The sequence below is a fragment of the Rousettus aegyptiacus genome, unplaced genomic scaffold (genome assembly GCF_014176215.1).
Source record: "Rousettus aegyptiacus isolate mRouAeg1 unplaced genomic scaffold, mRouAeg1.p scaffold_m13_p_7, whole genome shotgun sequence".
Lineage (NCBI taxonomy): Eukaryota > Metazoa > Chordata > Mammalia > Chiroptera > Pteropodidae > Rousettus > Rousettus aegyptiacus.
The window spans coordinates 111838975-111899922 of record NW_023416310.1 but is presented as its reverse complement, the minus strand read 5'-3'; the positions used below and the strand labels follow the sequence as shown (position 1 = coordinate 111899922).

The window sequence follows — 60948 nt, the reverse complement described above, 5'->3', positions numbered from 1 at the left end:
GGAGGCGATAAATGTGTTTGTGGCTTTGATGGTGATAGTTGCATGGCATGGGTGTATAATTACCTCAATAAAACTACTAAACAACTAACAGGCAATAGAGAGACTTTGCCTGCCAGCCTTTCCCTATAATGTCTTGAGAGAGCATGCTATATGTGGGTCACGCTCTTTATCCTCTGCCTACCAGCTCTGGGGGGATCCCCAACCCATGTCTCTTCTGTTGTCTTGACACTCATGGAGAGTCAGAGGGCACTTGAGTGAACATCAGTGGGTCCCCCCTCCTCACCATAGAGAGACCACACTTCTCTAGCTGCATCCAGGCTCAGCTTTGAGAATACTATTTGTTTGGTTTGGAAAATCCAGAGATGTAACTGTCAGTCTCTGCCTTTGCCTGTGATGCAATCCTGTTCACCCCACACTGCGACCACATCCTTCCTGTCCTGCTGGGCTGCGACAGCTATAAACTCATCAAGTTTCTTCTCGGGCTATTCCTGAGACTGGTGTCTGGGTGAGTCCAGCTCCGTGAGCGTGGTGGCAAGATGGGTCTGGGGAGGCATAGGGACAGTGTTTCCAGAGCCAGAACTTGCCAGCCTCTAACTTTGTCCTTCAACAATGGTTCTGGAAAGTTCTTTTATACTTATCGTTATTCGGGCTCTATGTGTGCAAGCACATGTGTGCGGGAGAGAGTAGGGTGGGGTTTATAGGTTTACAGAGGCAGCAACCTCAGCCCACCCCCAATACTCCAGCAGATTTGCCAAGCATTCCCCAGGGAGCAGTGAGTGGGTGCATAGGAGGAAATGAGCAGCCTTAGAAACCGAGAGACAGAGGAGGCAGAGGTCAGAGTGGAGTGTGCCAGAGTTAGGAATGGAAGGCACGAAGGAGGACTGGCACCCGGATTTGGATGGGGGGACTCGTAAGGTGGGAACAGGTGGATATGCAAAGCTGGTAGATCTGTCTGGAGATGATCCCCCTGTTGCCAAATGCATGAAGAGTTGGACTTGGGCAGCACTGAGGCCAGATATGGAGGCAAGAATTGAAACAGAAGGCTTACGAGCATATTTGGTGTCATGAACATCAAACCCTGGTTGTTATAAGTCGTGGCTTGGAGACTTGTGCTGCTTCTCAGGGTCTCTCCCTCCCGTTAGCCTCAGTTATGGCTCCAGGCAGATGCAGTGCTCTTCCCAGTTCAGTAATATGAAAGGACCAAGCCTCAGACAAAGCCCAAGCCTGGGAGGTATGGCAGAGCCAAAGATGTAGCAGTTGGTTTCTAGTCTTGTGGGCTTGGAGTCTAACCAGGAAAACTGAGTGGGTGAGCGTGGCAGTGAAAGGCTGTGCACACTAAGTGCTGGGAACTCACCTTTGTTATTAACCATGGGGTTCACTGTACCTGATCACATTCGTTTACATCTGGCTGAGATAACAAGCTAAGTGGGGGAGCCCATGGCCTCACACCTTGTTAGGCTGAGAAGAGTGCAGTGTAAAGGGCACCAGCTCAGGAATCCATGAGCCTGGTACAAATCCTGGACTGTCCCTTCCTGGCTCCGAAACTATGGGCCGGCCACTGAGCCTTGCTCAGCCTTATCCTCGGCATCTGCCCTTCATGCCGGTGCACACTCACCCCATGTGGCCTGGTGCAGAGGGGAGCACCGTGAAATGCTGTTGGCCAATGTGACATGCTCATAGTGTCATCGTGAATTTTATGGAGGATGGTGTTCCCCAGGCCCAATACCCTGTCACTGTGGTTTCCAAGGGCTGTTGTGGACCAGTCCCCATGCTCACCCAGGTCCCCTCAAGCCGTAGCCACGGTTGTTCATTTCCTGGCTTTCTTTTGTCCCTCATCCATGTCTCCTTGGGTCAAAAAAGAGCAAAGAACCGGAGTCTTTCAGCAAGAAGGAACTTAGGGACTATTTTCCACACTCTGCCATTTTACAGAGTAGGAAACAGAAGTTGAAGGGTGCTGACACGCTTGCCCAAGGTTGCACAGTGCAGTGGTCAAACAGGCTGAGACCTCAGGCAGCAATGGTTGGTGCAACAGATGTCCATGTGGGCATCTGTGACCCTGCTGGGTGTTTCTCTCCTCAGGGCACCTTTTTTTTCAGGCTCCAACGCTCTCTGGACAGAGCCATGAGGGAACCCTGAGAGTGAAGAGTGCAGTGGCTCGTTTCGCAGGACAGGGTGGAGCTCATCACCACCTGATGATGCTTTCCCTTTTAGTTCCCGAGTTCAAGGTCGGTTAGTTCTCCCCAAGGGCAGACTTTGAAAGAGACTCCAGTCACCCTGGCCACTTCGCCACCCACCTCCTGGCGTGGCCCTATGTCCCCTTCCCAGCCAGGACTAGTGAGCATGGCCAGTGTCCGCTGCAAGCTGGCTCGCTACCTGGAGGACCTGGAGGAAGTGGACCTGAAGAAATTCAAGATGCACTTGGAGGACTACCCACCTCAGAAGGGCTGCACTGCACTTCCGCGGGGCCAGACGGAGAAGGCGGACCCAGTGGATCTGGCCACCCTGATGATTGACTTCAATGGGGAGGAGAAGGCCTGGGCCATGGCTGTGTGGGCGTTTGCTGCCATCAACCGTAGAGACCTGTATGAGAGGGCCAAGAGGGAAGAGCCAGAGTGGGGTGAGTGCAAGGGGGAGAGCTAGAGTGGGATGAGGGATGAGCCAGAGAGTGGTGAGTTTGTGGTGGAGGGGTGTAGGAAGGGAAAGGGGGGCAGCAGGCTTTAAGCTGTGATGAGACACACACGACATGAAGTTGGCCTTCCTAGCTGTTTCTAAGCATGTGGTGCAGCTGTGTGAAGTGTGGTCACATTGTCCAGCCATCTCCAGCAGTCTTGCAGAACTCCACCCCATTAAGCAGCACCCCTGCTCCTCAGCCCCCGTTGACCACCACTTTCTCTCTCCATGTGTTTGACCACTCTTAGGACCTCTCATAAGTGGAATCTTACAGGATTTGTCTTTTAGTGGTGACCGACTTATTTCACTCAGTATCATGTTCTTGAGCTTCATCCATGCTGTTGCATATGACAGCACTTTATTACCTTTTAGGCATGATGGTACGTATATACTGCATTTTGTTTAGCTATCTTACACCACTGGACTTTCAGATTGTTTCTAGCTTTACATTTTTGTGAATGATGTGACTGCAACATGGGTGCAAGAATCTCTTTCAAGCCCCTGCTTTCAATTCTTTTGGGAATGTGTCTGAAAGTGAAATTGCAGGGTTATATAGTAATTCTATGTTTAATTTTTTAAGGAACTGTCACACTGTTCTCTGTAGAGCCGGCACCATTTACCACCACAGTGCACAAAGTTTCCAGTTTCTCCACATCCTTGCCAACACTTATTTTCTGTGTTTTTTTTTTTTTTTTTTTTTGGTAGCCATTCTAAGGGATATGAAATGATGTCTCACTGTGGATTTGATTTGCATTCTCTACTGACTAGTGGCATTGAGTGTCTTTTTATGTCCTTTCTGGCCATTTTTCTTAGAAGCAATGCCATTCAAGCCCTTTTCCCATGTTTTAACTGAGTTTCTTGTTTTTTGTTGTTGACTTCTATAAGCTCTGTGTATATCCTATACATTAACCCCTTATAAGATGTATGGTTTACAAATCTTTTCTCTCATGCCATGGGCTGCCTTTTTCCTCTGTTAATGGTATCCTTTGATGCATCAAACTTTGTATGCTTGTTTTTAGTCATTTTTAAAATTGTTTTGGCTTCTTCCTCTGTCTTCCCCTCACGATAGTGCTATGAGAAGGTGGAAGAAAGCAGTTTGCCATTTTCTAACTCCTTTAGAAACCAAGGTCAGGGCTCGTGTACCCGTGGGGCTCTTCCCTGGTTAGTCCCAATTGATTCAAATCTCTCCTGTGTCTAAAACTTCCTCTAGGTCTCCATCCAGCCACTCATGTGTCTGCCTGCATGGTCAATAAGCTCTAGTCTCAGCCCTCGAGGCCCTGGGGCAAGCGCTCTTCTTATAGAACAATGTGATGTGTGGGGGAAGCCTCTGCCATGGCCATCACTTTGGATGTGGGGGTGGGGGAGGAGGACTTTCTCTTCATTCCTGTGGTGGGGTAAGGTCCTTATTCCTGGCTGGTGTTCTGAGCAAGGGAGGGGCACAGGAGGGCTCCGAGAAATGCACAAGTTCACAGGTGATGAGCTGGTAGAAAGGAACCAGCAGTCAGGAGCAGCGTGGTGAGGCAGGACAGCAGTGTGGGTGTGACAAGGAAAGGGAAATGCTTTGAGGGCATGGGAGGGTGCACGGCAGTGGGAGTTCTAAACATATTGTGTATAATAATGTAATAATAACTGTGGTGGTACTTACATGCTCAGTAACCAACTTAAGGTATAACGATCATAGTTGAAGAAGTAGTTAGCTAAGCACTTTTTATGGATTTTGTTCATTCTTCACAAGAAGCCCACTGATGTCAGCACTTTCAAATGAATTTTCAATTTCATATATTAACTGCAATAAGCCAGTCACAAAAAGACAAATACTGTGTGAACCCATTTTTAAGAGGTCCCTGAAGTCATCAAATTTGCAGAGACAGAAAGTGGTGGTTAAAATGGAAAGTTGTTATTTAATGGATATGGATTTTCAGTTTTACAAGATGAAAGAATTCTGGAGATTGGCTGCCCAGCAATGCGAAGTGGGCTGGAGGTCATGACTGCCTGGGGCTGCTTGCTCGGTGCCAAGGCCAGGACTCAGTGCCAGGCATGTCTTTGGCTGGAGCCTAGCTCCTGGCCACTAGGACATCTTGGCTTCCACATCTGGGTTTTGGGATCCTATTACAATAGCATTTGCACTCAGAATAAGTAGACGCCTAGTTGGAGCCCTTCATCTCTCTCTCAGGTTCCTGACCACTTGAGTTATCTGTACTACATACTTCTGGTGCTTCACTCTTGTTCTACTGTGTGCAGATTTCTCCAAGAAAATGCCTCTATGGGATGTGTGTCATTCAGTGACCGCTTAGATCTGTCGTTCTTAGCTGTGAGCTTGGGTTGGAGCTTTTAAAATGCAGTAGTGCCCGGGACCCATCTCAAATAGGTTAAAAAGGAATCACAGGGTTGGAGTCCTGGGATCAGGTTACTGCGCCACTAGTCAGACATGAACCAGATTGGTTATTCTCACTCTTGAGGACATAGAAGGTGAGTAAGATGGATTCCAGGTGTTTGTGGCCAGGGAGGGATGATTCTGCTGGCCCATGGCCATCGTGGGGAAACTGGGGAGCCTGGGGATGGCCTCAGCACCAGAGGACCAAAGGGACAGTGACTAAGACATACAAAGAGAAGAGAAACCTACCTGCTGCACATGTTTGCTGGTTGATTTCTGGGCCTGGGAGAGAGATGTTGAGACTGCATTCAGTGAGGACGCAATGCTCAGAGGTTAGATGGACGCCATTCCTTTAAAATTAGGGCTGCAAGACACTCCCACTGGACCTCTGGCTACAGAGTTGTCATCCACATCTGAGCCCTATTTTGATTTGAGAGATATCCAGGTAGGTTCGTTTGACCTTTGCCAGGTGTTGGGTCTCAATTACATCCCCTTAGTCAGGAGTCCTGGTTTTTAACATTTTTTTTTCTTTTATTTTCAGATAACTCATATGTTTCTGTGGTATGCCGGGCAGAAAGCCTTGAAGAGGAGTGGATGGGCTTGTTGGGGTACCTTTCCAGAATCTCTATTTGTCAAAAAAAGAAAGGTGAGCATGGGGGTGGTGCTCACAATTGGGTTTGGGAGGCACTGTGAGTCTGGGAAGCTGGCCGCCCTACATGCTCCCGCTCCTTTGGGTGTGAAGGCCTGCCTTGGGAAATCAGCTATAGCCAAACACATGAGGACATGTGTCCCTGGCTCCTGGCAGCTCCTTGGAAAACATGGAGTGTTTTGGATTTTAAAAGTCATGGGCTGCAGACTACCTAAAGAAGTATGACTGAATAAGAGGGATTTCTGGCCATGGGCAGTGCACAAAGAATTTGCAGTTCTTCCACTCACTGTGCGTGGGAAGATTCTGCCGCCCCAGATTCTCTGGGTCCCTCCATACCCTGGTGGTGGGAAGGAACCGCACCTCCCACTGCTTAGTTCCAGTCGCTACTCCCCATGGAGCGCAGGCCAGGTGGCCAGGTGGATGTGCTTGGGCTTCCCCCAACATCTAACTTTCTGTCTCCACCATAGATTACTGTAAGAAATACAGGAAACACGTGAGAAGCAGGTTCCAGTGTATCGAAGACAGGAATGCCCGTCTGGGTGAAAGCGTGAACCTTAATAAGCGCTATACCAGGCTGCGTCTCATCAAGGAGCACCAGAGCCAGCAAGAGCGAGAGCACGAGCTTCTGGCCATTGGTGAGTCCTTGGCCGTGACGCGAGACAGTCCTGTGAGCTCCATGAGCTTGGAGCTGCTGTTCGAGCCTGAGGACCAACATGCTGAGCCCGTGCACACGGTGGTGCTCCAGGGCTCGGCGGGCATTGGGAAGACAATCCTGGCCAGAAAGATCATGCTGGACTGGGCGTCAGAAAAGCTCTACCAGGACAGGTTCGACTATTTGTTTTACATCCACTGCCGGGAGGTGAGCCTCGGGATGCGGAGGAGCCTGGGGGACCTGATTGTCAGCTGCTGCCCTGACCCCAATCCGCCCATCAGCAAGATTGTGAGAAAGTCAGGCAGGATCCTGTTCCTCATGGATGGCTTCGACGAGCTGCAAGGTGCCTTCGATGAGCACACAGAGGCACTCTGCACCGACTGGAGGAAGGTGGAGAGGGGAGATGTCCTGCTGAGCAGCCTCATCAGGAAGAAATTGCTCCCTGAGGCCTCTCTCCTCATCACCACGAGGCCTGTGGCACTAGAGAAGCTGCAGCACCTGCTGGACCATCCGCGGCACGTGGAGGTCCTGGGTTTCTCAGAAGCCAAGAAGAAAGAGTACTTCTTTAAGTATTTCTCAGATGAGCAGCAAGCCAGGGAGGCCTTCAGGTTGACGCAGGAGAATGAGGTCCTGTTCACCATGTGCTTCATCCCCCTAGTCTGCTGGATTGTGTGTACTGGGCTGAAGCAGCAGATGGACAGTGGCAAGGGCCTTCCACAGACGTCCAAGACCACCACTGCTGTGTACACTTTCTTCCTCTCCACTTTGCTGCAGTCGCGGGGAGGCCGCCAAAAGCGCCCCATCTCTGCCAACCTGCGGGGCCTCTGCTCGCTGGCCGCAGATGGGATCTGGAACCAGAAGATCCTGTTTGAGGAGGGGGACCTCAGGAGCCACGGCCTGCAGAAGGCAGATGCATCCGCATTCCTGAGGGTGAACCTGTTCCAGAAGGAAGTGGACTGCGAGAAGTTCTACAGCTTCATCCACATGACCTTCCAGGAATTCTTCGCTGCCATGTACTACCTGCTGGAGGAGGAGCAGCACGGGGTGGGGGATGAGTCAAAGGGGCCTTTGGAGCCTCCCAACCGGGACGTGACAGTCCTTCTTGAAAACTACGGCAAATTTGAAAAAGGCTACTTGATTTTTGTCGTCCGCTTCCTCTTTGGCCTTATAAACCAGGAGAGGACATCCTACTTGGAGAAAAAGCTGAGTTGTAAGATCTCCCAGCAAATCCGACTGGAGCTGCTGAAGTGGATTGAGGCCAAAGCCAAGGCGAGGACCCCACAGATCCAGCCCACACAGCTGGAGCTGTTCTACTGCCTGTATGAGATGCAGGAGGAGGGCTTTGTGCGCAGGGCCATGGGCCACTTCCCCAGGGTCGAGGTCAGCCTCTCTACCAGGATGGACCACGTGGTTTCTTCCTTCTGCATAGGGAACTGTCACAACATGGAGTCGCTGTCCCTGAGGCTGCTCCATGACTCACCCAAAGAGGAGGAGGAGGAGGAGGGGGACGGGGGCTGCCCTAGTGTTGGCCAGTGCGTCCTCCCAGACCCTCACTCAGCCTCTTCTTGTAGGTAAGGAGATGACCCAGGCAGGGGGCCCAATTCTCTGCCTCCTGGCCCCCTTCTCTCAACTCCCCGCCCTCTCCCCCCTGCTCAGCCATCTTTCAGTGCAGCTGCCACAGCTACACAGTAATGCCACCCCCACTGCTAGAGGAGCCTTCATTGTCAGAATGACTAGCAGAAGAAGGGCAGGTGGAGCAGTGGCAGGAGAGAAAAGCCAATGAAACAACAAGCTAATGTGTAGTGGATGCCAACTCAGCACAAGGGGCCAAGTGGGGTAGAAAGCTGAGTGAAACATCTGTGAAGCCAAGTTGCTGTAACTCTCTTGGGGTTTCTATGTGTCAACACCTGAGGAGTGGGCCCCCGGAGGCTGTCCCAGGAACAGAGGACAGAGACCCTTAGTGCTGAGTCTGTGGGGTTGCCATGGGAGTGGGTCTGAGCCTGCAGTGAGGGGCTGGCGGGATGAAGCTGAGTGCAGGTGAAGGCAGGACAGCGGGGTCTGTGAGAATAGGTTACCAGCATAGTCTGAGGAAGATTGTGTGTAGGAGCCCATGGGAGGGACACACAGCTTCATTGGCACAAACAAAACCAGGGACATCGAAGGCAGTTGGGCAAGAAAGGAGAACACTCCTGTTTTTGCAGCCAGTCAGTCACCCGTTAGGCTCTGTTCCCTTACTCGCTGGGGCTGGAAGCCAGCTGCTCTGGGGATAGTGAAGCAAGAAGTGGCTACAGGGAGCTGCCCCAGCTGCAGTGGTTGAGGGAAGATGGAGCTCTGTGGGTGCATGGGTTGACCTCTGTGAGAGACAGCAGACATGGGACAGAAGAAAGGAGAGCAGGGGCCAGGTCTCCTGTGAGGCAGTCTTCAGTTCTCCTCTCTGCCTCCCTCTGCAGGGGCGGGAGAGCCATCAAGGACACCTCTGGCTTCAGTGGTGGCTAGGAGACCAGTTCAATTGTAGGGAGGGCTGGGAACACAGGCAGAGTGCCTTGACTCATGAGGGAGCTGGTCTTGGGAATGGAGTGTGGGGTGAGGAGTGAGGGCACATGGACCAGGAGCTATAGGTTCAGGATGGGATGGGCTAGCGGGGTGGATCTCTGAGAGGAATAACCCAGAATAGCTAGAAAGCAGATGGAAGAGGCAGACAGAGAGAGTGAGTGAGAGGAGGGGGCAGACCCACTCACTGGAGCTCAAAAAGCAAGGCGACAAAAGAGGGGCTGCCCAACACCCAGGCTGTGAGAGGCTCACAGAGACTCTGAGTGACTCTTGATGGCAGCTGTTTCCCTGAGGGCAGCGCTAGTGTTCTGTGTTCTAGAGCCTTCCCAGGGCCAGTGGCATGAGCGTCCACCCTATGTCTGATAGAAGAGCAGAATCAGCCCTAGTCCTGTGGTGTCAGAAACTGCATTTTAACAAGCGCTGAACATGGGACTCATAGGAGCTGCTAGAGACATAGACATTCCTGGCCCACTGTGGCCTGGCCTTGGGGTTCTGGGAGTGCCTCTGCTGCCCATGAGTAGCCAAGGTGAAAATCAGTCTCTGGACCCCTTAGCAGAGTGTCCAGAGTCACGGAGGACAGAGGAGGACACCTGCGGGAGTGGCCGGAGGGTGTTCGTGGCCAGCCAAGGTTACAGGCTTACACCCCCTACCCTGGTGTGCAGGACACCTTTTCCATTTCTCAGTGGTCAGTATGCACTACTGTGACTCATTTCTTCATCCCTGGGGGGGGCCTTTGTCTCAACTGGTATCAGCCACCGCTGGCCTTTGGCCCCTCGTTGTTCTAACAGACTGATGCTTCTCTCCTTCTTTCTCCCTTCCTGTTTCCAGATTGATGAACTGCTGCTATGCTCCTTCCAGCTTTTGTCAGGGCCTCCTGTCTGTCCTGAGCACCAATCAGAGCCTCACTGAGCTAAACCTCAGTGACAACACTCTGGGGGATGCAGGGATGAAGGTGTTATGTGAGATGCTCCAGAATCCTGGCTGTAGGATTCAGAGACTGCGGTAAGACCCTCAGTGTGTATGCACATGTGCACATGTGTACATGTGTGTGTGTGCATATGTACACACATGTGAGTGTGTGTCTGTGTGAGAGAGAGTGAGAGTGCTGGAGGAAGACCTTGTGGGTCACATCAGTGGCCTCTGTATCCCAGGGCAGCCACAACAACGTATCATACCCTCGGGGCTCAAACAACAGAAATTTGTCTCACATCCAGGAGGCTGGAAGTCCAAGGTAGAGGTGTCTGCAGGGCTGGCTTCTTCTGTGGCCTCGCTTCTTAGGTGTGGATGACCGTGTTCTCTGTACCCTCATGTGATCGTTCTGTGTGTGTTGGATGTCTTCCCCTTATGAGGACATAAGTCACATTGGACCAGACCACCCTCATGGCCTCATTTTACCCTTAACAGCCTTGGTCCTGGCTGTTAAGCCTTCAACACGTGAATATTTATGTGGGAGACACAGTTCTGCATCGAAGGAGTGAAAGGCAGAATGCATCATAGGCCGGCTGTTTGGGAAGCATTAGATGGAGAAGAATGAAGGAGAACTGAAATTAAGTCATTTTTCAGTGGTGTGACAAAAAAAGTGTGGCCTTCAAGGCCATGCTCGCAGATAAGCCTCTGAGAGTGTTGCCATACCTGACGAGGGCCACCTGGGCTGGGATCCATCAGAAACCTTGGTACAGATTGAATTGTCACAGGGTAGCTTTATTACAGAAATGCTTGTTTTGAGCCACACGATGGCTGGCTGCCATCTATGGAGGGTACTCAGTGACAGGCTCAGCAATGGTGGCCTCACTGTGAGCTGGCAAGCCTGACAGCCACCTGCCCTGCTTGTCCTTGGCTGTGTTTGGGAGTCCTGATAAGACAATGCTCTCACGGAACCTTCGCTGTGGCTTTCCCTCTGTAACATGTATGCACAGTGGCCTGGCCCATGCTGAAAGCAAGCACAGGGCGGAGGGCAGTGCCGCACCTACATGTTCTGACGCTTCCTGCCTCTGTGCTTGGCACACAGGTTGAGGCGCTGTTGTCTTTCCCATCGGTGCTGCTTCTACATTTCCTCCACCCTCAGCAGCAACCAGACACTGGTGGAACTGGACCTGAGCCACAACAGCCTGGCTGACTGCGGGGTCAGACTTCTGTGTGTGGGGCTGAGGCACGTCTTTTGCAACCTGAGGAAGCTCTGGTGAGTCTGACCTGACGCCCCTCATGAGCACGAGCTGTGGCTCCAGTGAGTCCCATAGACTGGCTGCTCCACATCCCACTGTCACCTCTAGGTTTTTGGTAGTAACTCTTGCAATCAGTGTTTGCTGTGGGGAAAGCCACATCCCAAGCCCTGGAGGGGACTCAGAGAAAGAAATCAGATTGCTTTAAGGTGGTCGCAGCCTACCTGAAAATAAAACTAGTGTGACAAACTCTAGAAGGGCCTGAGGTCTTTGTGACAAACCTTTGGTCTCCACGCAAATGGGAAAAGTGGTGCTAACTTCACGCAGACACGAAGGTCTACACAGCCCTTCACTGAATGCTTCTGGGGGACTTAAATTTTGAAAAAGAGAAGAAAACACTTGAAAACATAAGGCCAATTTACACCCATTAGGATGGTTATTATAAAACAAAACAGAAAACAACAAGTGTTAGTTAGAATGTGGAGCAAGTGGAACCATCGTGCACCGTTGGTGGAAGTGTAAAATGGTGCAGCTGCTGTGGAAAACAGTTTGTCAGTTTCTCAAAAAATTAGACATAGAGTTACTATATGACCCAGCAATTCTACTGCTGGGTATGTATCCGAGGAGTTGAAATCAGGCACTCTAGCACTTAACCGTGTCCACAACTGTGTTATTCACAGAAGCCAAAATTTAGAAATAACCCAAAGGTCCATCTGTGGAAGGATGGGCTAACATATGTGGTGTCTACACACATATGGCCCTACAAGGCAATCCTGAAATGCATGGCAGCCTGGGAAGACCATGAAGACATTTTGCTGAGAGAAATAAACCAGATACAACAGGACACATCATGCGTGACCTGTTTACATAGATGAGGGCACTAGAGGGGTCAGTTTCACAGAGACAGGGAGTGGTGGGTGGTGCAGGGGCTGGAGCGGGGTGGGGACAGGGTGGGAATAACTGTTTAACCAGGACAGAGTTTCAATTCCTGATGATGAGAAAGTTCTGGGGATGACTAGTGATGATGGATGCACAGCAGTGTGAATGCACTGAATGGGCTGAACCGTTCCCTTAAAATTGGCTACAATGTAAATTTTAGATCTGTCCTGTACATTCACCACAGTACAAATCAATGTAGGGAGCCAGAAGATGCATTGCCATGGACTTAGAAGGTTTTTACTTGCTATTACACAAGCAGAAAAGGAAGTACAGTTAATGCAGAGCTTGTATGCACTCTTCCTGTGTGGGGACTGGACTAGAGGGGTGACAGGACAAATGCTTTCTCGACCCATAGCAGAGAGGGTGAGAGAGGTGTGGTGACACTCTGCCATCTCTGTGGAAGGTTGGTCAACTGCTGCCTCACATCGGCGTGCTGTGTGCACCTTGCATCGGTCCTGAGCACTAGCCAGTCCCTGACCAGGCTCTACTTGGGGGAAAATGCCCTGGGAGACTTGGGAGTGGGAATCCTGTGTGAATCAGCAAAGCGTCCACAATGCAGCCTGCAGAAACTGGGGTAAGTCTCTTCACATCTCAGCGGAAAGACAAACAATGCCATCATTGTTCTTGGGGATGCATTGTTTGGCATGCCTGGGCGGGTGCTGCTCTGGGAAAGGTTACTCGGGTTGAGAACAAAGGGGACCGTATCCCAGGGGGGTCATGAGCTACTGCCTCCTGCTAGAAGCTGCTTATGGCCACTGGTTTGGGGTTTCTGCGCAGACAGAAACTGCAGACACTTGCATCCCATAAATCTTTTTGAATTAGTTTTCCCAGAAGTGGAATTCCTGGGTCCTACTTTGTCTCTTGTTATAGCCTTTTTTTAAAAGTCTATTTTGTCTGGTAAAAGTATTGCTACCCTATCTCCCCCCATCCCCATTTTCATGAAATATTTTTTTCTATCCTTTTACTTTCAGTCTGTGTGTATCTTTCCATCTGAAGTGAGTCTCTTATAGGCAGCATTTGTAAGAGTCTTGTTTTCTTCTTCATTTAGCCACCCTATATTGTTTGATTGGAGAATCGAATCATTTACATTTAAAGTAATTGCTGACAGATATGTGCTTATTGTAACTTTACTGTTTATATTCTTCTTTTTTTTTCTTTTTCTTCTCAAAGAAGTCCCTCTAACATTTTTTTAAAATAGTGGTTTGGTGATTCAGCTTTTTCGTGTCTGGGAAGTTCTTTATCTGTCCTTCAAGTCTAAATGATAGCTTTGCTGGATAGAGTAATCTTGGTTGTAGGTCCTTATTTTTCATCCCTTTGAATATTTCCTGCCAATCCCTTCTGGCTGCAAAGTTTCTGTTGAGAAATCGGCTGAAAGTCTTATGGAAACACTCTTGTAGGTAATTAACTGCTTTTCTCTTGCTGCTTTTAAGATGCTCCGTTTGTCTTTAAACTTTGGCATTTTAATGATGATGTGTCTTGGTGTAGGGCTCTTCGGATTCATCTTGTTTGGGACTCTCTGCTCTTCCTGGGCATGTATGTCTATTTCTTTCACCATGTTAGGGAACTTTTCAGTCATTATTTCTTGAAATAGGTTTTCGATTCCTTGCTCTCACTCTTCTCCTTCTGGTACCCCTATGATACAAATGTTGGTACACTTGATGCTGCCCCAGAGGCCCCTTAGACTATCTTCATATTTTTTGGATTCCTTTTTCTTGTTGCTGTTCTGATTGGGTGTTTTCTGCTGCATTATCTACTAAATCGCTGATTAAATCCTCTGCTTCATATTGTATTCATTTCTGACTGGATCTTTTTATGTTTTCTATCTCCATTTTTATGTTTCCTATCTCTTTGTTGATGTTCTCACTAAGATAGTTCAACGTTTTTATAACTAGTGTTTTGAACTCTGCATCTAGTAGATTTCTTGTCTCCACTTTGTTTAGTTCTTTTTCTGGAGCTTTGTTATGTTCTTTCATATGAGATATGTTTCTTTGTCTTCCCATTACGGCTGCCTCCTTGTGTTTGTTTTTATGTATTAGGTAGGTCTGCTATATCTCTCGGGCTTATGCAGTAGGTGTCCTGTGGGGCCCAGTGGCACAGTGTGTCTTTTGTGTAGGTTGTGTGTGTCCTCTTGTAGTTGAGACTAGGTTGCTGTTTGCACATCAGTGGGAAGGACTGACCCTTGGGCTGATTAGTTGTGATGACTAGCCAGGACCAGTGGAGAAGCTGTTTTACAGGAGCTGGCCTTGTGGAGCAGGATTTGTTTCTGCAGGTCTCTGGTGCCTAGTGAGTCTGTCCTTTGGGTGTGTCATTTGTGGTGGTGATTGGGTGGTACTCTGGTTTGATCTGAAGCTAGCCACCAGGTGTGTTGGTTTTGGAGCCTCTTGGGAGGAATTCTGGTGCAGACCAAGGTCAGCTGCTGCCTGCACCCTGCCTGGGGCCATTTGGTATGAGTTACGAAGGGATCTTCAAATAGTTACCACTTGTGCTAGGCTTGGAGGTGACTGAAAGAGGCTAAGCTGTGAACCAAGGCTGGCTGCAACTAGTGCAGAGCTTGCGGCTGGCTGCTCAGCAAGAGGTACAGGGCACACTGAAGTCAGATGCTGCTTGTTTGGTTTTTGTGAACTTTTGAGAGATTTTAAGAAAGTCAGCAGCATAAGTCAAGACAGGCCATTTGTATGAAAAATCCACTGGAAGTGGCTTGGGTGGCCCACACTTTGGGAGGGGCAGGGTCTCACGGAATCAACAGGGAGGGGCTAACGGTGTTAACCAGGTTGATGGAGACCCAGATGTGGTGCTCACCAGTGTGCGCAGGCTGGATAGGGGGAGGGCTCAACAAAAGAGCAATTGCCTCTACTAGCTCTCGTGCCTGGGAAAAAGCTACCCTTTCAGCCTTCACCCAGAACCCAGGCAATACAGTTCCTCCCTGTATATTCCTGGCACCTTCTTAGCTGCTGCTCCAGAGCTGGAGCTCAGAGCAAGTGAGTCCTTCAGTGAGTAAGTCTGCATACTAGCTCTTTAAGAGGAATACCTGGGACTTTAGCTGTTTTTCCTCTCACTTAGCTAAGATTCCCACTGGTTTTCATAGCCAGAAGTTCTGGGGACTCTTCTTTTTGGCACTGAAGTCCTGAGATGGGGAGCCTGGTGTGGGGCTGGGACCCCTCACTCCTCAGGGGGGACCTCAGCAGCTGAGAGACCCCTCCTGATTCTCAAGCACCACACATAGGTGTGGGACCAGATCATTTTGAGCCTCTGCCCCTCCTACCAATCTAGACATGGCTTCTGTGTATCCTTAGTTGTAGGACTTCTGGTCAGCTAGACTTCAGGTGGTACTCAATGATGTTTGTTCTGTAGTTTATTTGTAATTCTGATGTGGTCATGGAAGGGTAGTGGTGAGCACAGCATTTACCTGCTTTACCATCTCAATTGGAACTTGTGTATAATCTTTTAAATGTATTGCTGAATTTGATTTGCTAATGGTTGAAGATTTTTGAATATATGTTCATTAGGGATATTGGCCTATAATTTTGTTTTTCTAATGTCTTAGTCTGGTTTTGGAAGCAGGGCAATGATGGCCTTGTAAAAAGAGCTTGGGAGCTTTCTTTCCTCTTGAGTTTTTTGTAACAGTTTGAGAAGGATAGCATTTAAGTCTGTTTTGAGTTATTTTTTTTCCAAGTTATTTTTCTGTGAACAGTATAAGATCAGTGTCCAGATTCTTCTTCTACTTTTTTTTTTTTATTTATTTGTTTGTTTGCAGGTGGATATTGTTACATCACCATTTGTTGAAAAGACTGTCATTTTTCCATTGTATTGCCCTTGCTCCTTTGTTAAAGATCAGTTGACTATATGTGTATCTATTGCTAGGCTCCCTGTTCTGTTCCATTAATCACTTTATCTATTCTTTTACCCATCCCACAGTGTCATCATTGCTGTTGCTTTATAGCAAGTATTAGATTTGGATAGTGTCAGTCCTCCAAATTCATTCTCCTTCAATAATGTGTTGGCAATTCTGTTTCTTTTGTCCTTCATTCTTTTGAATGAATTTGTCAAAACACACGCACATACACAAACTTTCTGGGATTTTGATTGTGACTGTATTAAATTACAGATCAAGTTCAGCAGTACTGACATCTTGACAATATGGTCTTCCTATTCATGAACATGGAATATCTATCCATTTATTTACCTCTTTTTTGAAATCTTTGATCAGTTTTGTATTTTCCTCATGTAGATCTTGTACATATTTTGTTAGATTTATACTTAAGTATTTTATGTTTTGGGGGTACTGATAAAAATGGCATTGTGTTTTATTTCAGATTCTACTTGCTTATTGCTCGTATATAAAAAGTGATTGATTTTTGCATATAAACCTTGTATCCTACAGCCTCACTATAATAGTTTTTTAATTCTATGAACTTTTTTTGTCATTTTCTCAGATTTTCTACATAAAAGTTCATGCCATCTTCAAAAAAAATAGACAATTTTATTTCTTCCTTACCAATCTTTATACCTTGTATTATTGTTCCTGTTTTCATTGTATTGTATTAGTTAAGACTTCCAGTCTGATAAAGAAAAGAAGTGGTGAGGGCAGACTTCCTTGGCTTGTTCCTGATCTGAGTGGGAAGCTTTGGGTTTCTTACCACTAAGTATTCTCTTAGCAGTAGGTTTTTTGTTGATAAACAGTATTAACTTGAAGAAGTTCCCCTCTGTTCCTAGTTTGCTGAGTGCTTCCATCATAAATGAGTATTGGTTTGTCAAAGCTTTTTCTACTTTTAGTGATATGATCATGTGATTTTTTTCTATAGTCCGTTGATATGATAGATTCTATTTATTTGTTTATTTTTAAATTAAACTTATTGGGGGTAGTATTGGTTAATAAAATCATACAAGTTTCAAGTGCATGATTTAATAATATATCATTTGTATATTATCACCCAAAGTCAAATCTTCTTCTGTCACCATATATTTGACCCCCTTTACCCCTTATCTAACTCCTCTCACCCGCAGTTCCCTCTGGTATCCTCTAAACTGTTGTCTGTATCCATGAGTCTCTGTTAGTTTGTCTTGTTTGTTGCCTTCAGTTTTATATCCAACATGAGTGAAATCATATGGTTCTCAACTTGTTCTGACTTATTTCACTTAACATGGTAATCTCGAGATCCATCCATATTGTCACTAATGGCAGTATTTTGTTTTTTCTAATGCCCAGCAACATTTATTGATGGAAGAGGCTTTCCTTTCTCCATTGCAGGTTTTTGGCTCTTTTGTCAAAAATTATTTAGCCATGTATATGGAGGTTTTGTTTCATTGGACTGTATGTCTGTTGTTCAGTCACTACAATGATGTTTTGATTATTGTCACTTTGTAGTATAACTTGAAGTCAGGGAGAGTGTTACTTCTGGCCTTGTTCTTTTTTCTCAGGATAGCTTTGGCTATTCAGGGTCTTTTGTGATTCCATACAAATCTGATGACTTTTTGTTTTCTTTAAAAAAATGCCATTGGGATTTTGATGGAGATTGTGTTAAATCTGTATATTGCTTTGTGTAATATGACTATGTTAAATATGTTGATTCTTACAATTTATAAATGTGAAATATCTTTCCATTTCTTTGTGTCTTCTTCAATTTCTTTTAATAGTATTTTATAGTTTCCAGTGTCTAGGTCCTTCACATGCTTTGTTAGGTTTATTCTTAGGTATTTCATTCTTTTTGTTGCAATTGCAAAATAAAATTTTAAATTTCTTTTTCTGAGATTTTATTCGTTAATGTGGTATATCATATTAATTGATTCGTAGATAGTCAGCCAAACTTGCACTCTAGGAATAAATTCCACTTGATCATGGTGTATGATCTTTTGAATATATTGCTGAATTCAGTTTGTTAATATTTCATTGAGGATTTTTGCATCTATGTTTGGTGGGGATATTGGCCTATAATTTTTAGTTTTTGTAATATCTTTGTCAGGTTTGGAATCAGGGTAATCATGGCCTCATAAAATGAGTTTGGGAGTCTTCCCTCTTGAATTTTTTGGAATAGTTGGAGAAAAAAGAGGTGTTAATTCTTCTTTGAATGTTTGCTAAAATTCACCTGTAAAGTCATCTTGTTAGGACTTTTTTGGGAGTTTTTTGATATTTGATTCGATTTTGTTAGTAGTAATAGGTCACTTCATATTTTCTGTTCCTTCTTGACTCAGGGTCGGAAGATTGTGTGTTACTAGTAATGTATCCATTTTTTTTTTCATATTGTCCAATTTGTTAGAAGGGAATTTGCTTATGGTATTTTTTTTTTTTTTTTATAATCCTTTGTATTTCTGTGAAGTCAGTTGTCACATCTCTTTCATTCCTGATTTTATTTATGTGGATCCTCTCTTTTTTTTTTCTTGGAGAGTCTGGTTAAAGGTTTATCAATTTTATCTTTTCAAAGAACAAGCTCTTTGTTTTATTGATATTTTATATTGTTTTTGAGACCCTATTTTATTTATTTCCATTCTGATTTTATTATTTCCTTCCTTCAAATCACTTTAGGCTTTGTTTGCTGTTCTTTTCTAGTTTCTTTAGGTGTAAGGTTATATTGTTTATTTGAGATTTTTCTTGTTTCTTAATGTAGACCTGTATTGCTATTAATTTTCCTCTTAGGATTTCTCTCCCTATGTCCCATAGATTTGAGTCATTGTGTTTTCATTTCCATTTGTCTCAAGGTATCTGGTGATTTCTTACTTGATCTCATTGTTTACCCATTCATTGTTTAGTAATGTGTTGTTTCACTTCTATGTGTTTGTGTTTTTTTCAGGTTTTTTTTTGTAATTGATTTTTAGTTTTATAACATTGTGGTCAGAGAATATACTTGATATGATTGCAATCTTAAATTTATTGAGACTTGTTTTGTGGCCCAACATGTGGTCTGCCTTGGAAAATGTTCTGTGTGCACTTGAGAAGAATGTATATTCTACTGCTTTGGGGTGAAATGCTCTAAAAATATCAATTAAATCCATCTAGTCTAGTATGTCATTTAAGGCCACTATTTCCTTTGTTGATTTTCTGTCTGGAAGCTCTGTCTATTGTTGTTAATGGGGTGTTAAAGTCCTTTACTATGAGTGTATTACTGTTGATCTCTCCCTTTAAGTTGGCCAATATTTGCTTTATCTATGTAGGTACCCCTATGTTGAGTGTATAAACATTTTCTAGTGTTACATTCTCTTGTTCAATTGATTCCTTTATCATTATGTATTGTCCTTCTGTGTCTCATAGTATTGCCTTTGTTTTAAAGCCTATTTTGCCTAAAATATTTTTTTCCATACCTTTACTTTCAGTATGTGTGTCTTTTGATCTGAAGTGGTTCCCTTGTAGGCAATACATGTTTTTTTTTTTTCTACCCTTTAGCTATGCTATGTCTTTTATTATATTATTTAATATTATTTGTGCCTACATAAATAATATGTCATCCTAGGTGGTCCCCCATCCAAGTACTAACCAGGTCTGACCCTGCTTAATTTCCAAGATCAGACATTGGGCTTGTTCAGGGTGGCATGGCAATAGACTATGGACCATGGCTCCACTGGGACATGAACCCAGGACCTTCTGCGTATAAAGAAGACGTGCTAACTGCTACACTATGCAACCACATCTGCTATGCTATGTCTTTTGATTAGAGCATTTAATCCATTTCCATTTAAAGTGATTATTGGTAGGTACATAGTTATTTACATTTTATTATTTATATTATGTTTTTCTTTCTTCTTCTTACAGAAGTCCCTTTAACATTTCTTGTTATACTGGTTTGGTGGCATTGAACTCGTTTTACTTTTTCCTCTTTAAGAAAGTGTTTATCTCATCTTCAATTTTAATTGATAGCCTTGCTGGGTAGAGTAATCTTGGTTTTAGGTCCTTATTTTTCATCACTTTGAATATTTCATGCCATTCTCTTCTGGCCTGCAAAATTTCTGTTGAGAAATCAGCTGACAGTCTTATGGGAGCTTCCTTGTAGGTAAATATCTTCTTTCCACTTGCTGTTTTAAGATTCTGTCTTTATATTTAATTTTGGCATTTTAATGATGATGTGTCTTGGTGTAGGGCTCTTTGGATTCATCTCGTTTAGGACTTTCTGTGCTTCCTGGGTTTGTATTTCTATTTTCCTCGCTAGGTTAGGAATGTTATCTATCATTATTTCTTGAAATAGTTTTCAATTCCTTACTCTCTCTCTCTTCTCCTTCTGGTACCCCTACAATGTGAATGTTGGTATGCTTGACTCTGTCCCAGAAGCTCCTTAAACGATCCTTATTTTTTTTTTAGTTCTGTGTGTGTGTGTGTGTGTGTGTGTGTGTGTGTGTGTGTGTGTTGCTGTCTGGGTATTTTCTATTACCTTATCTTCCAAATCACTAATTCAGTCCTCTGCTTCATCTAATTTATTGCTGATTCCTTCTAGTGCATTCTTTATTTCAGATATTGCATACTTCATTTTTGACTATTTATTATGGTTTCTTTATGCTTCCTATTCTTCTGTTGAAGTTCTCACTGAGATATGTATTCTTTCCTTAAGTTCATTAGGCATCTTTATAACCAGTGTTTTGAGTTCTGTATCTGGTAGGTTGCTTACCTTCATTTTATAAAATTCGTTTTCTGGACTTTTCTCCTGTGGTTCCTTTTGAGACTTATTATTTTGTCTCCTGATTGTTCTGCCTCTCTGTGTTTATTTCTACATATTAGGTAGATCTGCTACACCTCCCCGTCTTGCCAGGTGGCCTTATGTAGGTGCCCTGTGTTGCTCAGTGGTGCATTCTCCCTAACGACCTGCACCTGGTGCCGCAGGTGTGTCTTTGATATGGGTTGTGTGTGCACTCCTGTTGTAGTTGAGCCCGGCTTGCTGTTAGCATGCCAGTAGGTGGGATTCACTCTCAGGCTGGCTGGTTGTGGGGACTGGCTATGAGCTGTGGTGTGGGGCTGACCCCACTAAACGACATTTGTCCCAGCAGGCTTATGTGCTTGTTGAGACCACCCTTTGGGTGTGCGGCTTGTGGGGCTAATCAGGTTGTGCTATGTTGTAGCCTGAAGCCGCCAGCCTCTGTATGTGTGTCAGTTCTGGGGCCACTTGGGAGGGGCTCCCATGCAGGCCAAGGTCACCCACTACCTGTGAGTTACCCAGGGCTACCTGTTAGGAGCTGCAAAGCCATCCATGGACACTACCTGTGTTGGACTTACAGGCCATGCTGTTAACTGAGGCTGGCAAGCACTGGTATCAGGCCTGGGGTAGCTTAGCAAAAGGCTCGGGGCACTTTAAAGGCTGAGGATCCCTGCCAGCTGCCTGTAAGGCTCAACAGGAGAAAGAGCCTCAGGTGATATGTGAGTTGGGTAAAGAGGAGTCCAGGGAGTGACCAGTGTTGTGCAAGTTGTGTCCCTCAGGTTAGTGCAGATTCAGATTTGGTGCCACTGCTGTGCCATTGGCCACTCTGAAAAGTCTCAGCTCACACCGAGGCCAGGTCCTGCCCAATTTGGTCCCATAGAACTCTGAGATTTGTTCAAGAAATACTGCAGTTCATATCGGGGCTTGTTGTCTGCCACTGAAAGTGACTTTGGGTGCATGGTAGCTGAGGCCTGTTGATGCTGATAACGGAGCCCTCTGCCGATAGTGTGGGGTAGGGCAGGGTTTCAGGGAGTCACTGGGGTGGAGCGAGCATATCTCACCAGGCAAATACAGATTCATATTTGGTCAGCCGGGGAAAGGGCTCAACACAGGGACATTGGTAGCTGTTACTTCAGCTCTCATCCTGAAGCCAAACCCTCCTTGTATGTTTCTGGCACCTCCTGAGCTTCTCTCCATCTGCCAGAGCCCAGAGTGAATCCTGTGAGTGAGTGTGTCTGTGCACGGGCCCTTTAAGGGATGTCTGGGTTTTCAATTGTTCTCTGTCTCAGCCAGATTGTTGGAATCCGCACTGATTTTTACAGCCTGATTTTGTTGGGGTTCCTCTTCCTGGCACTGGAACCCTGGGCAGGTATATCCTAGTGTGGGGTTTGGGCCCCTCACTCATCTAGGGGGAACTCCATTGCTGAGTTGTCTTTGCTAATTCTCAACCATCACTTGTGGATGCGGGGCCAGCCTGTGTGTCATCTTCACCCACTACCAGCCTCCAGGTAGCCTCTTCTTTATATTCTTATTTATAGGAGTTACGGTCAGCTAGTCTTCAGGTTGTTTTCTAGGTCAATTGTTCTATAATTACTTGTAATTTTAATGTGGTCATGGGAGGAGGAGAGTGCAGTGTTTCCCTACTCCACCATATGACCGGAAACATTTGTTTTTAGCTGTGAAATAACTTTAATTTTTATTTATTAGTTTTTATTTTTCCGCTAGAGTCGATGTTAAATATTATTTTCTAGCAGTTTTATGTTTTCAGGATAGTGGTTAGACGTTTATATAATTTATGTAGTGATACTCCTGGTAAATCTAGTTTCCACCTGGCACCATATTATTGACTGTATTCCCTGTGCTGTACTTCACATCCTTGTGACTATTTTGTAACTACCAATTTGTACTTCTTAATCCCTTTCCCCTTTTCACCCATCGGCCCAACCTTCCTCCCATCTGGCAACTATTAGTTTGTTCTTTGTATCCATGAGTCTGTTTTTGTTTAGTTTGTATTTATTTATTTATTTATTTTGTTCTTTAGATTCTACATATAATTGAAATCATATGGCATTTCTCTTTCTCTGTCTGGCTTACTCCACTCAGCATAATACGCTCTAGGTTCATCCATGTTGTTGCAAATGGTAAGATTTCATTTTTTTTCCTGGCTGACTAATATTCCATTGCATATATGTATCACCTCTTCTTTATCCAGTTGTCCATTGATGGGCACTTAGGTTGCTTCCATATCTTAGCTATTGTTAAGTTGTGCTGCAGTGAATTTAAGGGTGCATATATCTTTTCAAATTAGTGTTTTGGTTTTCCATGGATAAATACCCAGAAGTGAAACTGCTGGGTCATAAGGTAGTTCCATTTTTAATTTTTTGAGGAAACTCCAAACTGTTTTCCATTGCATTCCCACCAACAGTGCACAAGGTGTTCTCTGACCTTCCTGGATCTGTGGTTTGGAGTTTAATTTGGGGGAAAATTCTTGGTCATTTTTGTTTTTACATACTTCCTCTGTTCCTTTTTCTCTTTTCCTCCTGGAATTCCCATTATGTGTATATTAGACCCATACAAAACTTTTATAGTAGTTTTGAAGTTCTTTTTTATTCTGTGCTTTTTTTTTTTGGTCTGTTTTTTCCGGTTCACTTTTTTAATTTTAGAAGTTTCTGTTGAAATGCCCTCAAGCTCAGAGATTTTTTTCTCAGTCATTTCCTGTATAATCCCATCAAAGGCATTTTTTATTTCTGTTGTAGTAAGTTTGATCTCTAGCATTTGTTTTTGGTTCTTTCTTAGAATTTCCATCTCTCTGCTTACATTGTCTCTCTGTTCTTGCATGTTATCTACTTTGTCCATTAGAGCCTTAGTTTATTAATTATAGTTGTTTTAAATTCTTGGTCTGATAGTTTTAATATTCCTGTAATATTTGAGTCTGGTTCTGATGTTTTCTCTGTCTCTTCAAACTCTAGTTTTTGCATTTTAAAATGTCTTGTGATTTTTATCTTGATAGCTGGTTGTGTTTCACTGGGTAAACAGAAGAGCTGTAACTTGGCCATTGGGGCTATAGTAATGTGGGGTGGAGGCAGGAAGCCTTCTATAACCCTGAGATTAGGCTTCAGTTTTTACTGAGCCTGAGCCTCTGCGCTGTGGCTTCTCCATGCTTTGAATGTGCTGCTCAGCATTTTCCTCACCTCCGTGAGACAGGATGGCTGCTGGACTGGAGTCCAGGGATTCCCTCCCTGGTGTCAGTTGGGCTCTGATAAAGGCTGTGCTCTGGTGTGCTTTAAAAGGCTGCTTTCCCCTCCTCCTGCTAAAAACATAAAGGGTTTTTCTCTGATATTTACTTTGAGGACCTGGTTGAGCTCCTGGAGGAAAAACTTGCCTCATGTAGTTACAAAAAAATGTTTATTTCCCTTTGATGAGAACTTTTAGAGTTTACTCTCTTAACTTTCAAATATATCATGCAGCAGTAAAAACCATAGTGATCAGGCTGTATATTACATTCCTTATACCTATTTATCTTATAATTGGAGGTTTGTACCTTCGACCACCTTCATCCAATTTCCCCACCTCCACCCCAACCCGCACCTATCTTAATCATAAATATGTTCTCTTTTTCTATCCTGTGAGTCTGGTTTAAGATTTTTTTTTTTTTAATCCCACATGTAAGTGAGGTCATATAATATTTGTCTTTCTTTGTCTGACTTATTTCACTTAGCATAATGTCTGCAAGGTCCATCCATGTTGTCACAGATGGCAGAGTTTTTTTATTTTTTATTTTTTATAGCTGAATAGTATTTCTGTGTGTGTTGTGTGTATGTGTGTGTGTGTGTGAGAGACATCTTTATCTATTTATCTATTGATGTAACTTGAGTTATTTCCATAACTCGGCTATTGTAAAAAATGTAACAATGAACATAAGGTTTCTCTTCAATATAGAAATTTTATTTCATTCAGATATATGCCCAGAAGTGCAATTACTGAATCATATGGTAGTTCTATTTTAAAATTTTGAGGAACCACCGCACTGGTTTCCATTGGCTGCACTAATTTACAATCCCACTAGCAGTGCACAAGAGTACCTTTTCTCTACATCCTCACCAGCATTTATTTTCTTCTCTTTTTGATGGCAGTCAATTTTAATAAGTGTGAGTTGATATCACATTGTAGTTTTAATTCGCTTTTTTGTAATGATTAGAAGTGTTGAACACCTTCTTATGTTCCTGTTGCCTATTTAAATATCTTCTTTGGAAAGATGTCTATTTAGGATCTTTGCCCATTTTTAAATGGAATTATCTATTTTTTTTTTCTTTTTGTTATTGAGTTGTATGTCTTTGTCAGATATATAGTTTACAAATATTTTTTTCCAATCTAGTGGTATAATATAGGAGTCTAGTTTCATTCTTTTATTTTTTTGCTTTTTAAATTGAAGTATAATAGATAATTAGTTGCTCATATTTGCAATGTACTATTCAATGAGGATTTTTTTCCTAACTATAGTTGGCATACAATAATATATTAGTTTCAGTTGTACAGCATAGTGACAAACAGAAAGAACTCATAGATTCAAAGAATATTTTCAGGGTTTCTATCTTTTACATGTGAATATCTAGTTTCCCCAGCACAATTTATTGAAGAGACTGTCTTTTTTTCCATTGCATAATCTTGGGTCTCTTTTCAAATATTAGTTGTGGATTTATTTCTGGGCCTCTTGATTCCATTCCATTGGTTTGTATTTGTTTTTATACCAGTATGATATTGTTTTCATCATTACAGTATAGCTTGGAACCAGGAAGTGTGAGGCCTCTAGCTTTGTTCTTCTTTCTCAGGACTACTTTGGTTATTCAGAGTCTTCAAGAATTTTAGGATCATTTTCTACACTTCTGTGAAAAATGCCATTGGAGTCTTGTTAGGGATTGCATTGAGTCTAGATTACTTTGGGTAGAATAGACATTTTAGCAATGTTAATTCTTCCTATCCATGAGCACAGTATATGTTTCTGTTTGTATCTTCTTCAGTGTCTGTCTTCAATGTCTTATAGTTTTTGGGGTAGAGATTTTTCACTTCCTTGGTTAAATTTATTCTAGATATTTTTTAATTTTGATGCTCTTATAAGTGGGATAATTTCCTTTATTGCATTTTCAGATAATTTATTATTTGTATAGAGAAACGCTACTAACTTTTGCATGTTGATTTAATGTCCTCCAAGTTTACTGAATTCATTGGTTAAATCTAACAGGTTTTCTTTTTAAAAATAATTTTTTTATCATTATTTTTGATGACATTGGTTAAAGAAATTCAATAAGTTTCAGGTATACAATTTAACAGTAAGGTATATATGTATTGCATTGTGTTTTCCCCACCCATAGTTAGATTTCTTTCTGTCACCACATGTTTGACCCCTTTTACCCCATCTACTTCCTTCTCCCCACTTCCTTTCCCCCCACCCCACCAGTAGTCACAAGTCTATTTTGTTTTGTCTTATTTTTGAGTCTCTGTTTGTTTGTCCTGTTCATTTGTTGCTTTTATATTTATATCCCACATATAAGTGATATCATGTGATTTTCAACTTTTTCTGTCTGGATTATTTTGCTTAGCATTATTATCTAGAGGTCTATCCATGTTGTCATAAATGGCAATATTTCATCTCTTCTTATGACTGAATAATATTTCATTGTATATATGTGCCGCAGCTTATTTATCCAATCATCTATTGTAGGACACTTTGGTTGCTTCCATGTTCTGGCTACTACAAATAATTCTGCTATGAACATCGGTGTGCAAATATCTTTTCGGATATGGGTTTTCAAGTCTTTGGGGTAAATACCTAGTAGAAGGATTGCTGGATCACATAGTAGATTATTTCTTAGTTTTTTGAGGAACCTCCATACTGTTTTCCAATACAGTCCTACCAGCACTGTATGAGGGTTCCTTTTTCTCTGCTTCCTTTCCATCATTTGTTATTACTTGTCTAACAAGTTTTCTTTTGGTTGAGTCTTTAGGATTTTCTCTATATAAAATTCTGTCATCTGTAAATAGAGACAATTTTTTTTCTTTCTCCCAATATGATGCCTTTTATTTCTCTTTCTTCTCTGATTGCTCAGGCTAAGACTTTCAGTACTATGTTGAATAGGAGTGGTGTGAGTAGATACTCATCATGTTATTGTTCATAAAGAAAAGCTTTCAAGCTTTCACCACTGAGTATGGTGTTAACTGTGGTTTTGTCATACATGGCTTTTATTATGTTGAGGTGTGTTCCTTTTATACCAGATTGATTGATTGTTACAAATGGATGCTGAATTTATTAAATGTTTTTCTGCATCTATTGAGATGATCACATTATCTTTATCTATTGCTGTATTAATGTGATGTATTGTATTTATGTATTTGCATATTTTGAAGCATTTTTGCATCCCAGGGATAAATTCTACTTTATTGTGGAGAATTATTCTTTTCATGTGCTGTTAAATTTAGTTTACTAATATTTTGTTGAGAATTTTTGCATCTATATTTATCAGGGATATCAATCTATAGTCTTTCTAAAAAAATTTATTTATTTATTTATTTATTTATTTATTTATAGAATAGTTTTATTTTAATGTTTTTGTCTGGGTTTGATACCAGCATAATGCTAGCTTCATAAGATAAGTTTGGGAGTGTTCCCTCCTTATTGATTTTTTTGGTTGAGTTTGAGAAGGGCTTGCATTCATTTCTTTTTAAAAATTTGATAAAATTGATCATTAAAACCATCTTGTTTTGGGTTTTCTTTGTTATGAGTTTTTTTGATCACTGCTTCAAATTTTTTAAAAAAATTTATTTTATTGGTTTCAAGTATAAAATACATTGGTTGGACATTTGTATAATTTATAAAACAATCTCTCTAATTGCTCTTTCTCTCCTCTGGCTCTCTACCTAGCCATTACACTAATGCTAACTGCATTCTCTATGCTGTGCTCCCCATCCCCATGACAATCTATCAACTACTAACTTGTACTTCTTTAACCCCTCACCCTTTTTTTCCAGTTCCCAGCACTCCTCCTCTCTGACTGTCTCCAGATTGTCTTCTGTATTTGTGAGTCTGTTTTTGATTAGTTTGTCCTTTTTGTTTCTTAGATTCTGCATTTAAGTGAAATTGTATGTTATTTATCTTTCTGTCTGACTTACGATTCAATTTTTTTTAACTAGTAATTAGTCTGATCAGATTTTTTATTTATTGTAGATTAACTCCTGGTGGGTTGTGTGTTTCTAATAATTTTTCTATTTCTTCTCGGATCTCCAGTTTTTTGGTTCTAGTTGTTCATAGTAACCTCTTAAAATCCTTCATATTTTTCTAGTATCAGTTGTGATGTTTGCTCTTTCATTTATGTATCTTTATTATTATTATTATTGATTTGTCTGGCTAAATGTTTGTCAGTTTCGTTTATCTTTTCAAAAAAGTTACTCTTAGTTTTTTAATCTTTTCATTACATGCTCCATGTACCTATCAGTGGTTACCAACATTTCGATGATTCAGGTGTGACTTATTCTTAACAACCTGTCTTTCTGCTTGTAACTGCTGCTACTTTACTGTGCTCCTCGAATGTCTGTTTCATCATCTCTCTAGTTCTTTTCTGGAAAGAGTGGTGATGCTTGCTATTCTGTAACTTTCAAAATATTCTTTTTTTAAAATTTTTTCCTTTTTGATGTCTGTCTCCAGTCTTCTGGAATGTTCTTCACCTTTGCCAGTGTCTCAGTCTGTTTGAGGTGCTGTAACAAAAAATACCCTAGACCAGGTGGCTTAAAGAACAGACATTTATTTCTCACAGTTCTGGAGGTTGGAAGTCCAAGATCAAGGTTGTTATAGAAGATCTAGTTCTTGATGAGGACTGTCTTCCTGGTTTTCAGGCAGTCGCCTTTTTGCTGTGTCCTCCCATGGCAATAGGGTGAGGAGACTTTCTGGGGTCTCTATTATAAGGGCACTAATTCCGTGATGAGAGTTCCACCCTCAACACCTTATTAAGACTTTCCAAAGATTCCACCTCCTAATACCATCACATTCAGGAGTAAGATTTTAACAAATGAATTTAGGGGGTAGGAGGACACAAACGTTAGGTTCATAACAGCCAGTAATCCTGAAAATCCCTCCTGCATGTTCAATAAGGACCCTTCTGATAAAATTCTTTGTAGCTGGAAAACAAGAACTTCCTAAAAGCCACTCGGAACTTGTTTTGTTTTTTGCTTGTCCCTCTTAGGCTTCACATCTCTTGGTCTTGCTTACTCTATGCTTTTCATTCTGATTCACACTTGACTGGGAAGATGAAGACGAATGGATGAATACATACTCCTGCTTACTTTTATATCATATGTTCATGCCACATTGTCTGACCGACTTCTTTCTCTGTTTCTATTTTTCTTGATTTGAGGACATTTTAGAGCTTAAAAACATATACTTGCTAAGGATTCTGGCAGGAAGAAATGTGATTGCATGAGATGCTCTTAAATCAAGGCCCGTCGAAGGCCTAGCATGTTTGCCTTTCTGTAGTCTGTGAACTATCCTCTCAAGTCTTATGTGGGGGTGACTCAACTCTCTATTTTGGAGCTCTCATGCTCTTGTTGGGTGAGAAAATATACTCAACTTGGCCCAAGAATAGTATATCCAAAACTTTAATTACACTGAGTGTAATGCATAGCTGGGGCACTATGCTCTGAGAGGTGACTTACAGTTGGGGTGCAAGAGTCAGAAGGAAGTGCAGAAGGAAGAATGACATGGACAGAAGGGGCAGCAGAGTGGGTGACAAAGGCTTAAGTCTGGGTCCCTGCTGCACCACACACTTTTTCTTTGGCCTTAAGAAAATCACGTAATTTGGTGTGCCTCAGATTTCTAATCTGTAAAAGGTATGTCATGGTTACAGTTGCACTGCCCCTTGCTTGGTGGTGTAAGGATTAAATAAGGCAGGTTCCTGCAATGTTATGGGAGTTATTGGTCAGGAACAACCTGGGTGTCTTTCTGGAAGAAGTGGTTGAGAGGGGTGTGCACAGCCAGAGAGAATACGCATCAAAGGAGGAGGGCCATGGAGGGAGTCTTGATTCTATTCTGCCTTGTCTCCTGGTCCCAGCAAAGCATCTGCTGAGACCATTGTTTGTCTCTCTCTTGGGGCCAGAGACAGGGAATTATGATCTTCTTAGGTTTCTGGCTCCTGACTTTTGAGTTGAAGGGTGCAGCTTTCAGGTAAGATGAGGTCTCTGAAGTTAGATAGCTGTGCTGTGTCTGAGGCAGGCTGGACACTGAGGACTCTTTGCTCTGTTCCTTCTACAGGTTGGTGAGTTCTGGCCTCACGTCAGATTGTTGTTCAGCTCTGTCCTCAGTGCTCAGTGCTAACCAGAATCTCACGCACCTTTACCTACGCGGCAATGCTCTGGGAGACATGGGGGTCAAGCTGCTCTGTAAGGGACTCTTGCACCCCAACTGCAAGATTCAGATGTTGGAGTAAGTCCCCTCACTTATCATGGTGATGGGAATACATGGTGGCCAGGGGTGGGGGGAAGACTGGGGAAGTGATGATGAGATAATCTGTATCAAAGAAATGATGGTGTCTTCTGAGGGTTTGGCTTATTTTAGGATCATGCAACTGGGAGGAGTCTACTTCTAGATGGTGTAAAGGTGAACATAGGAGGTTCTGTTACCAAAAATCTCTCTCCCACACAAGCGAGGGTGGTATGGCTCTTGTGTTCTAAAGAAATTTAGAGGGAGATACAGAATTTGGGGAAAAAATCAGTTCACAAGCTGCTATTACTAATTTCATCTGCATAACCCAGTAGACTGCACAAAATCACTCTCATCTGCACCATGGGCACATACAGTTGTTCCATGCTCCTTGATCCTATCACTCCCGTGCTGTTCTGCAGTTGAAATGTTACAGGCTAAAATCTGGGAGACCTAGGGGAATGGGAGGGGAGCATTTTCTTTAAATCACCCTCCTTCTTGCAGACTAGACAACTGCAGTCTCACCTCACACTGCTGCTGGGACCTGTCCAGGCTTCTGACCTCCAGCCAGAGCCTGCGGCAACTGAGCCTGGACAGCAATGACCTGGGCGACCTGGGGGTCATGCTTTTCTGCGAGGTGCTGAAGCAGCAGGGCTGCCTCCTAAGAAGCCTACAGTAAGTGTGCTCTGCAGAGGTGTGGGTGGCAGGGCTCAGAGTTCTAGGGAAAAGGAGGCCAGTGACCAAAATCCAAGATGGTTCTTTGCACTCAGGGTGAGAGTGGACCTAGGTGAGGTGTTTTAGATTTGTTTTAGTATGGTAGATGAATCATGAGTTATACATTCAACGTCATCCAGACATGTAGAATATTTAAATTTCAGCTGGGTGCCAAAAGATTTTTCATGCATATTTCTAAAATAAACATTAGTTCCAATGACAGTAGCCAAGCGGAATCCTATTTCTGTGTGAGGGCTTATAGTTTGTAGAATTAGACCAGGTTTATTCTGATTGCAAATGTCTTGGCATTGGGGGTAGGGGGTTGTTGGTCTTCTATTTGAGCATTTCTAAATGGAAAGGTAGTACTCCAGAAACCCCAGAATAAGAAATTAATGAGTCAGCTAGTATAGCATGTTGGGACTACTGCTCCCTTCTGCCATCAGCAATGCTACTGAGGTATCCCATGTCTCATGGCTTCAGCCAGCCAGGGACCACACTCTGCAATGTGCTCTTCTCCAGGGTTTCTCCTACTTAATCAGTTATTTCTGCTTGGTCTCCTTTCCGTTTCTCATTGTCCAGTCTTTTCATACTGAGTCTCTACACTCTCTTCCCTGTTTATATTGTCTGCCTTCTGGCTTTACCAGGTATATATCATGCCCCTCAACTCACATCCCTATGAATCCCATGTCCAAATGCTTCTCTACCTCTCTTCATGTATGTCTCACAAGCCTCAAGCTTTACAAGTCCAAGTCCAAACTTGTGCTGTCCCCATTCTGTCCGAAACCTACTTCTTCTTCATCTCAATCAGTTGTGACTATCTGATTTGCTCAGGCCAAAAAACCCTGGTCTCACCCTGGTGCCTCCCCTTCCTTCTGCAAACAGCTAACACACTGCATGCCCTGCTGGCTCTGCTTTCACAGCAGGCCCACTCACCAACCACTTCTTGCCAGCCTCATGGCTTTTCTATTGTTTTAAGCCACCATCACCTCTTGTCTGGTTTGTTTTGGTGGCATTCTAGTAGATGCAGACTATTCTGCATCTACTTTTCTTGCCATAGAAGATAGGAGGGTGCAACTAAAACATGAGCCAGAGCATGTCACTCCCACCAGCACGCTCCTGTGACTTCCCATCACATTCAGAGTTGGAGCTATAATGCTCACGGCAGAGTCAAAACCCCATGTGATAATCCCTGCTGCTTCTGCAAATCCATCTTCTACTAACATTTGCTCCTTTTGCTCTACTCATATTGGTCTCCGTGTTTCACAAAAAACACTGTCATCTCTGAAACTTTGTACTTGCTGTTTGCTCTGCCTGGAATTCCCTCCCCTTTAATATCTGCATGTTTTGTTCCTGCATATTCTTAAATTATCTTCGTTAAGATCTTCTGTGTGAGTGTCTTACCATTCCACTAAAAAGTGTGCTCTTTCCTCTTCCCTTCTTATTTCCCTCCATACTGTTGGCCACTGTTGTACATGCTATCTCATTTTCTTGCTTATTTGTTATCTATAGCCTACCCCAAGAATATAAATACTGTTAGCCCTGGGACTGCTGTCCTTGTCCATGCCAAAGCTGAGAACCAACTAGAATGGAGGTTTGAACAAATAAAATTTGAATCAGTATTGTATCCTTGTGCAGACATAGTGGGTGTATTTGCTGTGGGAAAAGCCCAAATTCCCAGAGCTAGGAGGAATAGAGGAACAAAAGAAGGGATTGGTCAGGATGAAGCTGGAGACACCGCTGTATGAGGGGTCACTAACACAGCCTTGAATAGCACTCTGGAGATGAAGGACAAGCTCACAGCAGACTGGGGGTCCATGGAGGCAGCCATCATGTCCTGTTGGCTTGGCTACTGCAACATGACAGCACAGATTGGGTACCCTGCCCAAGAGACATTTATTTCTCACAGTTCTGGAGGATAGAAAGTCTGAGATCACAGTGTCAGCTGATTTGATTTCTGGTGAAATTCTCTTCTGAGCTAGCAGAAGAGCTGACCTGGCTCACATGGCTCTAGAGGTGTATAGAGTGTGCACTCTGGGTCTTCCTATGAGAACACCAGTCCCATCATGAGGATCCCCCTTCCCCCGCCTGACATGACCCCATCTCAGCCCAACCACTTCCCAAAGGCCTTGCCTCCAAATGCCAGCACACAAAAGGCTGGGCCTTCAACATAGGAATTTTGGAAGAAGATAAACTTTAAATCCATAATACAATCAAGTCAAGTTTCTTAGAAATTATTCAGGACAAATAATGTGATTTCTCAGTTAAGTTAGAAGGGAAATTTTTAAAAAAGGGAAAGAGGAAGAACATATATCAAAGACTTGAGAGGCACACAAAGCAATCTCACTGTGTGGACCTCATGTGGCTCTTGAGTAAATGAACATAATATTAAAAAACATCAGATGGTTGAAGAAATTTAAATGTCCAATTAAACATTGATTGGACATATGTCGAAATTGAGGAATTGTTCATTTCTTCAGCTGTAATAATGGCATTGTGGTAACGCTTTTTAAAAAGCTTAATTTAGATTCATATAGTGAAATATTTATAGACATATGACGTGCTGTATTTAAAACAATCCATTGATGTGAGGCTTGTGTGGGGGAGGCTTGTGAGCTATGGTGCATACATATAATGGGTTACTACTCAGCCATAAGAAGAGATGAAATACTGCTATTTGTGATAACATGGATGAATCTTGAGGTAATCATGCTCAGCAAAATAAATCAGATGGAAAAGTTGAGGACCATATGATTTCACTCAATGTGGTATATAAAACTGAAAGCAACAAATGAACATGACAAACAGAGACTCATGGACATGGGCAGTGGAGTAGTGGTTATCAGAGGGAAGGAAAGGGGGGAGGTAGATAGGGGTAAAGGGATCAAATATGTGGTGACATAAGGAAATTTAACTTTGAGTGGTGAACGCACAATGCAATATACATATGACGTGTTATTGAATTGTGCACCTGAAACCTATAAGATTTTATTAAACAATGTCACCCCAATAAATTTAATAAGAAATGGTCAAACCTGAGAATGAACATTTGAGAGTTTATTACACCATTCTCTCTCTATTTACATATATTTAAACATTTTTTCAAACTTGTCCGTTAGAACATAACAGAAACCACATTCTGGATGAAGGCAGTCAGGGGGCTTAGAAGTGGTGAGGACAAGGGAGTGAGATAGCTTCCCAAGGCTGACAGCTCTGATGTTGGTAGAGTGTAACCCTAGGCCCTTTATTTGCTTTTATAGGTTGTGTAAAATGTATTTTAATTATGATACAATCTGCGCATTAGAAGCACTTCAAGAAGAAAAACCGGAGCTGACCATTGTTTTTGAGCGCGCCCAGCCAGTAATGGAACCCCGGCATCAGACCCCTCTGCTGTGCGGCACCACCACCAGGTGCAGACGCTGAGAACGCCCCACCCGGCCAGCCGGCCGGTGTGCATAGGGAAGCTCACTTGCAGGAGGCACCTCGGAGACCGGACCGGACGGAGACGGAGACCGGCTGGGGGCCAGGGCACCGAGGCCACCCATGCAGCACAGGTCTCCTCAGAGGATGTGCTCCTCTAGGCGACCTCATGTAACTAACTCTTCATTGAAGCACTTTCTAGATTTCTGTTATCTTTTTTTACTCTAAATTTCTTTTCCTTCATACCTTTTCTCCTCCTTTGCTCTGTTTTCTCCCGCTGGTCTGTTTCTTAACTGACCATAACAGAATGTGTTAACTATATATTATGTTGCAATTTTGTGGCAGCAACTTATTTATTTCTAATTTTTGTAAGAGTTGTATTTTCTAATAAAATAATTCCTGTTTATTGTACCTTCTTGTAAATTCAGAGAATATAAAAGCTCTGCTATATTTATTGAGTTAAATTGTTTTCTTTCATTAATTTTTTAAAAAGTGTGCCTAGAACTATTTTTACTTATTTATCTAAACCACTAAAGATAAATTAAATTGCTTTATGCATTTAAAAAATTTCTTTGCCAAATGATTCAATTGTAATGAATGGAGGGAAAAATTGCCTCACCCTAAGGGTTGAAATACCAGCTGTGATAGGACAGAAGTTTGAAAATAACACAAAGGCAGATTTTGGAGTAGAGGAGCCTATACCTACAAACAGAAGTATTATGTAGAAAATGCGTTTTGCCTTCAGTTATAAAAAATTATCTTTGATTTATCTCATCGCAGGAGCATTTCAGTTCTCTCACTTCACATAGTATTTAATCATTAATGAATATTGATTAACTGCTTCTCCACACGTGGGACAACTCTTCCACCACATGCAAGCATTCAGGGTAGAAATACTACTTACTCTGTCAGATGAACCATTTAGACCCCTGCTGCTCAAGTGTGGCCTTGGGACTGCCGACATAAAGAGCTTGTGAAGAATGTAAGTCAATCACATGCTAGGTATGCTTTTCAGATGAGCTGACTTTCACCATGGTAAGGTTTTCTCAGTAAAAAAGCTGTATGTGATTTATATTCTTGTGCAAACTCTTTGTTTTGTCTGCCACCATCACTTTGAGTAACTCTGATCTAGATATTGCTTTTTGCATCTTCGTGAAGTAAGTGATTGCAGCCTGCCCCCCTGGTACAAACATCTTTACATGCAGGATAAAATGTAATTAAAAACACATAGCTGTGCTGCAAAGAGAGAAAGAAAATTCCTGGGCACTAGGAACTTAAAATAGAAGTAAGAATTTCTCCCTTAGTGACCCAGAGGAATATCTAAATAGATAAAGACCCCACAATGTAAATATTAATATGGAAAGATTAATGAAGTTTTCCACACTAGTAGAACTAAAAATTGAATGAAGTTGATGGACAGAAGATCAATACACAAATGTCAGTGGAATGCATGCAGTTGGAAAAGAAATCATTTATTTCAACTAGCACATCAAAGATTGGGTTGGGGGAGGAGGAATGGTTGCTAAAACCTAAAGGGGAATTTAAGTGAAGAGCTGGATATTAGTCTAGTCTGAAAGTCTCCACAGTTGGATCATCAGCTGCAGAAGAAAAATAGTAACTACATAAAGAGCAGAAATTGGATAGTACCATTACTATCTAATAAAAGTATCAGTGGGGGCGAATAGATATCTGCTTTCAGGTAAGATAACTTAATAAGGAACCAACATCATATATGCACCCCTGAATCTCATCACCAGGAAGCACCAGGCAAACTCCAAGACTGGCTGTCTGCTATCACCACTGTTATTCAATATACTGTTGGAAGTTCTAGCCAAGCAATCAGGCAAGAGAAAGAAATGAAAGGCATCCAAACTGGAAATGAAGGACTCAAACTATCCCTTTTTGCTGATGACATGATTCTCTATATAGGAAACCCTAAAGACTTCACTAAAAAACTATTAGAAACAATAAAAAAATAAAGTTTCAGGTTAAAAAATTCAACATACAAAAATCCATAACACATCTATACATTAACAATTAATTTTCAGAAAAAGAAATGAAAGAGACAATTCCTTTGCAAATGTAACAAAAAGAATGAAATACCTAGGAATAAACCTAACAAAATATGCGAAGGACCTATACATTAAAAACTATATGACATTATTAAAATAAATTGAAGAAGACACAAAGAAATGGAAAGCTATTCTATGTTCATGGATTGGAAGAATTAACATAGATAAAACGACCTAAAACAATATACAGATTTAATGCAATCTCCATCAAAATCTGAAAGGCATTTTTTAAGAAATAGAACAAAAAGTCATCGGATTTGTATGGAATCACAAAAGACCCCGAATCGCCAAAGCCAACCTGAGAAAAAAGAACAAGGGTGGGAGTATCACACTGTCTGACTTCAAATTATACTACAAAATGACAATAATTAAAACAGTATGGTATTGGCAGAAAAACAGACATATAGACCAGTGGAACAGAATAAAGAGTCCATATGTATGGGTGAATAATTTTTGAAAAAGGAGCCAAAAACATACAGTGGAGAAAGAAAAGCCTCTTTACTAAATGGTGCTGGGAAAACTGGAAAGCCATTTACCAAAGAATGAAACTAGACTGTTGTCTATTACCACACACCAAAATTAACTCAAAATGAATTAGAGACCTGAATATAAGACCTGAAACAATAAATTGCATATAAGAAAACTTAAGTTCTAAATTTATGAACTTTGGATTCGGAGAGAATTTTATGAATTTGGCCTCAATGATAAGGGATGTAAAGGTAAAAATAAATGAATGGAACTGTATGATACTAAAAGCTTCCACACAGCAAAAGTAACCTTCAGCAAGACAAAGAGACAGCCAACTAAATGAGAGAAGATATTTGTGAACAGTGCCTATGATAAGGGGCTAATATACAAAATATACAAAAAACTCATACAACTCAATGACAAAATTTGAACAATCCAATTGAAAAATGAGCTGAGGATCTGAACAGATACTTCTCCCAAGAAGACATACAAACGGCCAACAGGCAAATGAAAAGATGCTCAACTTTGCTAGCTATTAGGGAAATGCAGATCAAAACCACAATGAGATACCATCTCAGACCTGTTGGAATAGCTATAATCAACAGGACAAGTAATAGCAAGTTTTGGAGATGATACAGAAATAAAGGAACCCTCATACACTGCTGGGGAGACTGCAAATTGGTACAGCCACTATGCATTACAGTATGGAGGTTCCTCAAAAAACTAAGAATAGAATTACCATATGACCCAGTAGTCCTTCTTCTGGGTATTTAACCCCCAAATTTGAAAACATTTATTCCTAAAGATATATGCATCCCAATGTCCATAGCAGCATTATTCACGATGGCCAAGATATGGAGACAACTCAAGTGTCCTTCAACAGATGATTGGATAAAGAAGATGTGTTACATACATATAATGGAAAATTCCTCAGGCATAGGAAAAGATGAAGTACTGCCATTTGTGACAACATGGATAGATCTTGAGAATGTCAGCTAAGCGAAATAAGTGAGAAAGAAAAAGTTGAGAATCATATGATTTCACTCATATGTGGGATATAAAACTAAAAGCAACAAATAAGACTAACAAACAGACTTATGGACACGGACAACAGTTTAGTGGTTACCAGAAGGAAGGGATGAGGGGAGAAACAGAGATGAATAAAGCGAGTAAAATATTTAGTGACAGAAAGAGACATAACTTGGGGGGTGAACACACAATATACATATGACATTTATTGAATTGTACACTGGAAACATATAATTTTATTAACCAATATCACTCCAATAAAATTAATTAAAAATCAAAATAGTTAACAGCATTTCTAAGCACCTGCAATTTAAAATGTAATAAAAATGCTATTAATCATGGTAATAAAATATATCAGGTACCTGTAATAAATCTATAAGAAATTGTACAGAAATCGTAAAAAGACCCAAATGCGTGGAGATATGTCACACTAGTGGATGGGAAGCTTCACTAGCTGGCAATACAAATCTCCTGTTCGCCCCCACTGTCACCCAATACACTAAAACCCAGCACAATTGCAATTGAAATATTTAGAGGAATTTTCATAGAAGTGAGTTGTGGACATCGTTGTCATCACTGTGTATGTTCATATCCTTATTGTAATGGGGGTGTGTTACAAATCTCTATGTGCTAGCACCATGTTTGCACTGTGTTCTCTATGGTGGTGTTACAGATGAATTGTATGCCCACTCCCAGTTCCTATGTTGAAGCCCTAACCTCCAGGACTGCAGAATGTGACTGCATTTGAAGATGGCATCTTTAGAAAGGTAATTAAGTTAAAAGGAGGTCACTAGGGTAGACCCTAACCTTACTGGTGTCCTTCTAAGAAGTGGACACTGGGTTATACACCGGTACAGATGGATGATCACAGGGAGAAGATGGCTGTCCACAGTGCCAAGTAGAGGCCTCAAGAAAAGCCAACGCCTTCCTCTTAGTCCCCAGAGCTGTGGGAAAACAGCTGTTGTTGCTTAAGCCACCCAGACTGAGGCGCTTATTATGGCAGCCCTGCACCTTGGTGCTGTCTAACTGCTCAGCAGAAGTGTGGATTGGCAGCAGGCATGCCCTGCAATGCTGATCTTGGTGTCAAAAAATACAGATATCCCAGTGAGCATGGGGCAAACAGACACACCTAATGGCCAAACACAGAATCATGAAATCTTAGTATCAAGCATATATAGTGAATAATTGGGGTTATAGGGCTGAAGTAAGCTTTGAATCCTTCCTCCCTTTCTCAAGGCAGACTTCACTTGTATGGGGTCTAGGGTTCAACATAGGAAGGGATGTGTCTAGTGAACTGGGTTCCCTGGGGGCCGACTGAGGTACCTTATAGCTATATTCCAAGTCTGCTGCCTATTTAACAGATTTCTGAGTTGGGCAAGAAGCTAAGTGTAGAGACAGGGTAAGAATAAAGCATCCCCACTGCTAGCAAGCAGGAACACTGACTTTCTTTATTCGAGACTAGATTGTCACTCTTTCCTTAAGTGTCCTGATGCTACTGACAGTACACTTCAGAAGGAGCCTGGGAACAGGGATTGCCACTGGAACATCATGCATACCAGTGGCTCTGGTCAGCAGGGCACACAGCAGGGACAAGAGGCTGTGCAGCTACAGAGCAGTGTAAAGTGAAACTCCGACAGGGAAGGAATGGGGCCAATAGGAAGAAAAGTACTTGGCCTAAAGTCTGGACCTCCTCAGTGGTAGCCCGGTGGCCTGGAACACAGCCTCTAGAGAGAACAGCTTCCACTTCAGAACTTTTAAATGGAGATAACTACAGTGACTGACATCACAGTTTGTTGTGAGGATTAAATGAGCCAGTGGATATGCTGCACCTTACAAAGTGCCTGGCCCATAATAGATGGTCTGCACAATCATATTTATTTAATGCTTCACCAGAACTTTCATGGGCAACAAGCCCTCAAATATTGCTCAAGTACATGCACCAAAGGGCAAAGAGACTGTGTTTCTGGGGCTGTATCATCAAACAAGCCTTCCTGATATCACCATTCTGCCTCTCCACCTCTGTATCAGGACAAGTTAATATCTGTTTGTTTGTCTGTTTATTTGATTTTGACATTTTTGCTTTTTTCAATTATAATTGGCATACAATATTATATTAGTTTCAGATGTGAAACACAGTGATTAGACATTTATATAACTTATGAAGTGATCACCCCGATAAATCCAGCTCCCATCTGACGCCATATAGTTATTACAGAACTACTGACTATATTCCTCATACTGTACTCTACATCCAGGTGACTATTTTGTAACTACCAATTTGTGCCTCTTAATTCCCTCCCTCTTCTGCTGTCCTCTAATACCCCAATCTGACAACCATCAAAATACTCTCTGTATCTATGAGCTTGTTTCTGATGTTTGTTTGTTTATCCTGTTCTCTAGATTCCACTTATGACATTTGTCTTTCTCTGTCTGACTTACTCCACTCAGCACAATACCCTCTAAGTCCATCCATGTTGCTGCAGATGGCAAGATTTCATTATTTTAATGGCCAAGTAATATTTTATTGTATATATGTACCACCTGTCTTTATATATTCATTTGGGGTGTTGATGGACACCCAGGATGCCTCCATATCTTGGTTACCATAAATAATGCTACAACGACATATGAATTCACATGTCCCTTCAAAGTAGTGTTTTGGGTTTCTTTTGATGAATACCCAGAAGTGAGATCACTGGATCCCTCTTTGTCTCTTGTTATAGCCTTCGTTTTAAAGTCTATTTTGTCTGGTATAAGTATTACCACCTCAGATTTTTTTGTTATTGTTTCCTTTTTCATGAAATATCTTCTTCTATTTCTTTACTTTCAGTCTGTGTGTGCCTTTCTATCTGAAGTGAATCTCTGTAGGCAGCATATATAAGGGGCTTGTTTTCTTATCTATTTAGACACCCTATGCCTTTTGATTGGAACATTTAATCCATTTAAATTTTAAGTAGTTTTCACTAGACATATCGTTATTGCAATTTTATTATTCATATTTTTTGGTTTTTTTTCTCCTTATTCTTTTTAAAGAAATCCTTCCAACATTTCCTGTGTCCTGGCTTGGTTGTGATGAACATCTTTATCATTTTCTTGTCTAGGGAGTTCTTTATCTCTCTTTTGATTCTAAATGAGAGCTTTGTTGGATAGAGTTATCTTGGGTGTAGATCTTTACTTTTCATCATTTTGAATATTTGGTACCAATCTCTTTCAGCCTGCAAAATTTCTGTTGAGAAATCAGCTGACAGTCTCATGGGAGTTCCCTTGTGGGTAACTAACTGCTTTTCTCTTGCTGCTTTTAAGATTCTCTCTTTGTCTTTAACCTTTGTCATTTTAATGATGCTGTGTCTTTGTGTGGGCCTTGTTGGGTTCATCTTGTTTGGGACTCTCTGCTCTTCTTGGGTGTGTATGTCTATTCCCTTCACCAGGTTAAGAAAGTTTTCCATCATTATTTCTTGAAATTGATTTTCGATTCCTTGCTCTATATCTTCTCCTTCTGGTACCCCTATGATGTGAATGTTGTTATGTTTGATGTAAGGTAAGAACAACGAACCACACAAAATATCTGAAGTCTTGGGTTTCATTATGAAAATGTATCCACATTTTTCTGTTTATGATGTAAGTTTATTAAAATAGAAGCATACCTTAATTATCATATTTATATTTGAATAATATTGATGCTTCTGCAAAATTTACCATGTTTATCTTGTGGTTTTACATAACTCTGTTATTGAATAGTTTAAGAGTTCCTGGTGTTCCAGCTGCCTGTTGCTACATGCCAAAGCACCTCAAAACAGTGGTTTAAAATAAACATTTTATTACATTTCATCATTTTGTGGATTAGAAATTTGGGCAGAGCTCAGTTCAGAGATTCTTCTGTTCCATGTCGTGTTTACAGAGGTCTCTGGGTGGTAAGGGACTAGTAAGTAGGCTTGTCAGGAGGGCCTAGGATAGCTCCAGGTGGGACTGTAGATGCCAGCACCCACCAGATGTCTCTCTAGTGTGGTTGTCTAGGATAGTTGGAGTTCTTCCTTGGTGACTCGGGAACCCAGAAGGAGTGTGACTAGCAGGAGGCTGCCAGACTGCTCATGACCTTGGCTTAGGTGATCCAGAATATCACTTCCCTTCATTCCCATGGTCTCTATCTCTCACCGCAAGGAGCAGAAGAGACTTCGAGATCATCTTTAGTCTAGAACATCTCTTTTGAGAAACACAGTCCTCAATACTCTCAAATGTGTCCTAGAATTATACCAGATTATTACACAGCTATATGAATGGATTGGCTTTCTTTGGATCCATGTCACATTGCTTCCATTGAATCATGTTTTGGACGTCTGCTATTAGGAAAATTTAGAAGAAAAAGCTCACATACATCATCATATGTGCTCACTACGGCAGCTGTAAAAACTTTTAGCTATTACCCAGGGAACTTTTCACGATAGCCCAGGAGGAAATCACTTGTGGTCTTGGCACCAGGCACGATAATGGTTCTTCCACATTTCTTAAATCCTGCAACTTTGTAATTCATATTTAATTTTTGCCTTTACTGTCAGAAAAACTTCACTTTTTCCTTTTGTCCTGTCATAGTGCATTTATCATTATATTTTATTTTCTATGCTTGCTTAATATTTCATGTGTGTGGCAGAGAGATAAAAACAAACAACTGTAAATAAAACTAGAATATGAAAAACAAAATATGCAAATATAAGGCCTTAGCATTCTGGCTTTGTTCTCCTGAAGGAGGCAGTCATATAGACTGCAGTGTTGGTCTCAGTCCCTCGGTCACCAGAGGGACCTTGGCCAAGTTATCACAACCTCTCTAAGAACCCAATCTTATATGGCAGAGGAATATCACAAAAGTGATTACATCATGAGGCTGAGGTTCAAACAAGGTGGTACGTACATAAATGTACTTCATCGAGTATCTGTATCTTGGACCCCTTCTACAAACACTAGCTATTATAATGATCTGAACTTGTTTAAAGTTGTGTTATCCTTAACTCTGATTATGTTTACATTTTGTGTTTTCAACTAGAGTGTATTCTTTTTTAGATAATAGGTTATGTTGTTTTGATTTCTACCCAAAGAATCTAATACAGAGTCTTGCACGTCCACGGGCAACATGCTTGTCTTGTTTCCTAGTCAGTGATGGGTAAACTGTTTACAGAATAAAGTTGGAACTACAGAAAAAAGTCATCATCTTAGGTCACAGGAAAAAGAGAGTAATCTACTTCATTTTGGGAATTTTTTTTCAGTCACATAAAATTTATGGAGGTTTACATATATGAAAAACAACATAAATTGATTGTAAGTAATAATGAGATTATGTTTCAGTTTTATACTATGTATACTTAGGAGTAATGAGAAAGGAAAAGAAAAGATTAGAAAGAGACAAATGGGAGAAACAGAAAAAAATGGAAGATTAGAAAGAAAAAAATCAGGAAATTAAAAATTAAACAATTTGGCAAATAATTATTTAATGCTAATTCTCTTTAAACAAATCCTGAAAACATATGGCTCCTTAGAAGACTGTGGAAGAGGTGGGGTTTTAGGTGCTGTGGTAATGTAGGGGGCGAGATGTTTTGGATGGGGGATTTAGGAGAATCCTGAAATTTCTCAAAACATTTCCATTGTTTGCTAATTGACTCTTTAAATGAAAAGTTCTCTGGGTCTGGTGCTCTGTGACCAGTGGGGGTTGGCAGGTCTTCATCCCCTGCAGAGCCTCCAGGCCCTTGCCAGAAGTCTTCTCAGCGCTCCCTTCACTTCCTTATTCCTCAGGGTGTAGATGAAGGGATTGAGGGTGGGGGTAATTATGGAATAGAAAAGGGAGATAAACTTTCCCTGCTCTTGGGAGTAGCTGGAAGGGGGCTGCAGGTACATGTAGATGGCAGGCAGGTAGAAGAGGCAGACCACCACCAGGTGGGAGGAGCAGGTCCCAAAGGCCTTGTGCCGTCCCTTGGAGGACTGGATCCTGAGTACCGCACGGGCAATGAAGCCATAGGAGAGAAGGATGAGAGCGAGGGGGACCAGCACAAAGAAGGCCACCAGCACAGCCAGCGTGGCATTATTCACAGCTGTGTCAGCACACGAGAGTTTGATCATAGCTGGTACCTCACAGAAGAAGTTGTTTAGCACCTGCCGCCCACAGAAAGGCAACTGCACAGTCAAGACTACCTGAACTAGGGAGTTTCCAAAGCCACTGAGCCAGGCCACAGCCACGAGCTGCTGGCAGAGAGGGCGGTGCATGATGAGGACATAGCGCAGTGGCTCGCAGATGGCCACGTAGCGGTCTAGGGCCATGGCGGCCAAGATGATGCACTCGGTGCAACCCAACCAGTGAAAAATTGAGTATTGCACTGTGCAGCCACCATAGCTGATGGTCTTCCTGGAGCTGCCCATATTGACCAGCATCTGAGGGACAGTGGTGGTGGTGTAGCAGAGGTCCAGGAAGGAGAGGTGGCTGAGGAAGATGTACATGGGGCCATGCAGCTGGGGATCCAGCCGGGACAGCAGGATGATGGCAATGTTTCCCAGCATGGCAAGGACATAGGACACCAGGAGCACTGCAAAGAGAGGGAGTTCCAGCCATGGCCTGTCGGAAACACCTAGAAGGATGAAGTCTGCAGGAGCTCCCCCCAGGAAGCTCTGGTTGTTAGTTCTCATGCCGAAGCCTTTCCTGGCACCTGCCATGAATCAAGAAAGTCAATGAATGGAACCTGAGAGGAGGAATCAGTTCTTCTTCAATTTGTGTTTGTGCTTTCTTATATAGGTTTCACCCATCTTACCTCTATGGGGACACTGTGTCGTGTGGGAGTCAGGACCAGGAGGCAGAGCAGCTGCACATGTGTCTAGCTCTCCCTCCTACTCTATGCCATTGACTATGCCATTAATCCTTCAAAACTTCAATTTCTGCATCTGTAAGGAGGGGAGAAAATATCTGCCTCAACTACAGAGTCTTGGGGATGGTAAAGGGGCATTATATTTTCAAAAGCATTCCATATTTTCCATTTGGAATTTGGTCCAAGCCTGCCATACCTCCTATCACATTAAAAAGTCTGACTTCTCTCTACAAACTCATCGACAAGGAATTGAACATTTTCTTAGGTTTTCTGTTTTGCATTTTGGAGAAGGAGGTGGGAGGGAGATGAGAGGGGCATAAAGCAAGCATAAGGGCTTTGTAAGCAGCTGGGGGGGTCATTCATACAAACACACCTACTCACTTTCTATGGCTCCCTGCGTCTCTGCACCAGTGCTGGTCTCCCCTCTCCTCATGGCTACTCACACACAGGCAGTGCTAGGAGGAGCGCAATCCAGCACCCTTCATGGGCCTGGGGTCAAGGAGCTAAGTCACTCCCACTCACGACTTGATCATGGTGCCCAATGCAACCTCGGAGCATAGGATTTGAGCATGGGGACAAAGATCTTGACCTGAGTAAGAAATAGCCCCTGGTGCTGCCCACCAAAGGGTCAGGCTGCCACCAGGTCTAATACATATTGGGCAGTTTGAATGACAGCTGAATTTCCTGTACAAGTTTTCCAAGCAGCTGTTTTCTCTTGGAGTTGAAAAATACAATGCTTTGATTTCTGGATCCCTCTGCTGTTAGAGAACAACTGGGTTGTCCCCTGCTGATTCGCAGGGCCTCTACACTGAGCCCATCAGGCTTCACCTCCTGTCTTCTCCCCAGGATGGACAGTCTCAAGTTCATGATGGGATGATGCAGTCCACATAGGGCTGGACTGGAAATAAGTTAAAAAAATAAGTCACTGGTGAAGGATTCATTTTTCATTTTTAGTTTTTTATTTGGTGTTTTATGAATAAACTATAAAATTCATGGTGATTTGTTCAGGTTGGATGTTGCACTAAAGAATCACCTCTCCACCCCACCAAAGTCTTACATTCTAATGAAATATGGTATTATTGAAAACAACTCAAACTCTGGGGTTTAAATAGGTAAATAAGCACAAATCACCTTTCTTCCTTTGCTGTTTCAGAAGTACGTACTATTTGCTCTAAATTTCCTAATATTTTTGCAAAACACCCAATTATTAAACTTCTTCACACTATTATATCAAAAATATGTCTAGGATAAATCTTATAGAATTTGGTTATTTTACTTCTAATGGGAGCTCAGGACCCCAGTTTTGCTGCCATGAACTGGGCAGGGCAAAATAGGCTCACACACTTTTTAAAATAAAAACAGAATTATGCCACTTTTCTTTCTTAGATTTCTGATTCTAAGATTTCTTCTCAGAGTCTAAACTGGACAAGAAAGAATAACTCGCAGGGATAGTGAAGAAAGATTTAAACAAAATGAAATAAACTAAGAAAGAGAGAGGGGTAGATAGGGGCTGCACTTAGTCTATACAGATCGTTAAGCACTCGCCATGAGTCAGGTGCTGTGATAACTCTATATAACAGCACCTTAGAGCCTTGACACCAGAGCAAGTGTATGCCTGTACCTGCTTCACCATGAGCAGAATGGTGTGAAGGATGGCTGGTCTACCTCCGATTGTCTGCCTAGCCGCATGTGGAAAGTAAAACTGAAACCTGGAGTCTTGCTCAGGCCTTTATTCTCTCCAGCACTTTGCCGGTGACTTGGGAAGCAGTAAAGCATTAGTGCAAATGACTGAAAAGAAGGATAGAGAAAGGATAGTAATGTCAGAGGGAAAGGGGTGAGAGGATTGAGAGGCAAGACAGGCTTTTTGGAATTTCTAGTTCAGCGAACTGAACACACATGGGTGCGTGTGAACATACACACACATGAACACACATGCACACACAGACATGTGAATGAACATACACACACAGACACACACACAGACACACACACGGACACACACACACACACACACACACAGACACACACACACACACACACACACAGATACACACACACACACACACACACACACTGCACTCCCTAATGGCCTGAGCAGTCCAGCTTTGCATCTAACCTTGCTGAGCAGTGCTTTCTGCTGGGAGCTTTGGTTCAGCTAGCCCTCTGCACTTCCCTACTCCAACCCTCTTTCATCTTCCTCTTTCCCAACAGATGCCTCCTCACTCTTCCTGTGAGCACAGTAATTCCCGAGTCTGCCACGATGACCCTTGGCAGTGCCCTTCCAGACCTGTGCCTCCACCCACCAACCCTCACTGACTTCCACTTGACTTTCTGGTCTTAACAAAAGCTTCTACATTTCACCTGCCAGCCCCTCCTCCAGCCTCCAGCCAGCACCGCTCTCTAATCCCCACTGCTTCTGCTCTATCTCCTTGACTTGGAGTGTTCAGGTGATTTCTAACCATACCCTGTTGCCCACTCACCTCATTTCATCCATGACCATGTCCTCCTGGTTGTGCCAGCACACTGTCACAGGCATGGGGCTGTCCACATCTTCGTCACCACCACCCTGGTCCAGCGCAGGCATCCCGTCCTCTTAGAGGTCGCTAACTGCCCTCCCGCGGCAGTCCCTTCCCTGCCCAGCCAGTCACTCATACTCACACAGAGTCATCTTTCTAAGACTCAAATATTAAGAACAGATGTATCTTTAGTTCTTCCAGTTACCTGAAAAATAAGAATGAGCTCCTTAAAGTTGTCACCTGGTAAGAGTAGGATTGTATTCTCACACCAAGTCCCTGCAGTTTGTTCTGACCACCATCGCACCCCATGCAGTAGTTCAATGATGGTTCCTGTGCCACGCCCACTGGCAGGTAGGCCCAAAATACATGTGTGACCCTGCTATATGCACCAGTTACTGTACAGTACACAACCCTTGTGATGCATGCGACATGTCGTCAAATGCCTGACATGCCTCGAGGGTCCTCCTGGGGTTGACAGAGCACATGTCCTGTTCCAATAGCAAGAGAGACAGTCTGGGGATGAGCCCATGAAGGCAACAGAGATGAGACCCCAGGCTTTCACTGCTAGGAGCCCAGCAGATCTCTCCCTTCTACCTAAGACCCAGCCTGAGCCTCACCTTCTGCAGGCTGGTGCGCTGTAGCTGCTACCGCCCAACTGGATTGGACAATGCTTTGCATCAGGGATTTAACAGGTGTTCTTTCATTACAAAAATAAAAAAAGCACTTTTCTCCCGATTACTATGCATCTCCTGTCCAGAGGACTGCTCATTCATGGATGGCAGATCAGATCAGAGTAAAATCAAGAAGCAGAGTGGGGTGGCAGGGTCGGGTGGTGGTGGTAGGGGGGGCTCTGAAAGAACTTTCTGCTGTGTTCTTTTCCCCTTGCCCTGTGCCAGGTTGTGCCTGCTGGTCCTCTTGTCAGGGGGCTGCCACCCCGCAAAGCACCTGGGGCCGCCCGCACCTCTGTCCCTTTCGTGCCTGCCCTTGTGTGTGCTGACTGCTGATGTCCTGTGAGCTCAACGTGGGCTCCCAGGGTTTGGGGAGCACTGCCAATCGCCTCTTCACAAGGGGCTGAGCTATACTTTTTCAAAATGCTTTAATTTCAGAGATTAAAAAGTATTTCCTAACAAGTAGTGCATCAGCATTAGGTGGGCGCAGCCACTGCATACCAGGCCCTGGGGGCCTGCTGTCTTCTGTTCCCTTTCTGCAAGGACAGACTCAGCCACTCATCAAGGCTAAGGACGTCCTCCTCCTAAAGTCACACTGCAACATGACCTGGTGGTTCAAGCCCCTGACTGCTGGCTCACACTGAGGGTCACTACATCTTGACAGACACCCAGATGTTGTAACCCCTGACCCAGGACCCCCTGCCCCTGCATATCCATGGCCCCATATTTGGCATGACTCTGTATTGGGCACCCTGCAAAGCCAAAGAGCACTGAAGACCTTGCCTCGTGGAAAACATAATGTGTTGTGTTGTTTGCTGACATCCAATATGTTAGTCTCTACTTTTTGTGGCAGTTGTCAATTCTTTAAACACAAGAAGCTATCTTGCATAGTATGTCATTCACAGCACTTAGAAGGCACGAGTAATGCAATCAGACTCGCTCAGGGAGGATACAAGTCCTGAGTCACAGAGGGAGGACACGGACCCACACAGGGAGGACACCAGCCCTGTAACCCTTGTTGTGACAGTGACAGTCCTCTTTTGTACATGTCTGTTCCCCAACGTACTCCATTGCATTTTTTTTGGTGTTGTTCTCTAAATATTTCAATTTGTTGCTAAAATTCAGCTGAAAGCTTGCTTTCTCTAGGGATTAGTGCTGCTTGCTTTACTTGCTCTGTCCCCCTCTTTACTCAGCCATACTGAGCTTAACGTTGTTTTTGTGATTATGACTTAGCACTGCAAGAATACTAAGGAGCAGCAGAAACAGGGTTCAGGGCCCTCACACCCCCTGGATGATACCCACCCTCATGATGAGTATTAAACAGCTGGTCTCCCTAGAGGCAAGGGCAGTTTGCTCTGTTCCTCGCTGTCGCTTTTTAGCTAAGCACACAATTTTACACATGCTGTTTCATGTATGGCCATCATTCTTTGACCCACTTGTCCTCTGTCCCACGTCCCCTTGCTCTCCACATGGACCAGTGCTCACACTACTACAGCCTGATGTACCTCTGCCGCATTTTGCAGGCTTTCGTCTCTGTAGTGTTGAGGACTCACCACTCACCTCTGTGGCTCCAGGCTTCTGAGGAGGGCTTGTTTAGGGAACGACGGCTGGATTAGCAGACTGTGGTAATCTTAGCTGGGGAGGGACATTCAGGGTTGGAGCCACTGGAAGACATGACCTGCTCTCTCTGACAAGACTGCTAAGACCTTGACCTTCCTGGGTCTTGCCTTCTGAGAAGGTGCGGAAAGTGTCTCAGCTTAGAAGAGTCTGCATTCCATCACAACATGCTCGCTGGGGAGACTCGGTGCTGTCTGGACTTTGTCAGGGCAATGGGTAGCCCTGCAGCCTGCCCTAGCCTTGGTCCCCGGAGCACCTGCAAAGACCGATGGGCTGAGTGAGCTTATGTGCTTATGCAGTAGAGGTTACTTCCGAGTTTAAGTTTTTTGGGCCACAAGCCATCCTCCTGTCATGATTCCTGGTCCTTGCAAGTTTATCCCTCAGATTAAACTTGACCTTATTCTCTCCATTCATTTCTATAAAGGCTCTGATCTTTGTCCCCAGACGTTGAAAGTAAAATCTTGTTCTCCTCTGGCTGGGAAGTTATCCCTGATGTTTTGTTTAATTAGTGTCTGAGGGTTAGCTGGTAATTAATGTGTGAGCCTGGAGTACTTGCACTTAATGGTGAATCCTAGAAGACCAGGGAAAATAGACCAATAATGGGGAATGAAGGCTCTGTACTTTTAACTCTCTGGGTTAGGTGAGGATTGCCACAAAGTCGGAGTGGAACAGCAACTCACTTAGCAAGTGATTCAGAGTGTGGGCATTACACAGATTCAGCACCAAGCTCAGCCATGTGTGTCTGTGTCTCTGAGGGAGTTACCTAAACTCTCTGTGCCTCGCTCACTCCTTTATCTCCAGCGCAGACCAGGGAAGTATAGTCCTGCCCTCCATAGGCTTTTATAACTGCAAAATGGGTTGGTTTTTGTAAAGTGCTCAGAACAGTGACTGGAACAGAATAATCTTATATTTTTTCCTGACCACATGGTCTCAATTGTCTGTTCTGTGTGTCACATGGAAAGGATAGACAGAAGAATCTTTTAGTAAACACTAGCATGAGTGGTACAGGTCTTAAGTGGTAAACTGTGATTCACATGATCAAAGGTAGTCCTATGAACACACGTGGAAGCTGCATCTCAGGACAGTTCCCTTTCTCTCTAGGGTTGAACCTGGCCATCTTTGGTCTCTAGTTCCAGATGTCTGAGTGGGCATGGGCTGTTGTCACAGGAGCAGTGGTTTGATTTGGGTGATGCTTGGGTGATAATGTGGAAAAATCCTCTGATTCTAAGCCCTGCTCTGCTCTGTTGTCTCCCACTAAGCCAGATGTAGGACATAGGACATCTCAGGAACTGTCCTGACATCCAGCTGGGATAATTTTCAGAGGTGTGGAGGCTTAAATATCTTGAAAGGGTTTTTTTGCTTGTATTTTTTTGTTTTTGTTTTTGTTTTTTTAATGGAACCAGCAGCTGCACATTGAGAAATTACTGGTTTATTGAAGATGGAAACTTTCACACTGAAAATGACACAGGGCCTCTTTTGTGTTGTGCCAGTCATCACCTCTTCACACCCGTCAGATGCTCATTCTGTCACTCTTACTGTCTGCAGTCTCTGTGACTCCAGGTAACAAGACTCCCATGAGCTTTATTTTGCCATTTCCCTGACAGATAGGGAAAGAGGATGAATGAGATACTGAGAGAGCTTGCAGAATTATGTGTCCATCCTCCTTTCTCCATTTTCATTGTGCCACATAGACTGGATGGCTGGAGCTCCAGCAGCCACATTCGACCTGGAAGCAAACTTGAAGATGAAAGCTGCACACTGGGAGTGATGGGACACCCAGAGGAGCCAGGGTACCTGATAGTCATGGACGTAATCTGAACTGTCAGCTTCCAGCTGCTTTGACGTGATAATGATCACTTTCTATCTTGGTCATAGCACTGATTTGGGTTTTATGTTTTAGGAAGCTGAACTTAATCCCAACAGAACTTTCAAGAAAATTTTCTGAAATTTCTTACTTAAAATTACTATATCACGAGCTGTAATAAAGCTGTCGACATGAATAACAGCCTCTGGGAGAATGCAACCTGAAGCAGTCTTCGTTGGTGTCGACATGAGATAGATAAATGAACTAACTGTGAGCAAATAAATACATTTAATGGTCAAATCAATGATAATGAATACTTAATGTGGGGAATAGAGAGGACTTGTTTTGCTTAAAATAAACTGGAAAATTTTCTTGTAAAAGGGAAGTGTGTAATTTGGATTGTTTATATTTCTCCAATTCACATTATTTCAGCCGCGATTAAGATTAAAGGAGGGAAAGATTTATGCTGATAACTATAAGAAACATCTCTAGATAATATTTCTTTAACATGAGACCAGTAGAAGGTGGTGGTTAGAAATGGACTTCTGTAGTCAAATGAACTGGGTTTAAATCCCAGCATCCACTTATTAACCATTAGACCTTGAATGAGTTACATAAGTTTTCTGAGGCTCAGTCTCCCATCTGTAAAATAGAAATAACAATATTTGACCATTAGGTTTTTATGGGAAAAATTGAAACTATATATGTAAATATCTCAGGATAGTTCCTGGTACAAAATTAAATAGATGGTAGCTTACACGTTCCTCCCTTCCTTCCTGCTTTCCTTCCTTCCATTGACCAAGCACTAAATATTGAAGGAATACTTATGATGTGTCATGCAGTATGAGAATGGTGATAAATGAAGTGTGAATAGAATTATTTGGCCTTCGGGAAAGCTTTTGGGGTGCTGGCCTTGTTCTGTGTCTAGACGGGGATGGTAGCCATACAACTGTCTACGTTTAAGAAAACTCGTGAGACTGCATATTAAAATGGGTGAATTTTGTTGTCCGTGAATTATGCCTTGACAAAACTAAAAATTTATGTGAGCCCATGTGATACTGCCAGAAAGGTGTAACAAAACAGACCTTAAGCAAATAATTAATTGTGTGATGATAAAAATACAATTGTGAGAAGTTTTGGGACGGGAGAGAGAGGACACCGAAACGATGCTTCGAAAAAACCAAACCCGGACCGGGAGATGTGCTGGGCGGAGAGCAGCTCTCCTGGACTTGACGCTCACCCTGCCGAGTGCAGGCAGGCCAAAAGCCTCTGAGGTGCCCTCTGCTAATGCTGACTAGGACAGCACATGGCTGCTCCTCCAAGCTGGAGGCACGTCTGCCTTGAGCAGAGGATGATGCAGTCAGCACTGACCACTTCGGCAGGGCCTCTTTGGCAGGGCCACGACGGCGCAGCCATGGTGTGCTATTGCCCCTGGGCGCGGTCACCTGCCCTCGTGAGTGGCAGTGCCTGTGTCCCTGCGCCATAGTCCAAGGTTGGTAAAATGAAACTTTTACTAGATGTGTGGACATTATCTTTGATTAGGAATAAGTGGAAGATGATTCGATCGCAATAGAATAGCATCTATGATTTGTCTCTTCGGTGTCTACATTTATCAAAAAAAAATAATAAAAGTTTCCCTTTCATATCACTTGTGTTTCAATAAAAACCACATAATTACTAAAGTCATTAGATATCGCACATAGATTAGTAATCATTTTTCAGGCCACCCCATCCATGCCAGTCACTTGGACATGAATCAGTGGCTATGTTTACATTCCTGCAAGGTATTGTAAATGTGAAACGTGGTTAGCTACTAATGAGAGAAAAATAAAAGATCGTTTAAGTGGAAAAACATTGAAAAGATTTAATTTGATTCATAAGGCCTCCATTTTCAGATTAATCAAACAGGAAAAATCAAATGGAAAAAAATAAAGGCTTATAATGTAAAATTTGGGAATAAAGAAATATAAATTTTAAAAAAGTAACTATTCAGATCTGAAAATAAAAAAGGGAAGACTGATAGAAAAGAAATGAGAATAATTAAATAGCACCCTTCAGAAGAAACACATTGTGAAAGATACCTTATCATAACCAATTTTAATTTGTCAGTGAAACATGATACTTTTAGAAAGATTTTCAGATCATTGGAGAGTATGACCCTGAATTATAACACTTTGTTTGCTGATAGGTTATACCTACTAGACGTTTTTCTAGAATAATTTATTTATAACTGTTTCCAGATAGTTGCTGCAATTTTTCACAAAAATGACAAAGTCCCGAGCTAACAGGCTGCATAGAAACAATCAAATGCTTTATGAGAACTTTAGGAGAAGAAAAATGCAGATGATGACCATTTTATTCACTTTAGGGTGCAGTTACTGGACCAGATGGTCTGTTATTTTTCCTGCTGAGAATCAAATTAAATAGGGCACCACATTAAAATAAAAAAAATGTCAGATAGGTGAAAAGTCCTTTAAATAAGAAGCTCTATTTTTACAATGTGCTTGTTCTGGCTTCAATGAGAGGCAGGAAGCAATGAGGGGTGCTGTACTGGGGCTGGACAAAGCGCAGGAAGAGCTCTGAGCCAAACCAGGGGCTCTCCAGACCCTCAGATTAGTCTTTCTCCATCACAGCACACCTTCCATCTCTCCAAAATATTTTGCCCTCTGTGGCTCTGACAATCTGCATGTACTGGCATGTTCTTCACTATCATTCTCTGTGCTCATGGAATTCTAGACATATGCACATGTAAAATATATACTTGTTCATATTATACATTATATTATGCATTATAAATATACATTACATAAATAGATACATATATGTATATAAAAGGTTTAGTCGTCCTCTGTTATCTCTTTGCAATATCTACTTCAGGATTAGAATCCAGACTGAGAAGGCATATTTAACATGTGTATTTAATCAAAAAGATACTATGCAGATTCTTCAAATAAAAAGTAAATTATGTAGTTATGTAAGTTATATGACTGTATGCTACACATATCAGGGCCAGAAATCTCTGTGGATGCACACTGCAGGTTTCACAAATGAGCTGTGGCTTGTGCTGAAAAACTGGACAGAGGTGATCCCTAATGATAGGTGAGTTTACACTTCACTGTTTATTTTTTTACCAATTAGGAGCGAGACAAATACACATTTTTAATCTCAGAAAGGGATCATTTTCAGTCAACGCCAGGATTTATCAAGAAGTGGTGTAAGTTATATAATTATATCGTTTATATAACTTATGTTATATAACTTGACCATTGACCCTTGAACAGCATGGGTTTGAACTGTATGGGTCCACTTATAGGTGGAGTTTTTTCAATAAATACCATGCCGTTTTCATCAGCCTTTACTGTCCGCGGGTGTCGGAACTGGCCACGTGCACTGACCTAGGCATTTCATGTGGGCCCCACGAGGTCCTGGGAGTGGCCCCCCCCCACATACTCCTGCCGCGGATACTCAGGGACGACTAAGTTTTGAGGAGTCAAAAGTTACACGTGGGTTTTCCACTATGAGGGGTCATCTTCCCAACCCCCGTTGTTCAAGTGTCGGCTGCGAATCATGTATTTTTGTCAGCATGTTGACAAACTGTCTCCGCCGTGCGGTTTCTGTGCGCTTTGCTTCACCGCCAAGCTCATGGGAATTCCTTCACATGGGCTGGTAACGACCTCTTTTTTCCATGCGCGTAGGGGTGCAGGTGACACAGGACAGTGACTGCTGCAGCGATCGCGCAGGTAGGCTGGGCCTGTTCATCGTCCCTGCCCTCTCTTCTGGGGGCTGGATCTCTGTCCCTCAGCACCCTGCCAGCAGGGACGACTTGCGGGTTCCGTGGGCAGCGGCAATCGGCTGGGACGCGCCACCAAGGAGCCAGCAGTGCTGCTTCAGGCCGCTGGCTTTAGCTCTGGCTGTCCAGTCTGACTGCGGTTTCGGTTTAGAGTCATTTGTTGTGGGCCCTGCTCCTGTTCGTGCTGTCCCAGGGAATAGGCTCATATTCGGGGGAGCAAGGAAGACTTGCTCGCTGGGAGCCCGTTTCTCTTTGGGGAGCGTCGTTTGCACAATTTTCAACCTCAGGAAACAGAGAGCAGCTGTCTGCCCCATGCTCCATTCTTAATTCAGCGCTGAGGGACTGTGCCTGCAGCTTCACACGCTCTCCGTCCTGGGGTGCGTCAGTCTGAGAGCCGCAAGCGACAGCCCTGCTCTTGCCCTTTGCACAGCCTTCCTCCCTCTACCTCGTCACTATGTCACATCCTGGACGTTTCTACCACGCGTTGCTCTGAGGTGCAAACGAAGGGCTTCGTAAAGCAAAGGAAAAATTAAAAAAGTACCATGTACGGCAGAGTCACAAGAGAGCTTGGGAGGCAACACTCGCGGCAGCGGCACCTGATTTCTAGGAGGTGGAAGAGGGTGAGGGACTGTCTGTCGCTCCAGCCAGGCCTGCCCCTCCAGTTGGGCCTGTCTTTGCTGCGGTTTCCCATCGCCTGCTGCCCATCTCTCTGTACTTATCTTTTTCAGGATTAGAATCCAGACTTGACAAGGATGTCACAGGCATGCATTTTTTACACACTTGCTTAATAAAAAAAGAAATAAAGCAGATTTTTCAAATGAAAAGTAAATAAAATTAGCCTGGTTGTTTTAAAAAATGAGGACTAGCTCATAGAGTTGGACTGGGAAAAGTTTTCAAAAAATGGAATAAACTAAACCTACAGCTTCGAAATTTGATAAAATATTTAAGGTGAACACATGGTAAATAATATGCCATAAAATATTCCTTTGCAATAGTCTAAACCAATAAAAAAATTGGCTAATATTAATTTAAACATGTGCAAGAAAGTATACTTTTCCAAATTCTTTTAGGGGACATATGAGCACATGTGTCCAAGGGTCGCTGTTCTGTTTTACTTGCCTGTCATTTACTCATAAATAATCATGATTTTGGGAAGAAAACTTCTGGGTTTTGGTTCCTGGTATGTCTTCTGTGCTAGCATGGTCACCTGAATATACAAATATCCATTACATTGGCAAAAAAAAAAAAAAAAAAAAAAAAAAAAAAAAGCCTTCCTCCAAGTGGTCTCAGCCTGAGTGGAGGCTCACTTCCTCTCACTGTTCCTAAAATGCCTGACACATGCAGTCAAGTTCTGATGGTTCTTTAGGACGAGCCAGTGTTTTGTTTTGCTTTTTCCCCTCCCTTTCAATGCAATGTCTTTTTGAGTTTGTTTTCTTTACTTTCAAGAAACATCCTTCCCACCTCCTTCCTCATCTGGAAAATTCTACCAGTACCTGCGGAACCTAAGTGTCTGGTTGGAGAACCTGCCTGCAGAGTCCTGTGCCTCCTAATCTGCCTTGAACACCCATAGACCCCAGCAGCCTGGAGAAGCTGAGAGGCTCCTGAGCTCACTGGGGCAGAGTGGCCTCCTTGCGGGTACCGGTCCCCACCCATCGCTTTGTCTGAGCCTCCATTTCCTCTGTGCATCATTGGATTAGAGCTGTGGTGTTTGAGATAGGAAATTCCAGAGAAATTAAACTGCCCTTTGTTAAAACTTTGTTTTTGTGGGTAGGTTTTCAAGACTTCAGGGTGAAGTCAGTGGAGGTAGAAATGGGTAAAACTAACTCATTATTAATGTTGTAGGATGCTGTGGAGACTGACTTCATTAGTACTGTTTGGAGGTTATCTAGGGAGTAGGGGTGTGTGGAGTATGAGCTGGTGATTTTCCACAAGACATGTTTTTCTATAGATTTACACACCCAAGTCAACTAATTAAAAATGCATAAGCATATGAACAGATCAAAATGTGGATCACTACAGCTATGTCAGTGTCCACTTGTCATTGAGATGTTGAACAATCTGTCACACAGGCTCCTGTCCTCTTGTTTATTTCTCATGGTGTCACACTATCCTCCGATGCACTACTCAGTCCCCAAAGGTTTATGGTAGGACTTTATTTTACCTCTTGAAACTTCCTTTTATCCCAAGTGGGAGTGGTGTACTTGCCTGCTCCTCTGTGGGTAGGGGCCTTTCAAATCCCTCACATCTCATCATATGCCAGACTTTGCATTCCCGTCGTGAGGGAGTCCATGCCTAGAGTGCCTTAGTCTGTTCCTGCTGCCATCACAAATACCACAGACTGGTTGGCTTAAACAACTATCATTTATTTCTCATGGTTCTAGAGGTTGGGAAGTCCAAGATTAAGTTACTGGCCTAGGTTACAGATGGCCACCTTCTCACTGTGTGTTCACATGGCAGAGAAAGCAAGACAGACAGACAGACTGATAGACAGATGGAGGAGGGGAGGAGGAGAAAGAAAGGGAGAGGAGTTACCTTCCTTCTGTATCTCCTTAAAACAGCACTGATCACATCTCAGAGCTCCACACTCATGACCTGTCATCTCCCAAAGTCCCCTTTCCCAGTACTATTACAGTAAGTGGTAGAGTTTCAACAGACACGTTCAGTCCATAACAGAGAACCCTGGTAAGTCACCTCAAGACTTTGTAGATCTAGCGAAAACAAGCTCATCCCCTGAGGATCATTCTAGAAAAGTCACCAGCAGCAGTCATGAGCAGCCATAATCCATTTTTAGTACAAGTTATAAACATGCTTCTGTTACGAAGACCGAGCAAAGCACCCTGTGAAAGTTCTTATACCTGGAATATAACTAAGGAGAGCTAAGAAAGGGATCATGGGCTCTTCAGAGCAGAATGGCAGCTAAACGGTCAAAGTGCAGTACCCTGAGCTCTTATCACAAACAGAAACACTTGTAGTGCTGTGGAAATGGGTATAGCTGGATGAAAAAGACTCTCACAGGTGGTGACAACATCCATCGAGGCACTGCTGTTTTTGGTTTTTGATTCTTCATGGATCAAGGATGTTTGACATTTTGGAAGACTTTGCAAAGGCAGAGAGCATGTTGGCTTGTGGACGTGAGAATTATACTCCAACCATCTATTGCCTTTCCTAATCTCTTAATTTCTGTAGAAGTAAGTTTATTGTTAGGCTTTTAAAACTGTTTCACAGACCCTGAGTATATGAGTTTCTGGTTTAAACTCAAGATGCAAGTGTGTCCCTAACAGTTGTCTGTCACTCCCAGAGCAGCCAACGGGCTCCACTACCTGACATCTCTTTTTGTAAACCAATGGTCACCATCCCCCCAAATTCCTGTCTCAGAAACAAGCCTCTGTCCTCATCAGGGAATCTCTGAGGGTTTCCTCTGAGAAACTATTCTCTCGGTTTCCCAGGAAGTGTCCTAAATTGCCTTAATGCTCAATAGGACACTCTCCTTATCTCAGAAAGACAAGTTAGAGTTAATAAACTGTGACAGTGAGAACTTCACAGCAAGTAATTTTCGGTATTCTTCCTGCCAGAAAGATAAACTTCAAAAGTTACAACAAATGGGATATGTCATGTTTTCAGAATTTCTGGGAAAATGGTGTTCCTGCTTGCTCTTTGAAATTATATAGATAAGAGACTAATTTCCCATCAAGCCTGATTCAAATGGGCTGATAAGGTTCTGATTAGATGCCATCCTGGGTTCTTCTCTGCCCAGGAGAAGGTCACAAAGGGTTCAGAGGTTCAAAGCCATCACCACTTAGAAGCAGACATCTCATTAAGACCAAAGCTTTTGTCTTCATCTCCAAAATGTTGGGCTGAGGAGTCAGTTTCTGCTCAGATATATAGTAAGAAGAAAGCATTTCAGAAAGGATAGGCTTGAATCTAGTTGGGCAATATCTACTTTCAAATAATATCATTGGACAAGAATAAAGTGGCAGTATAAAATTGTTTGCTTCAAATCTCTTACTGAACTAAAATTTCTACTCCTTTCTTTGTTATAAGAGATCACAAGTAGGCATCAGTCAGCAAAGCGAGTCACCCATGGCCTTGGTAGGTGTTGAGGACAAACTGGGAGCAATATGTTTTTCTTGATTTTCAATAAATGGAGATCACCTTTGTGTTTAATTAATTCTCAGTTCAAACCTCTATCCAATAACTGCTATGTTAGATACATCTTAGACATTTAGAGCCTAATATTTATTGATCAATATACAGTGGAAGTGGGAGGTCTCTAACTTTTAAAAGCACACAGTGTATAGAGAAATTAGACCAATGTGGGTGCTGGCTCACACATATGTAAGAAATATGAAAACCAATTGAATAGTTTGTCATAAATTAATTGTAATAAGTGAAAGAAATTTGTTATTGGAAGATTGAAATTATTATCTTGAATGAATGACCAAGGACAGATGGTGAGGGCATTGATGAAATAAGAATATGATAAATTATAGGGAGATAAGATGTTTGAGATAGAAGACAGCTTCTGAGATTCTCAGAGACAAGACAGGTCAAAATCTGTGGGTAGGAGATGTGATAAATCCGAAGAAGTCATTTAAATGCTTGTTGGGATTTGCACAAAAGTTTATCAGCAAAATTTTGTGGTGGCTGTTGGGTAAAGGGGCCTGTTATAAAGAGACTGAAAAGGTGGGGTTGTTCACCCTCCTGCAGATGTGCAGACTATTTTTTTTCCACTGAGAATAAGATGTTTGGGTTGAGAAGGGGCAGGTAGCTCTCTGTGAAGTTCAGAACAAGCACTTCAGAGATGGAAGAGTTTCTCTAGACATCAAGGTGGTTGAGGTTGCTAGATGAGACAGGAACTCTGTGCTCAGAGATCATAGTCAATCGTGGGGAAGCGCAGACCTGCCGGCTTTCTTGAAGCTGTGCGGCTCCAGGAGGCAGCAGAGACTACCTGACGTTTCACAATTTCCACCCTTTTTAGGACTTCACCTCCCCTGGGCATTGAAAGATCCTCTTCCAGGCTCTCTTTATATCCTGTTCCTCAGGGTGCAGATAAGTGGGTTGAGCAGTGGGGGAGACGCAGTGGAAAAAAGACATGAACTTGGCTTGAGTGCCATTGGCAGTGCGCTAGAGGTACATGTAGTTGGGTCCAGAGTATATGATGACCACCACCAAGTGGAAACTGCAGGTGCTGGGTGCCTTGTACCTTCCTTCAGCTGAAGATAACTTCAACACAGCCCTGACAATGAATGTGTAGAAGAGCCCAAGCTAAGGAGCCACAAGGGCCAAAGGGGTGGCTCCCACAGCCAGGGACACGTCATTAGTAGCAGTGCCACCACAGGACAGTTTGATCAGAACAAACACCTCTCAAAAAAAGTGGTCAAATGTGTGGCGACCACAGTAGGGGAGCTGCTGTGTAAATGTGGCTTAGAGCACCGAATTGGCCAGGCCACAGGACCAGTGGCAGATAGCCACACAGAGATCACAGGCTCTGACCCCAGTGGGTGCATTGAGTCCACTCATTTAGGGGAAGAGGTATGCCTGTGCGATGCAGCCCCAGGAAGCAATTGTTTCCTCTGGTCCTCAGAGGCTAGCCAGCAGCTGGGGAATGACAGAACAGGTGACACAAAGACCCAGCACAGATATTGTCCTAGAAGAAGCACAGGGGCCTCTGAGGCCCGGCTCCAGGATGGAGAGAAAGAGGCTTCAGCTGTTTCTCATCACAGTAGGGTATAGGAGACCAGACCAGTGCAAAGAGGTGCCTCTCCAGCCACGGGCAATCTGAGAAGCCAATCAAGACAACACTACTGGGAAATTCACATTTCCTCCTTCCATGGCACCTGCCTTATGTAGGGATGGGAGGAGAGAGACAAGGTTTTGAGGATAAGGACAGCTTTTGTGTTCCAGCACTCCATGGCAACATCCCCAAAACTCCAGCTGTGTTGGTAG

General features: G+C 42.9%; 2 protein-coding genes across 6 annotated transcripts; one reads left to right on the top strand and one right to left on the bottom strand.

Annotated features, from left to right (window-relative positions):
* The first annotated feature begins 488 nt into the window (after positions 1–488).
* NLRP3 (NLR family pyrin domain containing 3) lies at positions 489–36301 on the top strand. 5 transcript variants are annotated; one of them, XM_016125482.2, is made up of 10 exons: positions 489–505; positions 2080–2617; positions 5586–5690; positions 6161–7916; positions 9724–9897; positions 10904–11074; positions 12397–12567; positions 29901–30071; positions 30573–30743; positions 34040–36300. In XM_016125482.2, the coding sequence occupies exons 2-10, from the start codon at positions 2311–2313 to the stop codon at positions 34200–34202; spliced, it is 3189 nt and encodes a 1062-aa protein (XP_015980968.1). In that variant the 5' UTR covers positions 489–505; positions 2080–2310; the 3' UTR covers positions 34203–36300. The 5 variants fall into 5 exon arrangements, with proteins under 5 accessions (XP_015980968.1, XP_015980969.1, XP_015980967.1 ...); XM_016125483.2 differs by having other exon boundaries at positions 500–2617; positions 34084–36301; XM_016125481.2 differs by having other exon boundaries at positions 500–2617.
* Positions 36302–43474: 7173 nt separating this feature from the next.
* LOC107500356 (olfactory receptor 2B11) lies at positions 43475–44448 on the bottom strand. The gene has a single exon (XM_016125477.1). The coding sequence runs from the start codon at positions 44429–44431 to the stop codon at positions 43475–43477; it is 957 nt and encodes a 318-aa protein (XP_015980963.1). The 5' UTR covers positions 44432–44448.
* Between the last annotated feature and the right edge of the window lie 16500 nt (positions 44449–60948).

Bases quoted from the DNA above. Each gene is read 5' to 3' on its own strand.
- NLRP3 (XM_016125482.2), top strand. From the start codon at position 2,311: ATGTCCCCTTCCCAGCCAGGACTAGTGAGCATGGCCAGTGTCCGCTGC. The intron at 12,568-29,900 runs GTAAGTCTCTTC...TTCCTTCTACAG, and splicing joins TGCAGCCTGCAGAAACTGGG to GTTGGTGAGTTCTGGCCTCA. The intron at 30,072-30,572 runs GTAAGTCCCCTC...TCCTTCTTGCAG, and splicing joins TGCAAGATTCAGATGTTGGA to ACTAGACAACTGCAGTCTCA.
- LOC107500356 (XM_016125477.1), bottom strand. From the start codon at position 44,431: ATGAGAACTAACAACCAGAGCTTCCTGGGGGGAGCTCCTGCAGACTTC.